This window comes from Taudactylus pleione, unplaced genomic scaffold, assembly GCF_031769625.1.
Source record: "Taudactylus pleione unplaced genomic scaffold, aTauple2 ptg001373l, whole genome shotgun sequence".
In the NCBI taxonomy this organism is placed as follows: domain Eukaryota; kingdom Metazoa; phylum Chordata; class Amphibia; order Anura; family Myobatrachidae; genus Taudactylus; species Taudactylus pleione.
The window spans coordinates 82,967-136,688 of record NW_028285773.1 but is presented as its reverse complement, the minus strand read 5'-3'; the positions used below and the strand labels follow the sequence as shown (position 1 = coordinate 136,688).

At 50.3% G+C, this 53,722-nt stretch overlaps 1 protein-coding gene across 1 annotated transcript; it reads right to left on the bottom strand.

Moving 5' to 3' along the window:
- Positions 1-15,112: 15,112 nt before the first annotated feature.
- LOC148442978 (uncharacterized) lies at positions 15,113-47,047 on the bottom strand. Its single transcript, XM_088463434.1, has 3 exons — positions 46,942-47,047; positions 16,543-16,938; positions 15,113-15,620 (listed from the first exon to the last, which is right to left on the bottom strand). The coding sequence occupies exons 2-3, from the start codon at positions 16,933-16,935 to the stop codon at positions 15,150-15,152; spliced, it is 864 nt and encodes a 287-aa protein (XP_088319560.1). The 5' UTR covers positions 16,936-16,938; positions 46,942-47,047; the 3' UTR covers positions 15,113-15,149.
- Positions 47,048-53,722: the final 6,675 nt, after the last annotated feature.

The window sequence follows — 53,722 nt, the reverse complement described above, 5'->3', positions numbered from 1 at the left end:
AAGTAACACCAGCGGCGATAGAGGCAGATAATTTATGTAATTGCAACTATTATCCAACAACTTGGTTACCTCTCCTACGGTCTCTGCTATGACTATGCTAAATGCTAACAATACAATTATGTCATACAGAAGATTATGGAGATCGTCACAAATATTGGGGGTTGCAAAAAAAAGCTTTGAAGGGCCGCAGCAGACTAAAAGAGCCCTGTATCAGAACATGTCATCCGACAGGTCCTTATACTCCTGGCAAGAGACACATGAAGAACATTGAACCTGGTAAACGTCTCAATTGACATATGTAATACTTTAATATTTACAGATATTTTCAAACTTCGCTGCTAAGCAGATGCATGTAACCACACCCTATAGAGTCCTGCACTACACGATTAAGCTTCCTTGCAATGCAAGATGCTACCTAAATGAAGTTTGTATATTCATCATATTCTAAAAGGTCCTCCCACAAGTCAAAAATATATTGTTGGGTTATTGGGCTTCGCTTCTGACTAATTTTTCCCTATTGTTTATGCGCACTTGTGTGCCTATGGTCGGGGGATTAGATCATAGGCTCCACAAATTGTACTGTACAAATGGTTAGATTGAAAAATACAGAAACTCTACAGGAACAAATCTTTAAAGCCTTGAAACTTAGGGTAAGTTGGTAACTATGCCATGGAAGTCCCAGGGGTGAGGAACCGGTAGGCGTCCAGCTCAGTGGAATAAGACGGGAAGGCGACGTCACCAGGAGGAACAAAATTTACAGAACTGTTCCACAAACTATTAGTCCCATGGTGCATTTACAGTGCATCCGGAAAGTATTCACCACGCTTCACTTTTTCCACATTTTGTTACATTACAGCCTTATTCCAAAATGGAATAAATTCATTTTTGTCCTCAAAATTCTACACACAATACCCCATAATGACAACATGTAAAAAGTTTTTCGAGATTTTTGCAAATTTATTTAAAATAAAAAAAACTAAGAAATCACATGTACATAAGTATTCACAACCATTGCTCAATACTTTGTTGATGCACCTTTGGTAGCAATTACAGCCTCAAGTCTTTTTTGAATATGATGCCGCAAGCTTGGCAACCTAACTTTGGGCAGTTTCGCCCATTCCTCTTTGCAGCACCTCTCAAGCTCCATCAGGTTGGATGGGAAGCGTCAGTGCACAGCCATTTTCAGATCTCTCCAGAGATGTTCAATCGGATTCAAGTCTGGGCTCTGGATGGGCCACTCAAGGACATTCACAGAGTTGTCCTGAAGCCACTCCTTTGATATCTTGGCTGTGTGCTTAGGGTCGTTGTCCTGCTGAAAGATGAATCGTCGTCCCAGTCTGAGGTCAAGAGCGCTCTGAAGCAGGTTTTCATCCAGGATGTCTCTGTACATTGCTGCATTCATCTTTCCCTCTATCCTGACTAGTCTCCGAGTTCCTGCTGCTGAAAAATATCCCCACAGCATGATGCTGCCACCACCATCCTTCACTGTAGTGATGGTATTGGCCTGGAGATGAGCAGTGCCTGGTTTCCTCCAAACATAACGCCTGGCATTCATGCCAAAGAGTACAATCTTTGTGTCTCATGGTCTGAGAGTCCTTCAGGTGCATTTTGGCAAACTCCAGGCGGGCTGCCATGTGCTTTTTACTAAGGAGTGGCTTCCGTCTGGCCACTCTACCATGTAAGCCTGATTGGTGGATTGCTGCAGAGATGGTTGTCCTTCTGGAAGGTTCTCCTCTCTCCATAGAGGAATGCTGTAGCTCTGACAGAGTGACCATCGGGTTCTTGGTCACCTCCCTGACTAGGGAGGTGACCAAGATCCCCCGATCCCCCGATCGCTCAGTTTAGACGACCGGCCAACTATAGGAAGAGTTCTTGTGGCTCCGAACTTCTTCTTTTTATGGATGATGGAGGCCACTGCTCATTGGGACCTTCAAAGCAGCAAATATTTTTCTGTACCCTTCCCCAGATTTTTGCCTCGAGACAATCCTGTCTCGGAGGTCTACAGACAATTCCTTGGACTTCATGCTTGGTTTGTGCTCTGACATGCACTGTCAAGTGTGGGACCTTATATAGACAGGTGTATGCCTTCAAAATCATGTCCAATCAACTGAATTTACCACAGGTGGACTCCAATTAAGCTGTAGGAACATCTCAAGGATGATCAGTGGAAACAGGGTGCACTTGAGCTCAATTTTGAGCTTCATGGCAAAGGCTGTGAATACTTATGTACATGTGATTTCTTATGGAGCATACACATGGTCAGATTTGTCAGATCTGTCAGATGAACGATTGAACGATTTTTGACCGCATTAAAATGAATGGAATCGTCCAAGTCTGACTGCAAACACATCAGATGTCAGATATAGTTATCTGACCATCGGGAACGCGCATCATTCAAATCGTTCATCTGACAGATATGTCAGATTTTCCTTCAGATATGACCGATTGAACGATTTTTTAAATCATTATCGTTCAGATCTGAAGAAAAGTCTGACCGTGTGTATGCTCCATCAGTGTTTTTTTTTTAATGAAATTTGCAAAAAAATCTCAAAAAAACTTATTGCACGTTGTCATTATGGGGTATTGTGTGTAGAATTTTGAGGACAAAAATTAATTTATTCCATTTTGGGATAAGGGTGAACATAACAAAATGTGGAAAAAGTGAAGCGTTGTGAATACTTTCCGGATGAACTGTAGCTGTAAGTTTTGAACATTTCAATTTTGGAATTTACTCTTAAATTCTCCTATTCCCAATCCAACCACATCACCCGGTAGAATGAAATGATCGTGACAGTTCTGCAAACCATACTGCAAATTTACAAATACAGTGCAGAATTGAAAAGGAAAAAGCTGGATAATGGGGCAATTCAATTAGCGGCCTGGCCGTGAAGTGCTGTCCAGGAAAGTTACATCGCGACCAGCAACATCGCTAGTTTCTCCTTGCACCCCATAGAAAACTAGCGATGCTCAGCCTACCCTAATAGGCAAATAGGAGCGCAGCCAAACATTGCGGGATGTGTACAGCGGCACAGCGTCTCCAATTCAATTGGTCGGTAAGACTGTATTGTTTGTATTTGCTATTACACTTACTTCTAGAATTTTATCTCCAGTCTTCAAGGCATTGGTTCTCCCCGCGGGACTGTCTTCCAGGACCTGCTTAATAAAAATCCCTTTCAGCTCCTCCCCATTTTTGAGGCGTTTTATAACGGTTTGCCCACCAACAATGCTGATTCCAAGGGAAACTTCAGGCTCTCTCCAAATTTCTACCCTGAAAGGAGATCAGAAAACAGGAGATGGTTGGACAACAGTAATGCAGTTATTGGAAGTGGTTAAAGACAGGGACGCACACTGACAGCTATGACATACACACGTGGGGCGCTCCAGTGGCTGAATGTTGGGGTCTCCTCTCCTTCCCCTTCTTCCCGTTCAGGTAGTTTCCTATAGATAGAATAAAAGTGACAAATGTAATACAGAGTACAAGACAGCAGTGCATCTTACTGCAAATGCCATTACTGCCATGCAAGTACCATGTACCAGTACATCCATGCCCTGCACCTGGGGCGAAGCTGGGAAGATAGAGAGCACTGGGCATCACAGGAATTTTTTGAAGTGGCCACTAACTGACTTCCATCGTTTTGTGCTGTTCTGCATAGCACGGCTATAGGCTACATGAGCTATCGTATACTACTGGAAAAGAAGGATACAACCGTATATACTCGAGTATAAGCCGACTTTTTCAGCACATTTTTTGTGCTGAAAAAGTACCCCCTCGGCTTATACTCGAGTGAAGTGTAGTGCTGACCGGACGGAGTTCGGTAAGTGCTACACACTGCCAAACACACAGCCGCCGGAGCCGGCAGCTGCGTGTTTGGTGTAATCAGCAGCGGCTGAGAGTCTGTCAGACTCTCAGTGGCTGCTGCTGCTCCCACTGCGGGAGCCATCTTCCGGCTCCCGCAGTGGGTAATGGGAGACACGTCGTCATGACGACGTCTCTACCATGCAAAGCGGCCGGAGGAGTGGATAGCGGCGGGACCAGGAGTGGGAGTTTCAGGTAAGTGATTTTTTTTTTTAATTCTTATCACGTCTCTCTCTATTGGGGGGGGACTACAGGGGGCACTACCAGGGGGCGTTTACTACAGGGGGCACTACCAGGGGGCGATTACTACAGGGGGCACTACAAGGGGGCGATTACTACAGGGGGCACTACCAGGGGGCGATTACTACAGGGGGCACTAAAAGGGGGGATTACCACTGGGGGCACTACAAGGGGGGGATTACTACAGGGGGCACTATAAGGGGTGATTACCACTGGGGGTACTGCCAGGGGGGGATTACTACTGGGGGCACTAAAAGGGGGGGATTACCACTGGAGGCACTGAAAGGGGGGATTACTACTGGGTGCACTACCAGGAGGGATTACTACTGGGGGCACAACCAGGGGGAATTACTATAGGGGGCACTACCAGCTGTTGCCATTTCCCACACTAGGCTTATACTCGAGTCAATAAGTTTTCCCAGTTTTTTGGGGTAAAAGTAGGTACCTCGGCTTATATTCGGGTCGGCTTATACTCGGCGTATATACGGTAATACAACATTAAAGGCACTGTACCATCATTAACGTAATGTCCAGACAAGTTATTATCCTGCTTTAAAGAGACACAGAGGAGAACACATTTGGTGCTTCTTACAAAGTTCGTACAGTGAATATAATGGAGAAAATAACTTCATATTAACTGCTGGCTCGTAAAATAAGTTATTAGACTTCCAATGAAAACCTGGGAAGAGTAACTGTGCAGCCTTTGGCTAATCACTATTGGTACCTGCGATATGGGACCGTTAAAGTGCCCCCCCTTCGTCTACACACAGTGAAGACCGACAATTTTGGGGCAATATTCATCACCGAGGCAATAGGCAAAAAAGTGCCTTGTGCCTCAGTGATGTCACTGATCATTAGGAAATAGCTAAATCAAATATGGGCTCTTCATGCAAAATGTTCCAGGCGCCCTGCAAGTGTGTAAGCGACATTAAAAAATGCACAGTACAGGCAACATTATTAACCATGACAAGGAATTAACGCTGCTACTACAGAAAAAAAAACTTCCAAAATACTAACAGGAAGCAAAATTACAACAAAACTCTACATCTATCTATGTTAAACAAAATTGAATCAAAGACGCAGTCTCACAGCTTTAACATTTAATGCGATCATGCCCAATATATTATTAAGTGTGACACCTACTGTATTTGCCTGAATGTATAACCGTTTATTAGATATCTAGATAGAGCCAGGAGCAATACAGGTTGAGTCTCCCATATCCAAAATGCTTGGGACCAGGGGTATTTTGGATATCGGAACATTCTGTATTTTGGAATAATAGCATGCCATATTAAAATATCTTAGCTATAGGGCCCAAATCTAAACACAGAATGCATTTATGATTTATATACACCTTATACACACAGCCTGAAGGTCATTTTATACCATATTTTCAATAATTTTGTGGCTCAAACAAAGTTTGTGTACATACATGAAATTTATTTATGTGTCATATACACCTTATACACACAGCCTATTGGTCAATTTATACTTTATTTTTAATAATTTTGTGCCTTAAACAAAGTTTGTGTGCATTGAACCATCAAAAATCAAAGTTTTCACTATCTCAGTCATGCTTAAAATATTCCGTATTTCGGAATATTTGGATATGGGATACTCAGCCTGTATCAGAAATGCATTCTAGAGAAGGCAAGGCAGACAGCACCACCTAGAGGAGACTAAAGAGCCAACAAATTACAACTAAGGCCCGTATTCAATTTGAGGCGAAAAGTCAAGACTTTTCGCCTGCTGGACTTTTCGCCTCCTTCACCTGTTTTCCAGGCAGAAAAGTATTGCGCGCGTGCCCACTATTCCCCGTATTCAAAGGACGCGAAAACGAGACCCGGCAAAACTGGGAGCGGCAAAAAAAATGGGAATTTTCGGGAAAACATCCTTGGACCCACCTAAAGATGAAGACATGGGGGTTCACTATGGGTACCCCCGTTTTTGCCTGCTGAAGGGAAGTCAGGTTTTTAAATAGCCGCGGCAGGTGCATAAATGCGGCTTTGAAGAAGGTGATACAGAAGAGGATTTAGCAATTTTTTTGGGGGAAAAAATAACTATGCCCATCAAATTTGGGGTACATGAAAATGGGTGCAAGCATATTTTTAACTCCCTAAAATGATTTTTTAAACATTCTTCAATAATATACCTGCCGCTACCACCCGCAATGCAGAAAACACCTTCCGCATATAAGGGAACCCCTGTGGATTTATTATCGCTATTTTAGAAGTGTGTTCCCTATTTTTTTACAACCAAAATTAAAAGTTCATTTTTTGGGGTGCCTTTTTTTTTTTTTTTACATACATTAATTTGAGGGGCCATTCCCAGTGGTGCAGGCTATTTTTTTTTTAAAGCCTGCACCCCTAAACCCCAATTCTGCACTTTTTTTCACCAGCTAAAGGAAGGAGAAAACTTATCCCTGTTTTTTTACAAAGACTTTTCGCACCTATGAAAAGTCTTTGAAATTGAATACAGGGATAATGCAAACAGGCGAAAATGATAACGGGTTTTCGCCTCAAAATGAATATGGCCCTAAATGTGCAACTTTTTTTAAAAAATGTTTCATTTCAGTAACTCTCCAATAGTCATTTTGCTGCAAATGGAGTACCCTCATTTTAAAGTAGGTGGACAAAGATTGGTACAGTAATTTTAATAAAGGAAATTCTGTTTGAACTAATAATGATGCACAGTGATTCAGTAAAAGTTGATGCAGTAATGTAGGGAGGAAAAATAAAGATTACACTGAAAGGATGAATAGTTAACGTGCCCTATTTATACCAACTGTGCATACTGTACTTAGGGGCAGATTAATACTACATCACGCCATAGACCCAAAGCCAAATATTTATTTTATGCCTGATAACCCCCTACTTTACACCATTTATTCTGTATGACGCACAATAAGCCTCATGCTTCCAGTATTTGCTGCTGCATCTCCCCAAGTTCATTGTAATATTCTGCACACCAAGATCATTTACATTACTCTGGCAGTCTGAATGGGTCCGGACATTGTGTACAGCAAGTTCCACTGACAGGCGTCACTTGGAGACGTGTTGGGGGTGCTGTCCCTCCAGGAAGGCACCTGAGCAGGATATTCATTTGGATACGTGAGTGCCGGGGTTTGCCAAAAAGTCTATTATATATATATATATATATATATATATATATGTATATATATAAAAATTATCGGCACTCACCAGGTAAAGAGGCATAGAAAGGTTTAATTTACCATTAAAACAATAAGGTGCATAAGATCAGTCGACGTTTCGATCCCATTTAAGGATCTTTATCGAGACATAACAGCAGTTCCCAATAGCAAGACAGCCAAGTGCAAAGTCTATATATAATATATTTTTATATATATACATATCTTGGAGCTGTGGCTGTACATTGTTGATATGTCTGATTGTCGCTATCGTTGATATGTGCTATTGGCTTGAAAAAGGTCTGGATATGACCGAAACGTCGCTATGCTATTTCAACTTTTTGATAATATTGGAAAAAATCATCTTTTTGCTACATCTGACTGGTGAGTGCCTCCATTGGGATATAGATATATATATACACACACACATATATACACACACATATACATATATACACACATATACATATATACACACACACACCTGTGAATGTTCAATGCAGCTCTTTATCACAAATATACATTTAAATTCCGGCAGGACCATTGTACGCGGACCCAAAAAGGGATGGGGCTTCAGAGGGTGGGTGTGGCTATTGTGCACTAGGGTGAATAAGAGGCACAGACAGTGTAATGGTTAGCGTTACTGCCTCACAGCACTGAGGTCATGGGTTCGATTCCCACTACAGCCCTAACTGTGTGGAGTTTGTATATTCTCCCTGTGCTTGTCTGGGTTTCCTCCGGGTACTCTGCTTTCCTCCCACATTCCAAAAATATACTGGTAGGTTAATTGGTTCCCAACAAAAAATGAATCCTAGTGTGTATATGTGTGTGTACATGTGATAGGGAAAATAGAGTGTAAGCTCCACTGGGGCTGGAAATAAATAAATGAAATAAATAAATGGTTTCCACAGATTATTTTGTCCTGATTTCTCCTGGATAAATGTTAGGAAGTATGACATAAGGCAAGCTGTACCTTCGGTAGGGATTTCCATTGAATGCAATAGTGAGGGGGTATATTGTGCTTGTGTGGGCGCTTCCAGGGTCAGAGCAAGCCTAAACTATGACTGTGATGAGTATCCCTAGTATAAAACTCACAGGAAGGTCAATACTGGCAATGAAAGGGTGTCATCCCATTGAGTGCTCTGCCATCAATAGCTGAAGGTTTTGAACTATAGTCGGACAACAATTTATGGCTGAAACATCAATAGTTCGCAGCCACGCATGCGCAAGCCTCTGAAACCAATGGTAAAACTAGGGGTGTTAAAATGGTAATTGAAGGCTCCATAGCAAGAGTTTGTAAGGGGCCCTTTGTACCACCCAATGGTGAAAAATATATAACACACTTAACTTTGAGAAGGAAGATGAGCCCCCCTCAGCTCTGGGCCCCACTGCAGCTGCATCCTTTACACCTATGGTAGTTACGCCCATGGGTAAAACCATCTACCTTTGCCAGCTAACCATTGATGGTCAACCCTAATTTTTGCCACCTACATAGGAGACCCATGGGATTTCAGGTACCTTTACCATAAGGGTCTTGTGTTATTATTTATGGTCCAATTCCAGAATTTAAGCAAAGGCTTTGTTCTGTCTCTTTCTGTGTGATCGATCAGGATCTACGAGATCTGCTTCACTTTCCTGCCAGCCCTGATTATCACCTTCACCAGTCCACTATCTGCTCCCAAGGGAGATTACTACAATAGGGGCTAGAACAGGGCAGCCAGTCCGCTAATAAACTGCACTAGAAAAACATTGGCCCTCATTCAGAGGCGGTCGCAAGAAGCGATCGCTCTCTCTGAATGAGGGCGGCCGCTTCCTTTTTTTTTTAGTGTGGCCTCCTGGTCGCTAGCTAAGCTGTGGGTTACCACCCACAGCTTAGCAACCGACCAGGGTGATGGTCGCGATGGTGAACACCATCGCGACCTGCAACGAGACCCTAAGGTTGGGTCTTGGCAAACGCAAGCCCCAGGGAGCTTCCTGCTCTGATTGAGGTCAGTGCGGCCGCCCACAAAACGGCAGGAGTTCCTTAAGGAACGCCTCCATTTGTGAAATAACCCCTCGCCCCCAAAAAACAGGGTGAGCTGTCGATCAACATCGACAGCCGCCCCTTTTGTAGAGAGCTCCGGAGTGAGAGAGATTCTCTCTCGCTCCGGGGCTTGCGCACGCACAGCGCGGCACATGCTGCGCATGCGCAGGGCTAACCATCGACCAGGTTGCGAGCGCATCGGCGCTTGCGACCGGGTCTGAATGAGACCCATTGTTTCTTATTGTCAATAACAACTTTTTTTTTTTTTTCAACAGTTTCCAAAATTGGCCCCTACAGTGTATCACCGGTATAGGGGCATATTCAATTAGATGCAAAAAGTCCCGTACTTTTCGCTGACATCACTGGTTTTCAGTGCGAAGAAGTATCGTGCTCGTCCCCGTTTATCCCCGTAATCAAAAAGAAATCAGCGAAAACGGGACCCGGCGAAACTGTAACATGCGAAAAGTGCTGTCAGATTTGGGGAAATCAGCCTGACACCCCCCAAAAGATGCATCGACATTGGGGATCACTATAGATACCCCCGAATAGCTCTGCTGAAGGTATTTGGGGTTCTTAAATGGTCTCAATAGCTGCTATTTAGTGTCTTTGCATTAGTGGTGAAGAAAATTATTTAGCAGGTTTTTTTGGTGAAAATAAGTAGTCCCAGCAAATTTGGGGTACATGAAAATGGGTGCTAGCATATTTTAAAGTTGCTAAAGTGAACTTTTAATAAACGTAAAAAATCCACCTGCCGCGACCACCTGCAAACTTAAGAACACCTGGGGCATACTTGGGGACCCCCTGGAGTCTATTTTGCTAGTTATTAAGTTTGTAACTCAACTTTGGACTTTTTCGCCCCCAAAATGAAAACACTTTTTTGGGGTGATCTAAAGTATTTTTTAAACTTTTTTTACGCAGTTTACCTTTGGGGGACTGTCCCAAGGGTGCAGGGAGGTTTTCCGAGGTTTGCACCCCAAAACCCCAGTTCTGTACTTTTTTTTGACACCTATTCATAGGCAAAACTTTTCACAGGTTCAAATACATTGGAGTTTCCGCACCGGTGAAAAAGTCTCCAAAATTGAATACGGAGGAAACTTTTCGCATGGCGAAATGTCACTCGCGATGCAGTTTTCTGCGAAAAAGTTTTTCGCACCTAAGTGAATATGGCCTATAGAATGGTCGATGTAACCTCCATAGCTGCATCAGTCATGTACCCAGCATCCCAATGCACCCGATTTAGGGGACTGTCCCGCACATCAGGACTATTGTCCCAATTCCAGGAGAACTGTGCCCCACTAATGGATTCCCCTCAATGCTGTGTGTGTGAGGGACAGGTGGGTGGGCACAGCAAGGGTGTTTGTAGAGCAGTATAGAGAGGACTGGGAGTGATACAGCACTTTGGAAACTCTGGGTATACCCAAGGGGCACATGGCCCTGTTCTATTCTCACACATGGTCCTGAATACTATAATATATAATCTGTGAGGATCTGCCACCTCTTTATCTGGCCTAAGTTGTTTTTTCTGTCATTTATGTACCTTGCAATGCCCAAATAATTCTCCCCCCACCTTCCCCCCAAAAATTATATTACAAAAATCATATAACTAGGCCATTCCTTCAAGCTATTGTATGAAGAGGCGATGATCACAAAGAAGGCAGTACAGCAGCAGGATTTACTGTAAACTGAGCATAGGGAAGAGAAGGCAAACAATGGCACCTCTCCTGAACGAGAGCTCAGCAAGCAGATTATACTAGCACCAACAGAAGTTGTTCAATAGCATGAATAATTATTATTATTATTAATCATTTCAGTTTATATTAGACAAATTATAGGGTTACAGTTCTTTTAAATATTTTTCTTACGGATACAACTTTGGTAAAATAGACGACAGCTCATTAATTCTCAGCTTGGAGGTTTGTCCTACACGCTCATGCTGTAAGCAGATCTACTTGTGTCACTCAGAGTCTTCAGATGCCCTCCTGATTAGGTCATAACAAAATAAAATAAAATTCTACCCAAGGGAGATGAGAGAGCATAAAACTCGATTGGCAAAAAAGACGTTAATGGCACTGCACGATACCCTTCTGAAACCGAATTTATCATTCCATTACCGAGTCAGAAGTAGGGAGCTCATTATATCGTAATAAAATTATACACCTTCTGAAATGTTGTTAACGAAAACACAATAATGTTTTATGTGCCATCCTTACAAAAGCCAAATAGATCAAGCCTCAGAAACCCTTGCCGCTCTGTTGCCTCTTCTAGATCGTCAAATGATTGATCAGACTTCAACAGAATACGCATAAATATACCGGCACCTCCAGATTTTATACCCAGTTTTTAAACTGAGAATATGCCAAGTTTAATTTCAGTCCAAAAAAAGAGTAATAAAAGTACAGAAGCCTTTGGCCCATTTTTATTAATGATGGAGGAGAGACAAAGATACAGTTACAGAAATTGGCTATTAATGGTTGGTGTAAGGTTCTATACCAGGGGTCTTCAACCTTGGCCCTCCAGCTGCTGTGGAACTACACATCCCAGCATGCACTGCCATAGTTTTAGCATGCTGTTATATCAAAAAGGTGGCAGTGCATGCTGGGATGTGTAGTTCCACAGCAGCTGGAGGGCCAAGGTTGAAGACCCCTTTTCTATACTATATTACTGGGTACTTTGCACTGAAATTTGTCTTTTTGTGATCAGTCTACAACAGAGGTTTTCAAACAGTTCCCGATTTCCAGGTCACCCAGCAGGTGCACAGGTGTACTCATTACTCACTGACACACTTTAAACGAGCCACAGTTGGAGCTAATTATTTCACTTGTGATTCTGTCAGGAGACCTGGCAAACATGACCCGTTTGGGGTCCTGAGGACCGAGTTTGAGAACCTGTGCTCTACAAAGATGATGTTCAAACAATTGCTTGAAGAGCCTTCAAAATACTACAAAACTTCTCCTACTAATAAAGTGTGTTTCAATGTTTTTATTTGGATGACACGTCAGGCCTGAGCCAAGTCTGTCCCTTACAGCCAATATAAAAAGGCTTCAGGGAGATAGATGTGTCCTCCTAAATCTATCCTCAATACGCCATGCAGCGCGACATGCCTGACGTGAGGGAGCCGTCAGGTCCTGTGCAGCACTGGTCGCATCGGTAGTCTTTTTGTGCCGAAAATGCAGATCCTACAATGTGACCCCTTCCACCTGGTACAAAAAGCTCTGCTCCTGGATTTCTCTCTTAATTGATGACTGCAGCTACTTGTGGTGAAACACCTGCCTCATCTTTTAGCTAGCTCTACACAGGTGTCTGTAATCATTAATTAAGAGAGAAATCCAGGAGCAGAGCATTTGTACCGGGTGGAAGGGGTCATGTTGGAGGGTAGGAAAATGCATCTAAGGGCCGTATTCAATTAGGCTGCGAAAAACCCGTTATTAGCGATACTTTATCGCCGATGACGTCATTTTCTCAGTTTTCACTTTTCCCCGTATTCAATTTCAAAGACTTTTCACAGGTGCGAAAAGTCTTTGGCAAAATCTAGGGATAAGTTTTCACAATAGAATAGGTGGCGAAAAAAAGTACAGAATCGGGGTTTTGGGGTACAAACTAAAAAAAAGTACCCTGCACCCCTTGCACTGTCCCCCCAAAAGTATTCTGTGTAAAAAAAAAAAAAAGAGTTCCACAGGACAGGACACTCCACAAAATGCAAAATGTATTTATTTTTGGGAGCAAAAAATAAAAATTGGGGTGACAAACCTTTTAAACTAGCAAAATAGACTGTGCGGGGGTCCCTAAGTTTGCCCCAGGTGTTTTTTGATTGCGGTTTGTTGCGGCAGGTGGATTTTTTCACTTTAGGGACTTAAAAATATGCTTGCATCCATTTTCATGTACCCCAAATTTGATGGGACTAGTTATTTTTCCCAAAAAATGTTTGTCAAAGACGCATAAAAGCACCTGTAGAGACCGTTTAAAGACCCCACATACCTTTAGCAGGGCTATTCGGGGGTACTCATAGTGAACCCACATGTCAGAGCATCTTTTGGAAGTTGTCAGGCTGATTTCCCCTAAAATTACAGCACTTATCGCAGATTTCCTTTTCGCCGGGTCCCGTTTTCGCCAAAATGCAACGGAATACGAGGAATCGCGTGGACAAGCGCGATAACTTTTCACTTCCAAAACCTCCTTTGGCTCCGAAAAGACCGGCAACTGACTTTTCGCCTCAAATTGAATATGGCCCTAAGTCGCAATGCAATGTCACTAGGAAGCACCAGGAGACTGTGCTGATTAATATAATATGTGACACTTGTATATCTGTGTCTGCGACTGAGAATGTAAACGGTGCTTGGCGTGGGAAAAATCAGTGGTCGCTGCATTGTCGCACTTTGCGCGCTGATTGAGACAGCCAGTCGCACACAGAAATACAAGTGTCACATATCAGACTAATCAGCACACTGTCTCCTGGTGCACCCTAGTCGCATCGCATTGCGACTTAAGGTGCCCACACACATACCGATGTCCTCACGATACGATTTTATGGCCAATTTCCTCATGAACTTTCACGGAAGCTCCCTTGCCGTCGTGATCACTATTTTGGAAAGAAGACACCCAATCTGTGTTGCGATCTCACGATCTATCGGATCGTACACATCGTGAGATTGGCCATAACAAATCGTGAGTTAAAAAAAAAAAAAAAAAACAGGCTCTTGACTATTAGTGGGAAATTTAAATAGCCATAACAATGGGAGGGGCTATCTAGGGAGTATAAAAAGCAGGCATCCTTTAAACTCTGTGTACATTCTGCTCTGCTACTAGATGAGGCTAGGTGTATTCCTGCTGAATCCTGTACATTGCTACTGTGCTCTTTGTATTTGGCTTGCCTTTTATAAAGGTTATTCTACCTGCAAGTGTGAGGTACCTACCTGCATTCTAACCTGTTCCTGAATTCTGTACTGATGCATCCCTATCGGTATAGAGTGTTGGTCGCTGAAGCTGGCGTCCTGGAGATTAGGAAGAGGGCCCAGCGAAGAAGGACGAGAGCATGCTGGACCAAGGAGTGGCTGCTACAAAGGGATACCCGCTCTCACATGTCCCTGCTGATGGAAATCAAGGAGAATAACCCGGACGACTATCGGAACTACCTGCGCATGGATGACGCCAGCTTCCAAGAATTGCTGCATCTGGTGACCCCCCACATCCAGAGACAGGACACAAGGTGGCGGAGGGCAATCCCTGCTGAAGACAGACTGGTGGCTACCCTAAGGTACCTGGCTACAGGAAGATCACTGGAAGACCTAAGTTTGGGACACTCATCTCACCTCAGTCTTTGGGCGTCATCATTCCGGAGACCTGCAAAGCCATCGTAAAAGTGCTACAGTACCAGTATTGCAAGGTAAGTTAAAAAAAAACACCACACATTGGTTTCTTGTGCAAAGAATAATTTTTATTTTTTACTCAACATAAAGCAAAAAATTGCCTTCTTTTAGTACAATGTGCACTGACCTGCAGGCAACTGAAAGTGTGCACTAAACTGTGTGCAATATACTTTTTTTGTAACAAGTTCACAAAAGAACATTATCACCAAATTTTATGAATCCCAATAGGTAGCCGGCTGTATGTGATAGGGTGGGTCAGACGCCAGTTTGAACAGGCCAATACACATATGGCACAAGTGTACATTGTGGCCCCAGCTTCCAGCAATGTGTACTTGTGCCATGTGCGTAGTGACCTTGTCCAAATAGCGTCATCACCACCCTATCCCATGCAGCAAGCACCTATTAGAATTCATAAAATTTGGTGACATTAAAAGCAAGACAGAAAAAACAACCAAATTACTTATCAAATAAATTTACATCTCTGTATATTGGGGCGACTCATCTGCATCCAGCAGAGCATTATACAAGGTCGTGCTGGTGCTTGGTGGGGGAGTAATATCTAACTGGGCAGGGGGGGGGGCGGACATACCTATTTGGGGCAGGGGAAAATAGCATTGGATCTGCAATGTATGTAGAATTTGTGAGATTTTTGCTCATATAGCGACTCAATAGGTCGTGGGTTAACTTTAGAAAATTTCTTTGGATATCTGTATCCATATTTCTCAATGTGCTGTTCACATGAGCTGTGAAATCATCTATTGCATCTGGGGGTTTCTGCAGAAGCCGTTCTGCGTTTTGTAAAATATTGTCCTCACGTTCAGTAAGATTTTCCTTTCTCCCTTGTTTTTTTTTCTTTTTTTGGGGTTGTTGAGAAGATGAGGGTCCAGGTGGAAGTGGAGTTTTCACTTGTGTGCTATTCTCCGGATCACTGTCACCACCGAGCAGACTGAGGTCCGGTGTGGATGCTAAATCAGGGTGTTGGGTGGGAGACTATATAGGAAAAAAAGATATGAAAAAAAATTATAGTCATGTTTTAACCCCTTTTTTACTATTTTTACAGTTTCCTAACATCGTGGAGGAGTGGACCAGCATCGCGGAAGATTTTGAACAATGTTGGAATTTCCCTAACTGCGGAGGAGCCATCGATGTGAAACACATCCACATCAACCCACCTGCCAACACGGGATCATACTACTACAACTACAAAGGATTCTTCAGCATCGTTCTCATGGCAGTGGTGAATGCCAACTACGAATTTCTGTTTGTGGATGTCGGCAAGAATGGCCATGCTTCAGATGGTGGGTCCTTCAAAAAGACGGCTTTCTACCAGAGACTCGCCAACAAAACCCTCAACTTGCCCTCACTGGACCAGACAAAGCACGGCCTAAATTACGTTTTCGTTGCAGACGAGGCTTTTGCATTACATGAACATGTGATGAAGCCATTTGCACACAGGGGCCTGACCAGAGAGAAAAGGATCTACAACTACCGTCTATCCCGGGCACGACGCATTGTGGAAAATGCGTTTGGAATAATGAGCAACCGCTTCCGCATTTTCCACACCACCATCAATCTACATGTGGAGAAGATAAACTGGGTCGTGATGGCGTGCTGTGTGCTGCACAACTTTCTGCGAAGAAAATCTACTCAACGAGGACCTGTCCCAGCTAGAGCAGAAGATGTAGGACCCCTGGAGGACATTGAACATTTGACATCTGTGTCTGCACCACCAATTACAACAACATCCACCGCACGTGCCAAAGAAGTGAGGGAGGAGTACATGACCTATTTCAATGGACCAGGTGCTGTACCATTGCAGGAGGACTGTCTGTGAACTACTGACTAAATTGGACATTTGGGATTTAACAACAAAAACATTAAGGATTTTGGTTTAAACTGTGTCACTACTTACCAAGACTTCTGCAACCTCCTCTTCTCCCTCACGCTCAGACATCAAGATGATAGATTCCCTTTGAGGCTCTTGTTCACTGATGAATGACATCATATGGTAGTACCACAGTGCAGGAGTATATATTTCATCTGTGCCCGCTCCTGATTTTTTGGAGTCATCCACCTTCTTTTTTTCTTTGATGTACACTGTCCTGAGATTTTGAATCTTTTGCCGTGCAGTTTTCAGGTCTGCATCAGATATGTATTTTTTCGTATACACCAAAAGTTCCTCTAGTGCGGCCAACTTGTGCGACTTATTGTGGTACTTCCGAGAACTGATCTTCCACAGACACTCTTTCGAGTGCAGGATTTCAATGAATCCTGTAACGAATTCACGTTCAGAATCCATGGACATTATCTATGAATAAGAAAAAAAAGGAGATTTAAATATTTGTGTATATAGTTTTGTTAAATGTAATGTTGTTATAGTTCACATTTTTAATGTTTTAATATTATTTTTTTTACAGGTTTTTAAAGGTTTGTTATGGTATTCTAATCATGCTTTCTTTTACAGGAATGTGATGTGTTTATTGTTTTTCTTTGTTTGACAGTATGGGTTTTCCACCTTTGGGCCTGTTGTTGTGGTAGAACTACAGATCCCAGGATGCCCTAAAAACAGTTTCAAAGGTGGGTGGCAGGTCATCCTGGGATCTGTAATTCCACAACAGCTGGAGACCGAAAGGTAGAAGACCCCCAGCTTTAAATAATGTGTTTTTAAATGTAATGTATGGTGATTATTTTGTAAAATACGTGTTTATTTATTTTTTTGTTATATTACACACATTGGTGTGTAGTGGAATCTTAAATGCATGACCCAGCCACCGCCCGCCTCAATACGGCGGGCGGTGGCTGGGTCATGCATTTATTACCTGGGGGCAGACATTGGTGGGCAGTGGGAGCTTAAATGCATGACCCAGCCACTGCCCGCCTCAATACGGTAGGCGGTGGCTGGGTCATGCATTTATTACCTGGTGGCACACATTGGTGGGCAGTGGGGAGCACATATTGGTGGTCAATGTGGTTGTATTTCAACTGTACCAATACTCACCAAAACATGTCCAAAACAAGAATCCAGTGTGCAGGCTCCTCAATGTGCGACTGTCTTGCTCCATACACGATGCTGCACAAGATGGCGATGGGGCGTGTCCAGGCTTCTGTCAGTCAAATTCCGCATTGTGTGATGAATCGTACGATTCATCATGAGGGAAAAAACCCTCACGATCTGCTTCCATCGTGTTCATGGTTGGCTAATCTGCCCTACAGCACGGCAGATCAGAAAATGCGATGTACGACGAGCGGGGACGTGCATCGGCATCGTGCCCGTGAGTATAAACTCACGATTTGTACTTTTTTTACCCGATTCGTCGTCACGATTCGTCGAAATCGGCCAGATCGTGTAAAATGTCGCTATATGTGTGGGCACCTTCAGTGTCTTCCCTCACATGCTGCCTGCAGGAGAGAGAGCCAGTCCAGGCAGAGCAGGAAGGGGCGGGGACTCGGGATAGGGACTGGAAGGGTGCAGGGAGGCGGGGCTTCACACTCAGCTTGCTGGGGAGGACAGGCAAAGCAGGAAGGGGCGGGGACTCAGAGAGGGGGTGGGGAGAGGGGATTTATCTGTCTCATGATCATCCCCTGCAGAGAAGTATGGACAGGTCATGCAGAGACACTATAAAGCTGGGATGATGTCGGCACGACATGTCTCTTACGAAAACAAATCGGAATGAAATATCGGCCGGATCGTACGATCGCGTGTACACCCAATCCATGCCCTCCCGTGGTCGCATGCGATATCGTCTGGTCGGCCATGCTACTCGGTCAACCAGATGATATAGTTTGCGGCGCCATTGCAGGTAATCGGGCGTTTCTAGAGAGGAGGGGGCCCGCGTGCAGTCTCCGACACGGGCCCCCTCCTCTCCGCCCGGCAGCGCACTGAGCTGTGCGCTGCCAGTGCCAGAGTTATAGACTCTGGGTACTAGAGTATGCCCAGAGTCTACAGTGTCTGCACAGATCACCGGGAAAATGGCCACGGTGGCCATTTTTCCTGTACTGCGCATGCACAAATGACGGGAAAATGGCATGCCGCAGCCATTTTCCAGTCGTTTTACAGCGCCGGACCCCCGCGCTGACATGGGACTTCGGAGAGGTAAGATTATGGGTGCAGGGTGTGCAATGCGGGGCCCCCCTGGACCCAGGGGCCTGCATCCATTATAGATACGCCCCTGCAGGTAATGAAGAACGGAGCAAGGGATCATTCTTTTGTTCATTACATCTCTCTAATGTGCACTCGCGGTACTATATCTCGACCTGTTGGGCCAATCTATTGTCCAGGTACACATCGTCCAGGGTGTAACCACCTTAAGTTGTGCAGTCTTGCAGCCTCTGCTTTGCTCTCCTATGAGAAGGGGCACACATCTTCCGCTAGCCAGTAGTCACAGTGACTGACACTGATAGGGGGGCCCACAGCTTACCATTGATCCTAGCTGCAAACTGCTTTGTCCTCACAAGCAGACATGTGTCTGTGACTAATGCTAGGTACACACACTAGACGATATATCGCCCGTTCCCGCAGATCGGAGCCACATATCGGGTACATTGTCTAGTGTGTACCCATGATATGTGCGCTCCCGCAGGTCGTTAGCGACATCGCCCGTCGAGGATGTTGTTAGGTCCCATTGCACTAGGTATACATCGTCTAATTTGTACCCAGCATAACAAGCCGTTCACAGGCTGTATCATCTGCACTCTGCGGGCCCCCCTCTGAGTACGGGCCCAGCACATTAGTACCGGCAGTACCCCCCTGATGCTGGCCCTGGGACTAAATGTAATAATGAGTATAGCTAGGAAAGCCAATCCCGCCTCATTTTTTTAATCCCAGGATTCGGGATTGAAAAAAATCTCAATCCCGGTAATCCCGGGATTGAGTTTATCAATGAAAATAGGCCGCCAGCCCCACAGAAAAAAATAATTATTTCATGGCCTCCAAGCCCCATCATGGCCCCCATATACAGAACAGTCACAGGAAGCCAGCCAGCCCAGCCCTCACACTCAGCCCACACTGAGAAGAAATTGTGAGCGTCTGTGTGTGTGTTACTGTCACACATTGACTCACCCTCCTCAAGAAGAACAATTACAGGCACAGCATAGTCATTTTGCAGAGTACAGGACCAGGCAAGCAGTGTGTCACCGTGGTTCTTTCACAGTCACTGCAGTCCTCAGGCTCAGACAGAGAGAGTCAACCTCCACTTTGAGGCGTACGTCTGCGCAGCATGACCCCTATGACGTCACACACAGTTGCATAGCTGTAGGAGGCCCGGGGGCAGCGTCTGAGCCCTCTGGACTGGTGCTGCCCAGGGTGAAAAAAGCCGCACAGCCTGCACTGGAGCATTCCGCAGTGGCCACTGAGTTAATCCCGAAAATCCCGTGAGTCGAGGCACCAATCCTGGAATTTAAATCCCAGACTTTGTAACGGTAAATCCCAGGGTTCCCGCTGATACCAGGATTGGCTTCCCTAAGTATAACTGATCTCTATGTGGGCTTGAAGGGCATAGACAATGCCGGAGAAAAATGGATGCAATTTTATGGGCCGGATTCAGATATTTATGCGAACCTGATGGTTTGCGCACATCTCCAAAGGCGGGGAAACTGCGCATGTGCAGAATGGTCCCTGTGTCCTTGCACGCAGAGATTGACAGGCTGCAGCCATTTTGGGGGATGTGATCGTCACGATGCTGATCTGATCCTGCAGGTGTCGGATCTGAGATGCCGACAGGAGGCGTCTTTTCCTTCCTCTGCAGACATTAGACTATTTTTGCACAGCAGCTGCGTCCAAAGTCACAGCTACTGTACAAAATCGTCCATCTCTGAATCAGTCCCTATGATCCCTTTTTTAAATATGACCTGTGTGTAAAGCCCACATTTATTAACCTAGGATTTGTTATCTGCCTGCTGCTACCATAACCCAACAAAAGTCAAACCCACCAGTGTTGAGAGGGTTGGCACCAGGGAGTGAAAGTTTGGGTACACACTAGGCGACCCGCCTACACAATGCCTGATCATCCGATGGAACGATATAGCTACACGATCCGGTGAACGACCATCATGCACGAATGATGGAACGACCCCGATGTCGGTGTGTGGGAGCACACCTAGGGCCTGATTCAGCAAGCATCGCACCTGCGATTACGCACGCAATGGGATGATTGTTGCGTACTGCACATGCGTATGCATCACAGTGCACGAACACTCCACTGTGATCGGGACTGCGATTGCAGTTGTCGAAGCCGGATGATTGGCTGAGACAGAGGGCGACCCGCTCGCAAGCGCTATGGGCTCGCGAGCGGGTCGATGTTTGGCCACTGCGCACACCGGAGCCGGCTCCGACGCGCGCATGCGCGAGACCCGGCTAGCGACGGGTGCTCTGTTGCTCCGAGTCTCTCACCAAAGGGGGCGAGCTGTCGATGGTGATTGACAGCTCGCCCCATTTGGGAGGCGGGCATGGGGGGTGGCTGGCCAAAGGGAGGCGTTCCCGAAGGAATGCCTGCCATTTGGGGGCGGCCCCAATGACATCACGAGTGATGTCAGTGGTGAGCTTCCGTCTCTATTTAGAGCCGGAAGCTCACTGGGCCTTGCGGGAATGAGACCCTACCGCAATGGTCTCGTCGCAAGCCAAGATGGTCGCGATGGTCGAGACCATCACCCGGCCACTCGCAATAACTGTGGGTGGTCACCCACAGCTATGCGAGCGGCCAGGAGGCCGCACGAAGAGAAAAAAAACGCCCTGATTCAGAGCGAGCGCTCTTTCAGACAGTCTGGCTCTGAATCAGGCCCAGAATCTGTTAAAATTAAAGTCTGCATGACGCCATTTTGCGAAAAGTCACACAGGGCCATTTTGCGAATCCCACATAGTATCAGTAAATATACAGCACTATGTTATTATTTAGCATTGTGCGTTTCCTACGCAACAGAACACTGTTAAAAGTCCTTACTAAAACAATACACACATTTATTAATACACATATGACCAACCCCGCAAAACACGTACCACGGTGTACTCCACAAACACGTAGATGCACGACGCATACTAGCATCTTTTATCTAATATCCCCACACTTACATATTGCATACTAAAAACACTGAAAGGTTCCCCAGCATTAAGGCCGGGCTTCGGTCAGCGAAGTTGAATAGATGAGGCTTGGGACTTCAGTGAGGTGAATGGGCAGGGGATAAGCTAAGGACAGCCGGGGTTAGTGGGTTGAATGGGCGTGGCTAGGGACTATTGGGGGTGAGTAGGAATTAGACTTTGCAATGCTGCTAAAGCTGATGGGACAGAAAAAAAGTAATAAACTGTCAGCACTGGCATTTTCGTTCATATGGGCCTATTTTCATTTGGGGCCTGGAGCTGTAGCTCCACCCGCCCCATTGTTAATCCGGCCCTGTATATAATAGCTATAGAAAAACTTTCTATAGCTCCACCCCCATTTCCTGAATCTATTTTTCCAGTTAAGCAGCCCTGTTATGTATATATCGATAGATATAGAATATATTGTATCAGCGGTACTCTCCTTCAATATTCTAATGTCATGGTGACGTCCTATAGCTCCTACTGTACATAGTGACAGGACATAATAAAATCCTTAAACAGGTGGCATATTGCAAGTATAAAACAAACATGAGGCAAATTAACCCACTTTACCCTGCCTCATGTTTCTTTTATTTGTACAAGTGCCGTCTGTTTAAGGATTTCCAAATATAACAATTACATTGGGTGCCAGGATGCAGTAGTAAATATATATTTGCAATATGCAGTAATAGACACTCAGAGCCTGAATCAATTAGCACCGAAAACAAACGTTTCTATCGCCATTTGTGAAAACGGGCGTTTCCGCCCAAAAAACGACAACAGGCGAAAAAAAACTGGAGAAAAGTTTTCTCCATCCCAGACCAGGCAAAAAAAATGCAAAATCCCTATTTTTACCTAAAAATGTGGGGATTTCTTTCAGAACCCTGTGGATACCCTCTAATCATAAATTACCGTAAAAAAAATTGTAAGTTGCGCACTTTAGCCAAAAAAGAAGCTCAAATTTTGGGCAAAAATAAATAAATTTGAAAATGGTTTGAACGTATTGGGTCTGATTTTTCGATGGGCGATATGGATGCGTCAAGTGTTTTAAACATCGCACGCAGTCGCAGCAGGCGGTTTTTTAAGTTTTTAAAACTGTGTTTTTACAACATGAAAATATACTTGTACCCATTTTAACGTACCCCCAATTTACATGGAACAGTCATTTCCTGGAAAAAAAATAGCTTTCAATCTTTTTTTTTTTGCCCAAAATGTGCAACTTGAGATTTATTTTTCTGGTAATTTATCATTGGGGGGGGGGGGGTGATAACCTGGCAAAAAAAGAGTCGGTCTGTTTGCATTTTTCTCTGTCTAAATGAATTTACAAATACACAAATGTAGATCTAATCTGTCCTGCGGCTGGAATCATGACCCAATAGCCGTAGTATATAATATAATTGTACTAAAAAGAGGTTCATATGGTTAGGACTTATGAGAGCTGCCCCATACTATTAATGGTAGTGCCCAATGCTCCTTTTACATTATTGTGCAAGTGCTGCAGCAGCTGCAGGAGACCTGAGTGGGCAGGCAGGAGCCGGAACTCTCAGCACACGGGCGGCAGTTGGCAGCTGCATGCGCTGCTGTATAGGGAACCACCATCCTGAGCGTCTCCTTCCAGAGGTCACCCGCAGGAGAAGGCTGTGTCAGAGATGTGAGGGTAGGATTTAAGGTGGAGCCAGTGAGAGTGACAGGCTGTGGGCAGAGATATCTGGCAACTGAGGGGGCGGGGCTGGAAGTTACACTGGGCCCTATCAACGCTGATGAGTGGTCAGACAGAAGAGGACGGCTTCCGGCTGTGAGACGCACCCTGAGGTACAGTGCCCAAACTCAGTTACTTATCCTCATTGTATAAACCATACATTCATTTATTGGTATTGAGGTAAATTGTTGTATCAATCAACTAAAAGATTAGTACATATAGTGCAATGCACATATCAATACAATTACAAAAATCAATGTAAAAAAATTACACTTAAGTTACAAAATACCTTTAGTGCAAAATTAACTGTTGCGTCACGGTGACAACACTTTACAAAAAATAAGTTGCCTAAACCTAGTGACCAGTATGGGAATTTCTTCTTGAAAGGCTGGGGTAATTCGGGAAGGTTACCGCATATATGTGATACGATACACATTTTTTAAACATTTATTTATATATATATATATATATACTATACACACACAGTATATCGCATCGTGCATGCAGCACAGTTCAGAATTCAAACACCAACTGTCACTCCAACTGCTGCCACTCAACACTGGCAGTTGGTGTGGCTCCCCTACGTCAACAGTGAGGGAAGGGATTGCGTTACTACAGAGGTGAGAGAGGAAATGTCAAATGTGTACTACGGGGTGAAGGAAGGGAATGAGTTACAACATGGATGACGGTGGAGAATGTGTTACTAAAGGGGTGAGCAGGGGTAATGTGTTTTACTATAGAGGTGAGGGAGTGGAATGTGTTAGTACATAGGTGAGGGAGGGTAATGTCTTACTATGGCAATGATGCATAACTATTAGAGATGTGCGGGTTCGGATTTACTCGGTTCTTTTTGCCACATTACCGCAAGTTCGGATTAGTTTGGATTTATCTTATTGGCTATCAAAAACACGTCACAGCCGGATAGCCAATATCATGCCGTTTTTAAAATCCGAGTAAAACCGATCCGCACATTTAGGATTAATGTGTTACTGGAGAGGTCTGTTTCCATCTTGGAAATGGAAACAGTAAATAGCTACCTGAGCAAAACTGGGTACATCTGCTAGTGTCTTTCCGCTGAGTCCAGAACGAGGCAAAACATTATCTTCTGTGCCAAGATGTCCGTGAAAGATGACATTTTGCCTCGTTCTGAGATTTGATTTTGGGGGGATGATCCGATCCATAACCGAACCCCTCATCTCTAATATTTATCTTTGATATCCTGAGTATATCTTGTAATCGGACAGAATAAGAATTACAATTGTAATGCAGCTATTACTATGTGTATCATAATTATCCTTCTGTATTTTCATCATTGTAATATGTGACCTCTTACAGGGAAACTAATTGTCTCAAACCCTTATTCGGGTCCAAGAACCAAGAGCTTGCACTCACATTCCTGACTGATTTGCCATTTCAGAGGGCGTTTAATAATATGTGAACTTTTGCATTACAATTTATAGTCTTAAAAAATGACTGTAAGACAGAATTTCTATCTGCTATAAATATTGCAAAATATAGTTAGTATATACGATATATATATATGATGACCAGGGCCCTATCTGTGTGGAGTTTGTATATTCTCCCGGTGTTTATATAAGGGTTTCCTGTGGCTGTTCTGGTTTCTTCCCACATACCAAAAACATACTGCTATTTTATAAATGTACCCCATGGCACTGTTTCCCACCTCCATTCCTCAGTGGCCCGACAGTGCATGTTTTATGGATCTCCTAGATGGTGCACAGGTGTATTAATTACTGGCTCACACAAAAGGTGCAAATTATTTCACTTGTGATACTGAAAATATCTGTAAAACATGCGCTGATGAGGTTCCTGTGTACTGGAGATGGGACTCAAAACCTTAGTGTGTATACATTCTGAGAGAGGGAATGTAGAGTGCAAGCTCCAATTAGGCAGTAAACTGATGACAGTGACAAATAATCTATTTGTACAGTAACACATTACTTTATACACTGTACTTATGAATAAAACAATAATAATCACGCAGAAAAAAAGCAGAGGGGGGACCTGCTGAGAACCCCAAAGAGGCAGCCGAAGCGCCGACACACATTGAAACAGCAGAGGGGGACCTGCTGAGAACCCCAAAGAGGCGGCCGAAGCGCCGACACACATTGAAACAGCAGAGGGGGACCTGCTGAGAACCCCTAAGAGGAGGCCAAAGCGCCGACAAACATTGAAACAGCAGAGGGGGACCTGCTGAGAACCCCTAAGAGGCGGCCAAAGCGCCGACAAACATTGAAACAGCAGAGGGGGACCTGCTGAGAACCCCTAAGAGGCGGCCGTAGCGCCGACAAACACTGAAACAGCAGAGGGGGACCTGCTGAGAACCCCTAAGAGGCGCCCGAAGCGCCGACACACACTGAAACAGCAGAGGGGGACCTGCTGAGAACCCCTAAGAGGCGGCCGAAGCGCCGACACACATTGAAACAGCAGAGGGGGACCTGCTGAGAACCCCTAAGAGGCGGCCGTAGCGCCGACAAACAATGAAACAGCAGAGGGGGACCTGCTGAGAACCCCTAAGAGGCGGCCGAAGAGACAACAAACATTGAAACAGCAGAGGGGGACCTGCTGAGAACCCCTAAGAGGCGGCCGAAGCGCCGACAAACATTGAAACAGCAGAGGGGGACCTGCTGAGAACCCCTAAGAGGCGGCCGAAGCGCCGACAAACATTGAAACAGCAGAGGGGGACCTGCTGAGAACCCCTAAGAGGCGGCCGAAGCGCCGACAAACATTGAAACAGCAGAGGGGGACCTGCTGAGAACCCCTAAGAGGCGGCCGAAGCGCCGACAAACATTGAAACAGCAGAGGGGGACCTGCTGAGAACCCCTAAGAGGCGGCCGAAGCGCCGACAAACATTGAAACAGCAGAGGGGGACCTGCTGAGAACCCCTAAGAGGCGGCCGAAGCGCCGACAAACATTGAAACAGCAGAGGGGGACCTGCTGAGAACCCCTAAGAGGCGGCCGAAGCGCCGACAAACATTGAAACAGCAGAGGGGGACCTGCTGAGAACCCCTAAGAGGCGGCCGAAGCGCCGACAAACATTGAAACAGCAGAGGGGGACCTGCTGAGAACCCCTAAGAGGCGGCCGAAGCGCCGACAAACATTGAAACAGCAGAGGGGGACCTGCTGAGAACCCCTAAGAGGCGGCCGAAGCGCCGACAAACATTGAAACAGCAGAGGGGGACCTGCTGAGAACCCCTAAGAGGCGGCCGAAGCGCCGACAAACATTGAAACAGCAGAGGGGGACCTGCTGAGAACCCCTAAGAGGCGGCCGAAGCGCCGACAAACATTGAAACAGCAGAGGGGGACCTGCTGAGAACCCCTAAGAGGCGTCCGTAGCGCCGACAAACATTGAAACAGCAGAGGGGGACCTGCTGAGAACCCCTAAGAGGCGGCCGAAGCGCCGACAAACATTGAAACAGCAGAGGGGGACCTGCTGAGAACCCCTAAGAGGCGGCCGTAGCGCCGACAAACATTGAAACAGCAGAGGGGGACCTGCTGAGAACCCCGAAGAGGCGGCTGAAGCGCCGACAAACATTGAAACAGCAGAGGGGGACCTGCTGAGAACCCCTAAGAGGCGGCCGTAGCGCCGACAAACAATGAAACAGCAGAGGGGGACCTGCTGAGAACCCCTAAGAGGCGGCCGTAGCGCCGACAAACAATGAAACAGCAGAGGGGGACCTGCTGAGAACCCCTAAGAGGCGGCCGAAGAGCCGACAAACATTGAAACAGCAGAGGGGGACCTGCTGAGAACCCCTAAGAGGCGTCCGTAGCGCCGACAAACATTGAAACAGCAGAGGGGGACCTGCTGAGAACCCCTAAGAGGCGTCCGTAGCGCCGACAAACATTGAAACAGCAGAGGGGGACCTGCTGAGAACCCCTAAGAGGCGGCCGTAGCGCCGACAAACATTGAAACAGCAGAGGGGGACCTGCTGAGAACCCCTAAGAGGCGGCCGAAACGCCGACAAACATTGAAACAGCAGAGGGTGACCTGCTGAGAACCCCTAAGAGGCGGCCGAAGCGCCGACAAACATTGAAACAGCAGAGGGGGACCTGCTGAGAACCCCTAAGAGGCGGCCGAAGCGCCGACAAACATTGAAACAGCAGAGGGGGACCTGCTGAGAACCCCTAAGAGGCGGCCGAAGCGCCGACAAACATTGAAACAGCAGAGGGGGACCTGCTGAGAACCCCTAAGAGGCGGCCGAAGCGCCGACAAACATTGAAACAGCAGAGGGGGACCTGCTGAGAACCCCTAAGAGGCGGCCGTAGCGCCGACAAACATTGAAACAGCAGAGGGGGACCTGCTGAGAACCCCTAAGAGGCGGCCGTAGCGCCGACAAACATTGAAACAGCAGAGGGGGACCTGCTGAGAACCCCTAAGAGGCGGCCGTAGCGCCGACAAACAATGAAACAGCAGAGGGGGACCTGCTGAGAACCCCTAAGAGGCGGCCGAAGCGCCGACAAACATTGAAACAGCAGAGGGGGACCTGCTGAGAACCCCTAAGAGGCGGCCGAAGCGCCGACAAACATTGAAACAGCAGAGGGGGACCTGCTGAGAACCCCTAAGAGGCGGCCGAAGCGCCGACAAACATTGAAACAGCAGAGGGGGACCTGCTGAGAACCCCTAAGAGGCGGCCGAAGCGCCGACAAACATTGAAACAGCAGAGGGGGACCTGCTGAGAACCCCTAAGAGGCGGCCGTAGCGCCGACAAACATTGAAACAGCAGAGGGGGACCTGCTGAGAACCCCTAAGAGGCGGCCGAAGCGCCGACAAACATTGAAACAGCAGAGGGGGACCTGCTGAGAACCCCTAAGAGGCGGCCGAAGCGCCGACAAACATTGAAACAGCAGAGGGGGACCTGCTGAGAACCCCTAAGAGGCGGCCGAAGCGCCGACAAACATTGAAACAGCAGAGGGGGACCTGCTGAGAACCCCTAAGAGGCGGCCGAAGCGCCGACAAACATTGAAACAGCAGAGGGGGACCTGCTGAGAACCCCTAAGAGGCGGCCGAAGCGCCGACAAACATTGAAACAGCAGAGGGGGACCTGCTGAGAACCCGTAAGAGGCGGCCGAAGCGCCGACAAACATTGAAACAGCAGAGGGGGACCTGCTGAGAACCCCTAAGAGGCGTCCGTAGCGCCGACAAACATTGAAACAGCAGAGGGGGACCTGCTGAGAACCCCTAAGAGGCGGCCGAAGCGCCGACAAACATTGAAACAGCAGAGGGGGACCTGCTGAGAACCCCTAAGAGGCGGCCGTAGCGCCGACAAACATTGAAACAGCAGAGGGGGACCTGCTGAGAACCCCTAAGAGGCGGCCGAAGCGCCGACAAACATTGAAACAGCAGAGGGGGACCTGCTGAGAACCCCTAAGAGGCGGCCGTAGCGCCGACAAACAATGAAACAGCAGAGGGGGACCTGCTGAGAACCCCTAAGAGGCGGCCGAAGAGCCGACAAACAATGAAACAGCAGAGGGGGACCTGCTGAGAACCCCTAAGAGGCGTCCGTAGCGCCGACAAACATTGAAACAGCAGAGGGGGACCTGCTGAGAACCCCTAAGAGGCGTCCGTAGCGCCGACAAACATTGAAACAGCAGAGGGGGACCTGCTGAGAACCCCTAAGAGGCGTCCGTAGCGCCGACAAACATTGAAACAGCAGAGGGGGACCTGCTGAGAACCCCTAAGAGGCGGCCGTAGCGCCGACAAACATTGAAACAGCAGAGGGGGACCTGCTGAGAACCCCTAAGAGGCGGCCGAAACGCCGACAAACATTGAAACAGCAGAGGGGGACCTGCTGAGAACCCCTAAGAGGCGGCCGAAGCGCCGACAAACATTGAAACAGCAGAGGGGGACCTGCTGAGAACCCCTAAGAGGCGGCCGAAGCGCCGACAAACATTGAAACAGCAGAGGGGGACCTGCTGAGAACCCCTAAGAGGCGGCCGAAGCGCCGACAAACATTGAAACAGCAGAGGGGGACCTGCTGAGAACCCCTAAGAGGCGGCCGTAGCGCCGACAAACATTGAAACAGCAGAGGGGGACCTGCTGAGAACCCCTAAGAGGCGGCCGAAGCGCCGACAAACATTGAAGCAGCAGAGGGGGACCTGCTGAGAACCCCTAAGAGGCGGCCGAAGCGCCGACAAACATTGAAACAGCAGAGGGGGACCTGCTGAGAACCCCTAAGAGGCGGCCAAAGCGCCGACAAACATTGAAACAGCAGAGGGGGACCTGCTGAGAACCCCTAAGAGGCGGCCGAAGCGCCGACAAACATTGAAACAGCAGAGGGGGACCTGCTGAGAACCCCTAAGAGGCGGCCGAAGCGCCGACAAACATTGAAACAGCAGAGGGGGACCTGCTGAGAACCCCTAAGAGGCGGCCGAAGCGCCGACAAACATTGAAACAGCAGAGGGGGACCTGCTGAGAACCCCTAAGAGGCGGACGAAGCGCCGACAAACATTGAAACAGCAGAGGGGGACCTGCTGAGAACCCCTAAGAGGCGGCCGAAGCGCCGACAAACATTGAAACAGCAGAGGGGGACCTGCTGAGAACCCCTAAGAGGCGGCCGAAGCGCCGACAAACATTGAAACAGCAGAGGGGGACCTGCTGAGAACCCCTAAGAGGCGGCCGAAGCGCCGACAAACATTGAAACAGCAGAGGGGGACCTGCTGAGAACCCCTAAGAGGCGGCCGAAGCGCCGACAAACATTGAAACAGCAGAGGGGGACCTGCTGAGAACCCCTAAGAGGCGGCCGTAGCGCCGACAAACATTGAAACAGCAGAGGGGGACCTGCTGAGAACCCCTAAGAGGCGGCCGTAGCGCCGACAAACATTGAAACAGCAGAGGGGGACCTGCTGAGAACCCCTAAGAGGCGGCCGAAGCGCCGACAAACATTGAAACAACAGAGGGGGACCTGCTGAGAACCCCTAAGAGGCGGCCGAAGCGCCGACAAACATTGAAACAGCAGAGGGGGACCTGCTGAGAACCCCTAAGAGGCGTCCGAAGCGCCGACAAACATTGAAACAGCAGAGGGGGACCTGCTGAGAACCCCTAAGAGGCGTCCGAAGCGCCGACAAACATTGAAACAGCAGAGGGGTACCTGCTGAGAACCCCTAAGAGGCGTCCGAAGCGCCGACAAACATTGAAACAGCAGAAGGGGACCTGCTGAGAACCCCTAAGAGGCGTCCGAAGCGCCGACAAACATTGAAACAGCAGAAGGGGACCTGCTGAGAACCCCTAAGAGGCGTCCGAAGCGCCGACAAACATTGAAACAGCAGAGGGGGACCTGCTGAGAACCCCTAAGAGGCGGCCGTAGCGCCGACAAACATTGAAACAGCAGAGGGGGACCTGCTGAGAACCCCTAAGAGGCGGCCGCAGCACCGACAAACATTGAAACAGCAGAGGGGGACCTGCTGAGAACCCCTAAGAGGCGGCCGCAGCGCCGACAAACATTGAAACAGCAGAGGGGGACCTGCTGAGAACCCCTAAGAGGCGGCCGTAGCGCCGACAAACAATGAAACAGCAGAGGAGGACCTGCTGAGAACCCCTAAGAGGCGGCCGAAGCGCCGACAAACATTGAAACAGCAGAGGGGGACCTGCTGAGAACCCCTAAGAGGCGGCCGAAGCGCCGACAAACATTGAAACAGCAGAGGGGGACCTGCTGAGAACCCCTAAGAGGCGGCCGAAGCGCCGACAAACATTGAAACAGCAGAGGGGGACCTGCTGAGAACCCCTAAGAGGCGGCCGAAGCGCCGACAAACATTGAAACAGCAGAGTGGGACCTGCTGAGAACCCCTAAGAGGCGGCCGTAGCGCCGACAAACATTGAAACAGCAGAGGGGGACCTGCTGAGAACCCCTAAGAGGCGGCCGAAGCGCCGACAAACATTGAAACAGCAGAGGGGGACCTGCTGAGAACCCCTAAGAGGCGGCCGAAGCGCCGACAAACATTGAAACAGCAGAGGGGGACCTGCTGAGAGCCCCTAAGAGGCGGCCGAAGCGCCGACAAACATTGAAACAGCAGAGGGGGACCTGCTGAGAACCCCTAAGAGGCGGCCGAAGCGCCGACAAACATTGAAACAGCAGAGGGGGACCTGCTGAGAACCCCTAAGAGGCGGCCGAAGCGCCGACAAACATTGAAACAGCAGAGGGGGACCTGCTGAGAACCCCGAAGAGGCGGCTGAAGCGCCGACAAACATTGAAACAGCAGAGGGGGACCTGCTGAGAACCTCTAAAAGGCGGCTGAAGCGCCGACAAACATTGAAACAGCAGAGGGGGACCTGCTGAGAACCCCTAAGAGGCGGCCGTAGCGCCGACAAACAATGAAACAGCAGAGGGGGACCTGCTGAGAACCCCTAAGAGGCGGCCGTAGCGCCGACAAACAATGAAACAGCAGAGGGGGACCTGCTGAGAACCCCTAAGAGGCGGCCGAAGAGCCGACAAACATTGAAACAGCAGAGGGGGACCTGCTGAGAACCCCTAAGAGGCGTCCGTAGCGCCGACAAACATTGAAACAGCAGAGGGGGACCTGCTGAGAACCCCTAAGAGGCGTCCGTAATGCCGACAAACATTGAAACAGCAGAGGGGGACCTGCTGAGAACCCCTAAGAGGCGGCCGTAGCGCCGACAAACATTGAAACAGCAGAGGGGGACCTGCTGAGAACCCCTAAGAGGCGGCCGAAACGCCGACAAACATTGAAACAGCAGAGGGTGACCTGCTGAGAACCCCTAAGAGGCGGCCGAAGCGCCGACAAACATTGAAACAGCAGAGGGTGACCTGCTGAGAACCCCTAAGAGGCGGCCGAAGCGCCGACAAACATTGAAACAGCAGAGGGGGACCTGCTGAGAACCCCTAAGAGGCGGCCGAAGCGCCGACAAACATTGAAACAGCAGAGGGGGACCTGCTGAGAACCCCTAAGAGGCGGCCGAAGCGCCGACAAACATTGAAACAGCAGAGGGGGACCTGCTGAGAACCCCTAAGAGGCGGCCGTAGCGCCGACAAACATTGAAACAGCAGAGGGGGACCTGCTGAGAACCCCTAAGAGGCGGCCGTAGCGCCGACAAACATTGAAACAGCAGAGGGGGACCTGCTGAGAACCCCTAAGAGGCGGCCGAAGCGCCAACAAACATTGAAGCAGCAGAGGGGGACCTGCTGAGAACCCCTAAGAGGCGGCCGAAGCGCCGACAAACATTGAAACAGCAGAGGGGGACCTGCTGAGAACCCCTAAGAGGCGGCCAAAGCGCCGACAAACATTGAAACAGCAGAGGGGGACCTGCTGAGAACCCCTAAGAGGCGGCCGAAGCGCCGACAAACATTGAAACAGCAGAGGGGGACCTGCTGAGAACCCCTAAGAGGCGGCCGAAGCGCCGACAAACATTGAAACAGCAGAGGGGGACCTGCTGAGAACCCCTAAGAGGCGGCCGAAGCGCCGACAAACATTGAAACAGCAGAGGGGGACCTGCTGAGAACCCCTAAGAGGCGGCCGAAGCGCCGACAAACATTGAAACAGCAGAGGGGGACCTGCTGAGAACCCCTAAGAGGCGGCCGAAGCGCCGACAAACATTGAAACAGCAGAGGGGGACCTGCTGAGAACCCCTAAGAGGCGGACGAAGCGCCGACAAACATTGAAACAGCAGAGGGGGACCTGCTGAGAACCCCTAAGAGGCGGCCGAAGCGCCGACAAACATTGAAACAGCAGAGGGGGACCTGCTGAGAACCCCTAAGAGGCGGCCGAAGCGCCGACAAACATTGAAACAGCAGAGGGGGACCTGCTGAGAACCCCTAAGAGGCGGCCGAAGCGCCGACAAACATTGAAACAGCAGAGGGGGACCTGCTGAGAACCCCTAAGAGGCGGCCGAAGCGCCGACAAACATTGAAACAGCAGAGGGGGACCTGCTGAGAACCCCTAAGAGGCGGCCGTAGCGCCGACAAACATTGAAACAGCAGAGGGGGACCTGCTGAGAACCCCTAAGAGGCGGCCGTAGCGCCGACAAACATTGAAACAGCAGAGGGGGACCTGCTGAGAACCCCTAAGAGGCGGCCGAAGCGCCGACAAACATTGAAACAACAGAGGGGGACCTGCTGAGAACCCCTAAGAGGCGGCCGAAGCGCCGACAAACATTGAAACAGCAGAGGGGGACCTGCTGAGAACCCCTAAGAGGCGTCCGAAGCGCCGACAAACATTGAAACAGCAGAGGGGGACCTGCTGAGAACCCCTAAGAGGCGTCCGAAGCGCCGACAAACATTGAAACAGCAGAGGGGTACCTGCTGAGAACCCCTAAGAGGCGTCCGAAGCGCCGACAAACATTGAAACAGCAGAAGGGGACCTGCTGAGAACCCCTAAGAGGCGTCCGAAGCGCCGACAAACATTGAAACAGCAGAAGGGGACCTGCTGAGAACCCCTAAGAGGCGTCCGAAGCGCCGACAAACATTGAAACAGCAGAGGGGGACCTGCTGAGAACCCCTAAGAGGCGGCCGTAGCGCCGACAAACATTGAAACAGCAGAGGGGGACCTGCTGAGAACCCCTAAGAGGCGGCCGCAGCGCCGACAAACATTGAAACAGCAGAGGGGGACCTGCTGAGAACCCCTAAGAGGCGGCCGCAGCGCCGACAAACATTGAAACAGCAGAGGGGGACCTGCTGAGAACCCCTAAGAGGCGGCCGTAGCGCCGACAAACAATGAAACAGCAGAGGAGGACCTGCTGAGAACCCCTAAGAGGCGGCCGAAGCGCCGACAAACATTGAAACAGCAGAGGGGGACCTGCTGAGAACCCCTAAGAGGCGGCCGAAGCGCCGACAAACATTGAAACAGCAGAGGGGGACCTGCTGAGAACCCCTAAGAGGCGGCCGAAGCGCCGACAAACATTGAAACAGCAGAGGGGGACCTGCTGAGAACCCCTAAGAGGCGGCCGAAGCGCCGACAAACATTGAAACAGCAGAGGGGGACCTGCTGAGAACCCCGAAGAGGCGGCTGAAGCGCCGACAAACATTGAAACAGCAGAGGGGGACCTGCTGAGAACCTCTAAAAGGCGGCTGAAGCGCCGACAAACATTGAAACAGCAGAGGGGGACCTGCTGAGAACCCCTAAGAGGCGGCCGTAGCGCCGACAAACAATGAAACAGCAGAGGGGGACCTGCTGAGAACCCCTAAGAGGCGGCCGTAGCGCCGACAAACAATGAAACAGCAGAGGGGGACCTGCTGAGAACCCCTAAGAGGCGGCCGAAGAGCCGACAAACATTGAAACAGCAGAGGGGGACCTGCTGAGAACCCCTAAGAGGCGTCCGTAGCGCCGACAAACATTGAAACAGCAGAGGGGGACCTGCTGAGAACCCCTAAGAGGCGTCCGTAGCGCCGACAAACATTGAAACAGCAGAGGGGGACCTGCTGAGAACCCCTAAGACCGTAGCGCCGAAAAACATTGAAACAGCAGAGGGGGACCTGCTGAGAACCCCTAAGAGGCGGCCGAAGAGCCGACAAACATTGAAACAGCAGAGGGGGACCTGCTGAGAACCCCTAAGAGGCGGCCGAAACGCCGACAAACATTGAAACAGCAGAGGGGGACATGCTGAGAACCCCTAAGAGGCGGCCGAAGCGCCGACAAACATTGAAACAGCAGAGGGGGACCTGCTGAGAACCCCTAAGAGGCGGCCGAAGCGCCGACAAACATTGAAACAGCAGAGGGGGACCTGCTGAGAACCCCTAAGAGGCGGCCGTAGCGCCGACAAACATTGAAACAGCAGAGGGGGACCTGCTGAGAACCCCTAAGAGGGAGGCCGAAGCGCCGACAAACATTGAAACAGCAGAGGGGGACCTGCTGAGAACCCCTAAGAGGCGGCCGAAGCGCCGACAAACATTGAAACAGCAGAGGGGGACCTGCTGAGAACCCCTAAGAGGCGGCCGAAGCGCCGACAAACATTGAAACAGCAGAGGGGGACCTGCTGAGAACCCCTAAGAGGGCGGCCGAAGCGCCGACAAACATTGAAACAGCAGAGGGGGACCTGCTGAGAACCCCTAAGAGGCGCCGAAGCGCCGACAAACATTGAAACAGCAGAGGGGGACCTGCTGAGAACCCCTAAGAGGCGGCCGAAGCGCCGACAAACATTGAAACAGCAGAGGGGGACCTGCTGAGAACCCCTAAGAGGCGGCCGTAGCGCCGACAAACATTGAAACAGCAGAGGGGGACCTGCTGAGAACCCCTAAGAGGCGGCCGTAGCGCCGACAAACATTGAAACAGCAGAGGGGGACCTGCTGAGAACCCCTAAGAGGCGGCCGAAGCGCCGACAAACATTGAAACAGCAGAGGGGGACCTGCTGAGAACCCCTAAGAGACGGCCGAAGCGCCGACAAACATTGAAACAGCAGAGGGGGACCTGCTGAGAACCCCTAAGAGGCGGCCGAAGCGCCGACAAACATTGAAACAGCAGAGGGGGACCTGCTGAGAACCCCTAAGAGGCGGCAGAAGCGCCGACAAACATTGAAACAGCAGAGGGGGACCTGCTGAGAACCCCTAAGAGGCGGCCGAAGCGTCGAAAACATTGAAACAGCAGAGGGGACCTGCTGAGCACCCCTAAGAGGCGGCCGTAGCGCCGACAAACATTGAAACAGCAGAGGGGGACCTGCTGAGAACCCCTAAGAGGCGGCCGTAGCGCCGACAAACATTGAAACAGCAGAGGGGGACCTGCTGAGAACCCCTAAGAGGCGGCCGTAGCGCCGACAAACATTGAACAGCAGAGGGGACCTGCTGAGAACCCTAAGGGCGGCCGTAGCGCCGACAAACATTGAAACAGCAGAGGGGGACCTGCTGAGAACCCCTAAGAGGCGGCCGTAGCGCCGACAAACATTGAAACAGCAGAGGGGGACCTGCTGGGAACCCCTAAGAGGCGGCCGAAGCGCCGACAACATTGAACAGCAGAGGGGGACCTGCTGGGAACCCCTAAGAGGCGGCCGAAGCGCCGACCCACATTGAAACAGCAGAGGGGGACCTGCTGGGAACCCCTAAGAGGCATCCATAGCGCCGACAAACATTGAAACAGCAGAGGGGGACTGCTGAGAACCCCTAAGAGGCGGCCGAAGCGCCGACAAACATTGAAACAGCAGAGGGGGACCTGCTGAGAACCCCTAAGAGGCGGCCGAAGCGCCGACAAACATTGAAACAGCAGAGGGGGACCTGCTGAGAACCCCTAAGAGGCGTCCGTAGCGCCGACAAACATTGAAACAGCAGAGGGGGGACCTGCTGAGAACCCCTAAGAGGCGGCCGTAGCGCCGACAAACATTGAAACAGCAGAGGGGGACCTGCTGAGAACCCCTAAGAGGCGGCCGAAACGCCGACAAACATTGAAACAGCAGAGGGGACCTGCTGAGAACCCCTAAGAGGCGGCCGAAGCACCGACAAACATTGAAACAGCAGAGGGGGACCTGCTGAGAAACCCTAAGAGGCGGCCGAAGCGCCGACAAACATTGAAACAGCAGAGGGGGACCTGCTGAGAACCCCTAAGAGGCGGCCGAAGCGCCGACAAACATTGAAACAGCAGAGGGGGACCTGCTGAGAACCCCTAAGAGGCGGCCGTAGCGCCGACAAACATTGAAACAGCAGAGGGGGACCTGCTGAGAACCCCTAAGAGGCGGCCGTAGCGCCGACAAACAATGAAACAGCAGAGGGGGACCTGCTGAGAACCCCTAAGAGGCGGCCGAAGCGCCGACAAACATTGAAACAGCAGAGGGGGACCTGCTGAGAACCCCTAAGAGGCGGCCGAAGCGCCGACAAACATTGAAGCAGCAGAGGGGGACCTGCTGAGAACCCCTAAGAGGCGGCCGAAGCGCCGACAAACATTGAAACAGCAGAGGGGGACCTGCTGAGAACCCCTAAGAGGCGGCCGAAGCGCCGACAAACATTGAAACAGCAGAGGGGGACCTGCTGAGAACCCCTAAGAGGCGGCCGAAGCACCGACAAACATTGAAACAGCAGAGGGGACCTGCTGAGAACCCCTAAGAGGCGGCCGAAGCGCCGACAAACATTGAAACAGCAGAGGGGGACCTGCTGAGAACCCCTAAGAGGCGGCCGAAGCGCCGACAAACATTGAAACAGTAGAGGGGGACCTGCTGAGAACCCCTAAGAGGCGGCCGAAGCGCCGACAAACATTGAAACAGCAGAGGGGGACCTGCTGAGAACCCCTAAGAGGCGGACGAAGCGCCGACAAACATTGAAAACAGCAGAGGGGGACCTGCTGAGAACCCCTAAGAGGCGGCCGAAGCGCCGACAAACATTGAAACAGCAGAGGGGGGACCTGCTGAGAACCCCTAAGAGGCGGCCGAAGCGCCGACAAACATTGAAACAGCAGAGGGGGACCTGCTGAGAACCCCTAGAGGCGGCCGAAGCGCCGACAAACATTGAAACAGCAGAGGGGGACCTGCTGAGAACCCCTAAGAGGCGGCCGTAGCGCCGACAAACATTGAAACAGCAGAGGGGGACCTGCTGAGAACCCCTAAGAGGCGGCCGTAGCGCCGACAAACATTGAAACAGCAGAGGGGGACCTGCTGAGAACCCCTAAGAGGCGGCCGAAGCGCCGACAAACATTGAAACAGCAGAGGGGGACCTGCTGAGAACCCCTAAGAGGCGGCCGAAGCGCCGACAAACATTGAAACAGCAGAGGGGGACCTGCTGAGAACCCCTAAGAGGTGGCCGAAGCGCCGACAAACATTGAAACAGCAGAGGGGGACCTGCTGAGAACCCCTAAGAGGCGGCCGAAGCGCCGACAAACATTGAAACAGCAGAGGGGGACCTGCTGAGAACCCCTAAGAGGCGGCCGAAGCGCCGACAAACATTGAAACAGCAGAGGGGGACCTGCTGAGAACCCCTAAGAGGCGTCCGAAGCGCCGACAAACATTGAAACAGCAGAGGGGTACCTGCTGAGAACCCCTAAGAGGCGTCCGAAGCGCCGCAAACATTGAAACAGCAGAAGGGGACCTGCTGAGAACCCCTAAGAGGCGTCCGAAGCGCCGACAAACATTGAAACAGCAGAAGGGACCTGCTGAGAACCCCTAAGAGGCGTCCGAAGCGCCGACATACATTGAAACAGCAGAGGGGGACCTGCTGAGAACCCCTAAGAGGCGGCCGTAGCGCCGACAAACATTGAAACAGCAGAGGGGGACCTGCTGAGAACCCCTAAGAGGCGGCCGCAGCGCCGACAAACATTGAAACAGCAGAGGGGGACCTGCTGAGAACCCCTAAGAGGCGGCCGTAGCGCCGACAAACATTGAAACAGCAGAGGGGGACCTGCTGAGAACCCCTAAGAGGCGGCCGTAGCGCCGACAAACAATGAAACAGCAGAGGAGGACCTGCTGAGAACCCCTAAGAGGCGGCCGAAGAGCCGACAAACATTGAAACAGCAGAGGGGGACCTGCTGAGAACCCCTAAGAGGCGGCCGAAGCGCCGACAAACATTGAAACAGCAGAGGGGGACCTGCTGAGAACCCCTAAGAGGCGGCCGAAGCGCCGACAAACATTGAAACAGCAGAGGGGGACCTGCTGAGAACCCCTAAGAGGCGGCCGAAGCGCCGACAAACATTGAAACAGCAGAGGGGGACCTGCTGAGAACCCCTAAGAGGCGGCCGAAGCGCCGACAAACATTGAAACAGCAGAGTGGGACCTGCTGAGAACCCCTAAGAGGCGGCCGTAGCGCCGACAAACATTGAAACAGCAGAGGGGGACCTGCTGAGAACCCCTAAGAGGCGGCCGAAGCGCCGACAAACATTGAAACAGCAGAGGGGACCTGCTGAGGAAACCCCTAAGAGGCGTCCGTAGCGCCGACAAACATTGAAACAGCAGAGGGGGACCTGCTGAGAACCCCTAAGAGGCGGCCGAAGCGCCGACAAACATTGAAACAGCAGAGGGGGACCTGCTGAGAACCCCTAAAAGGCGGCCGTAGCGCCGACAAACATTGAAACAGCAGAGGGGGACCTGCTGAGAACCCCTAAGAGGCGGCCGAAGCGCCGACAAACATTGAAACAGCAGAGGGGGACCTGCTGAGAACCCCTAAGAGGCGGCCGTAGCGCCGAAAAACATTGAAACAGCAGAGGGGGACCTGCTGAGAACCCCTAAGAGGCGGCCGAAGAGCCGACAAACATTGAAACAGCAGAGGGGGACCTGCTGATAACCCCTAAGAGGCGGCCGAAACGCCGACAAACATTGAAACAGCAGAGGGGGACATGCTGAGAACCCCTAAGAGGCGCCGAAGCGCCGACAAACATTGAAACAGCAGAGGGGGACCTGCTGAGAACCCCTAAGAGGCGGCCGAAGCGCCGACAAACATTGAAACAGCAGAGGGGGACCTGCTGAGAACCCCTAAGAGGCGGCCGTAGCGCCGACAAACATTGAAACAGCAGAGGGGGACCTGCTGAGAACCCCTAAGAGGAGGCCGAAGCGCCGACAAACATTGAAACAGCAGAGGGGGACCTGCTGAGAACCCCTAAGAGGCGGCCGAAGCGCCGACAAACATTGAACAGCAGAGGGGGACCTGCTGAGAACCCCTAAGAGGCGGCCGAAGCGCCGACAAACATTGAAACAGCAGAGGGGGACCTGCTGAGAACCCCTAAGAGGCGGCCGAAGCGCCGACAAACATTGAAACAGCAGAGGGGGACCTGCTGAGAACCCCTAAGAGGCGGCCGAAGCGCCGACAAACATTGAAACAGCAGAGGGGGACCTGCTGAGAACCCCTAAGAGGCGGCCGAAGCGCCGACAAACATTGAAACAGCAGAGGGGGACCTGCTGAGAACCCCTAAGAGGCGGCCGTAGCGCCGACAAACATTGAAACAGCAGAGGGGGACCTGCTGAGAACCCCTAAGAGGGCGGCCGTAGCGCCGACAAACATTGAAACAGCAGAGGGGGGACCTGCTGAGAACCCCTAAGAGGCGGCCGAAGCGCCGACAAACATTGAAACAGCAGAGGGGGACCTGCTGAGAACCCCTAAGAGACGGCCGAAGCGCCGACAAACATTGAAACAGCAGAGGGGGACCTGCTGAGAACCCCTAAGAGGCGGCCGAAGCGCCGACAAACATTGAAACAGCAGAGGGGGACCTGCTGAGAACCCCTAAGAGGCGGCAGAAGCGCCGACAAACATTGAAACAGCAGAGGGGGACCTGCTGAGAACCCCTAAGAGGCGGCCGAAGCGTCGAAAACATTGAAACAGCAGAGGGGGACCTGCTGAGCACCCCTAAGAGGCGGCCGTAGCGCCGACAAACATTGAAACAGCAGAGGGGGACCTGCTGAGAACCCCTAAGAGGCGGCCGTAGCGCCGACAAACATTGAAACAGCAGAGGGGGACCTGCTGAGAACCCCTAAGAGGCGGCCGTAGCGCCGACAAACATTGAAACAGCAGAGGGGACCTGCTGAGAACCCCTAAGAGGCGGCCGTAGCGCCGACAAACATTGAAACAGCAGAGGGGGACCTGCTGAGAACCCCTAAGAGGCGGCCGTAGCGCCGACAAACATTGAAACAGCAGAGGGGGACCTGCTGGGAACCCCTAAGAGGCGGCCGAAGCGCCGACAAACATTGAAACAGCAGAGGGGGACCTGCTGGGAACCCCTAAGAGGCGGCCGAAGCGCCGACCCACATTGAAACAGCAGAGGGGGACCTGCTGGGAACCCCTAAGAGGCATCCATAGCGCCGACAAACATTGAAACAGCAGAGGGGGACCTGCTGAGAACCCCTAAGAGGCGGCCGAAGCGCCGACAAACATTGAAACAGCAGAGGGGGACCTGCTGAGAACCCCTAAGAGGCGGCCGAAGCGCCGACAAACATTGAAACAGCAGAGGGGGACCTGCTGAGAACCCCTAAGAGGCGGCCGAAGCGCCGACAAACATTGAAACAGCAGAGGGGGACCTGCTGAGAACCCCTAAGAGGCGGCCGAAGCGCAGACAAACATTGAAACAGCAGAGGGGGACCTGCTGAGAAACCCTAAGAGGCGGCCGAAGCGCCGACAAACATTGAAACAGCAGAGGGGGACCTGCTGAGAACCCCTAAGAGGCGGCCGAAGCGCCGACAAACATTGAAACAGCAGAGGGGGACCTGCTGAGAACCCCTAAGAGGCGGCCGAAGCGCCGACAAACATTGAAACAGCAGAGTGGGACCTGCTGAGAACCCCTAAGAGGCGGCCGTAGCGCCGACAAACATTGAAACAGCAGAGGGGGACCTGCTGAGAACCCCTAAGAGGCGGCCGAAGCGCCGACAAACATTGAAACAGCAGAGGGGGACCTGCTGAGAACCCCTAAGAGGCGGCCGAAGCGCCGACAAACATTGAAACAGCAGAGGGGGACCTGCTGAGAACCCCTAAGAGGCGGCCGAAGCGCCGACAAACATTGAAACAGCAGAGGGGGACCTGCTGAGAACCCCTAAGAGGCGGCCGAAGCGCCGACAAACATTGAAACAGCAGAGGGGGACCTGCTGAGAACCCCTAAGAGGCGGCCGAAGCGCCGACAAACATTGAAACAGCAGAGGGGGACCTGCTGAGAACCCCTAAGAGGCGGCCGAAGCGCCGACAAACATTGAAACAGCAGAGGGGGACCTGCTGAGAACCCCTAAGAGGCGGCCGAAGCGCCGACAAACATTGAAACAGCAGAGGGGGACCTGCTGAGAACCCCTAAGAGGCGGCCGAAGCGCCGACAAACATTGAAACAGCAGAGGGGGACCTGCTGAGAACCCCTAAGAGGCGGCCGAAGCGCCGACAAACATTGAAACAGCAGAGGGGGACCTGCTGAGAACCCCTAAGAGGCGGCCGAAGCGCCGACAAACATTGAAACAGCAGAGGGGGACCTGCTGAGAACCCCTAAGAGGCGGCCGAAGCGCCGACAAACATTGAAACAGCAGAGGGGGACCTGCTGAGAACCCCTAAGAGGCGGCCGAAGCGCCGACAAACATTGAAACAGCAGAGGGGGACCTGCTGAGAACCCCTAAGAGGCGGCCGAAGCGCCGACAAACATTGAAACAGCAGAGGGGGACCTGCTGAGAACCCCTAAGAGGCGGCCGAAGCGCCGACAAACATTGAAACAGCAGAGGGGGACCTGCTGAGAACCTCTAAGAGGCGGCCGTAGCGCCGACAAACATTGAAACAGCAGAGGGGGACCTGCTGAGAACACCTAAGAGGCGGCCGTAGCGCCGACAAACATTGAAACAGCAGAGGGGGACCTGCTGAGAACCCCTAAGAGGCGGCCGAAGCGCCGACAAACATTGAAACAGCAGAGGGGGACCTGCTGAGAACCCCTAAGAGGCGGCCGAAGCGCCGACAAACATTGAAACAGCAGAGGGGGACCTGCTGAGAACCCCTAAGAGGCGGCCGAAGCGCCGACAAACATTGAAACAGCAGAGGGGGACCTGTTGAGAACCCCTAAGAGGCGGCCGAAGCGTCGACAAACATTGAAACAGCAGAGGGGGACCTGCTGAGAACCCCTAAGAGGCGGCCGTAGCGCCGACAAACATTGAAACAGCAGAGGGGGACCTGCTGAGAACCCCTAAGAGGCGGCCGTAGCGCAGACAAACATTGAAACAGCAGAGGGGGACCTGCTGAGAACCCCTAAGAGGCGGCCGTAGCGCCGACAAACATTGAAACAGCAGAGGGGGACCTGCTGAGAACCCCTAAGAGGAGGCCGTAGCGCCGACAAACATTGAAACAGCAGAGGGGGACCTGCTGAGAACCCCTAAGAGGCGGCCGTAGCGCCGACAAACATTGAAACAGCAGAGGGGGACCTGCTGAGAACCCCTAAGAGGCGGCCGAAGCGCCGACAAACATTGAAACAGCAGAGGGGGACCTGCTGGGAACCCCTAAGAGGCGGCCGAAGCGCCGACCCACATTGAAACAGCAGAGGGGGACCTGCTGGGAACCCCTAAGAGGCGGCCGAAGCGCCGACCCACATTGAATCAGCAGAGGGGGACCTGCTGGGAACCCCTAAGAGGCGGCCGAAGCGCCGACCCACATTGAATCAGCAGAGGGGGACCTGCTGGGAACCCCTAAGAGGCGGCCGAAGCGCCGACCCACATTGAATCAGCAGAGGGGGACCTGCTGGTAACCCCTAAGAGGCGGCCGAAGCGCCGACCCACATTGAATCAGCAGAGGGGGACCTGCTGGGAACCCCTAAGAGGCGGCCGAAGCGCCGACCCACATTGAAACAGCAGAGGGGGACCTGCTGGGAACCCCTAAGAGGCGGCCGAAGCGCCGACCCACATTGAAACAGCAGAGGGGGACCTGCTGGGAATCCCTAAGAGGCGGCCGAAGCGCCGACACACATTGAAACAGCAGAGGGGGACCTGCTGGGAACCCCTAAGAGGCGGCCGAAGCGCCGACACACATTGAAACAGCAGACCTGCTGAGAATAGAGGCCAAAATATGATAATTCTGTCAATGTCCCAATATTTATGCACCTGACTGTATATTACAAAATTCTCCGGTGTACATCCCTTTGTCCCAATTTAAGATGATTACCAGCTGTATAACTTCATTTATTTGGGGAAATAATGCTCAACGTATAGCTTATAAGACACTGTCGACCTCGAGGGGAAGGTGGACTAGCGTTGCCTGATTTATATCTTTACTACCTAGCAGCTCAGATGTCCCAGATGAGGGAGTGAGTTACTCCGGTGGATCGGGGAGATCTTCCCTTGGCTCTCCTTGCAAAAGCGGGCCTGAAGCTTTCCCCCTTACAATTTTTGTTGGCTTGTACACCTCTCTCACGGTGTCCACCATTGCTGCAACAGGCTCGTAGAGTGTGGCTGGCCGGGAGAAGCTATTGGGTGAGACTCCAATTGATCTATGTTCCCCACTTTGGGATAATCTCTCTATTTCTGAGGTCAGGGGATTACAGGGTAGAGAGGCTTCGAGGTCATATGAAGTGGTAGCTATTGGGCAGCTGTACCAAGATGGGGTTCTTTATTCATTTACGTATTTGTCCTCCAAATATGGTCTCCCAGCTCACTTCTTTTATAGATACCTCCAGATTCAACATGCTCTCTGTGCAGTGGAGGGATGCAGTTCCTAACTTTAGTGAAGCCCCAAAGCGCCTATTGGTGCGTACTCTGCCCTCTAGTAGAACAGTTTCGGTAGGCTATTCCTTACTTTTGTCTTCTGGGGGAGGAGGGAGTTTGGCTGGCCTTAGAGCCCGTTGGGACAATGATCTGGGTACTGTCTGATGATGACTGGAAGATTGTTATCGGGTCTCCTCAGGTGGCTACGGCATATACAATATTTCAGCAGATACAATTGTATATTCTGCAAAGGGTTCATTGGACCCCACTTACACTTTTTGAGTTTGGAGGTTCTGCCGTGGACTCCTGTCCCAAGCGCCTTGCTCCGTCTGCTGATTTCTGGCATCTCCTCTGGTCATGCCCCTGTATTGCTTTGTTTTGGACTAGTGTGGTTACTGGTGTGCGAGATACGGGTATTCATGTACCTCTATTAACTCCACGTATCTGTTTATTTGGCCTGGACTTGGAGGATTCACTCTCTGGTTCCCATAAATTATATGTCAATAACCTTTTAATTGTGGCAAGGGTTTGTATTCCCCTCATGTGGATGGCCCCTGATCCGCCCACCTTTGCATCCTGGGTCGCCTTGGTTAATTTTACAACATCCCATGAACGCTATTTGTATCAGAAACGTGGCTGTCCGAGTAAATTTAATAAAGTCTGGTCTTTGTGGCAGAGATCCCGTCACGCCCTCTCTAATTAATAGTGATTATGATTTATTAGTTTTTGTGTTTGGAGTGCCTCGTCAGCCGTTTATTTATAAGTGCTTTTCACACAGTATTTTTGTAAGTCATACATGCAAGAGTGATAATGTAAAAATTGAGTGATTGTAATTGTTCACCCTCTGCTTTAAAGTATGTACTATAGAAATATTATTTAGATGTTTGCCGGAATGTCAGATACTCTGCTACTGTACTGATTTGTATGTAATGCTGTACAATACTGATCGTTTATTTCTTTATTATATGTACTTTGTTTTTCTTTTCTATTGATAAAAGAAAATTTATTAAAAATATTTGTTTAAAAAAAAAAAAAAAAAAGCACATTGAGGCAAGAAAATCCCTCAAGTATTTCCCAGAAGGTACAAAAACTTGTACCTTCTCACTGAACCATCCCTGCAACTGTGTTTATTTTATTAAAGACAGATGCATGCATCATGGATCTCCCCGTGCGTGCATCAGTCTATTTTTTTTTTAACAAATGACGCAGCTCGAACGCATGATGCACCGCATACTGAAAAGCACAGCACGATCAGCATACGACGGATAATATGGGCTGCACATCTGATCATACGATACATTTTAAGAGTAGCGGGAGCGCGCATCGCATCGTATCCTACCTTAAAAACTACACGATTTCCACACGATTCATCGTACGACGTGTCGCATATCGGGCAATCGGCTTGAAATCGCACTAGAGTATGGCCAGCTTTACATTAAGGATGACCTATGAGTAATCTCCTGTACACACAGTACGATAACATGTCAGATTTCAATGATAACGATCCTATCGTTATTGTTAAAATCTGACAGTTTCTGGGCCCTGCTAACGACCATACGATGGACGATGCGCGTCCACATATGTTAGTTGACGACGAACTACCGTCGTCTGTGCAAGCAGGCAGACCTGGCCGATATCGACCAGGTAAGCCTGTTTACTATAGGGACCAGTGATTGTTGATCGGGGGTCATTATAGTAGTGGAGGGTCTGCTGCATGTGCTGGATGCCCGACCCAGCACATGCAGAACATTCAGACGATCGTCTGATCGTTATCTGATCGTTGCTGTCGTACCGTGTGTACGCAGCATAGCAATTAGAATGTAACACAATGTAACATTGTATATCCTCAAAATCTAAACATATAGGCCCTCATTCAGAGGCGGTCGGAGGATGCAAGCGGTCGTTCAGAAACTGGGTGGCCACTTGCATCCTGACCGGCCGCCTGTTTCGGTCGTTAGGCTGTGGGTTTACACCCACAGCTCTAATGACCGCTAGGGTAATGACTATCGGGGCTTACGACGAGACCCTAGGGTAGGGTCTCACTTGTCATAAGCCCCGGAGAGCTTCTGGCTCTGTCAGAGCCGGAAGCTCTCCACTGACATCACTAGTAGACCGTACGGCCGCCTCTGAATGAAGCCCATAATCTCTGCCAGTATATAAAATATTCAGTTTAAAGGCATTTGGTGTATTCTTTCATCAGGACAATATATGCCCACGAACTGTGTTATGCACTACATAAGGAAAAGAAAAACAATTATTATAGTTCATGCTACCAGACTCTTACAAGCTGAATAGGCTACCTATTACAATAGGTTTATTCCTATTAGTGTGTACTAAGTGCAGGGGCGGATTGGAAAACTTAAGTGACCCTGGAAAATTTTCATAAAGTGGCACACGTTGGCTAACAGTGATAGCAACCAGCACTATTCACTACTTGCATGGACGGGCCTACACCAAGTAGAGCCAGGGGGTGAAATGTCTGAAGGAAAAAAAATTAACTATTTTTTGTGTGTACTAAATAAAAATACACCTTAATTGTATTGTGGTTTCTCTGCAACGGGGGAACCTCTGAAGAATAGATCCTTCTTGGACTGGCAGTGTCGGTATTCACTATCCATGCAGGTGTTCAAATGGTGCGGAAGCCGCCCGATTGCCTAGGAATAAAGCCAACATCATCATCATGCAATAGCGATTCAACCAGATAATCCCACAATAACAGAAGTTTTGGGGCAGGGCAAAATGTGAGTTTCTCTGATCTAACAATTTTATATTAATAAAATATATTTGCTAATTTGGTGCCATTTGTATATATGGTTTTAAGAATTGATGTTTTAATGAAGATTATTGACCCGCCGGCCTTTTTTTCTAATCCTACCAGCGGTCCGGGATGCGGTCATAATACCGACTGTGGGTATTCCGCTGGTCAGAATGCCGGCGCCGGAATCCCAACACCTGACAGAATCTCGGCGCTGGAATCCCAAAGGTAAGTAGTGGCATTGGGGGAGGGTTAGGGGTTGGTTTAGGCGCTAGGGGGAGGGTTAGGTTTAGGGTGCGGGGGTGGGAGGGGGAGGTATAGGGGTAGGGAAAGGGGGGGTTAGGATACAGACCAACCGATGTCGGTATCCTAACCCTGTCGGGATGCCGGCGTTGGGATTTTGTCCGCCGGGATCCGTGCCCAACCAAGTGGTCCTAATGATCGGGTGGGGGCGGAGAGAGAGAGTGATATATGGGAGGGACACTGGGCTAGAAGAAGGGACAGTGAGATGGGGGTGCACCTGTCTAGACGGGAATGAAGGGCAGTGAGATTGGGGGTGGGAAGGGGGAACACTGGACTCAATGGGGTGGGCACTGTTACTGGGCTGGCTGGGTTTTTTTAAGAGGTGGAGCAGTGATTGGGGAGATGGTTGTGGAGGGAAAGGGGAGACAATGGGATTGGGGACGGTGAAGGGGTCAGTGAGATGGTGGGGGTTTGAGAGACACTTGGCTGAAGGGGGGTGGAGACACAGGGAAGGGAGTACTTACCTGGGTTGTTGAGCATGCCTGGTCCCCGCAAACTCACTGGAGCAGCATCCGTAGCCACAGCAGCCTCCAGAGCACCTCAGCTGGGATTTGGGAGGCAGGAGCTGAGGTCCAGGAGCAGAGTTGAGAGTGGAGTGGCATGGCATGGTGTGGCGGTCAGGAGAGCCGCACCGGGCCATGGGGAAGGGGTGTGGCCTAACTGCGGGAGGCATGGCCACACCCCCTTAGAGAAAAAAACAACACAGTTTTGCAGCGCCACGGAGGTGGGCTTTGTGAGACCCGGCACATAGCCAGTGGAGGGGGGTGCAATCAGTATGATTGCTCTCCCCACAGGCACTGGAGACTGCTGTGGCTGCTGCTTTAATGTAAGAGGGAGGGGGAGGCAGCACCGGGCCCCTCCATCAAGGCAGGGGTCGGGTAATTAGTACCCGCTCCCCCCCCTCTCGGGAGCACTGGTGGCATTGTGGCCCGGTGGGGTGGGACTGCCGAGCCGTCAGTCTAAGGCAGCTGTCTGAACAGAGGCTGCTGAATTCATTGGAGGCAGGCCTCTCTCCAGCTAAGGAACATGATATGAGGGCGGGCCTCCTCCCGATCAGTGCTGACCGAAACACTGGACCTCAATCAGAGCCGCTCGCAAAATGCGAGCGTTCGCTCTGAATGAGGGAGGCCGCTACTTTTTTATGAGCCGGCCTCCTGGCCGCTCGCTGGGCTGTGGGTGACCACCACAGCTCTAGCGAGCAACCAGGTTGATGGTCGCGATGATCAAGACCCTACCTTGTATACAGCCTGGCTACACCCCTTCATCATACCCTCCCAGCCTAGAGTCACCTTGTATACAGCCTGGCTACACCCCTTCATCCTACCCTCCCAGCATAGAGTCACCTTGTATACAGCCTGGCTACACACCTTCACCATACCCTCCCAGCATAGTCACCTTGTATACAGCCTGGCTACACCCGCTTGAGAGATATGGTAAGAACTTACCCTTGTTATCTCTCTTTCTTCGAAGTCCACAGGGTTGACCTTTAGGTATAGCTGGATCTGGATCCACGGGCACCACACAGTTAAAAGTTTTAGCTCTCAGGATGCACTTGGTCCATCCTCCTTTTTACCCCGCCCCCGAGCCACAGGCACCTCAGTTGATAAGTAGCCAAGGCCGGCGGAGGAACAACAGAAAGAAGGAAGACTGGAACACACAAGAACCATACTCACAGAAAGTGAGATGGAAAACCAGTGACCAGTAACACAGCCCATATGAAGCCAGGTGCGTCAAGGCGGGTGCCCTGTGGACCCTATGGACTTCGAAGAAAGAGAGATAACAAGGGTAAGTGCTTACCATACCCCCCATTTTCTTTTTCAGGGTCCATAGGGGGTCCACAGGGTTGACCTTGGGGATGTCCCAAAGCAGTCCAATTAAGGATGGAGACGCTCCTGCGCTGAGAGTAGAATCCAGTGCCCAAAGGAAGCATCCTGAGAGGCGAAGGTGTCAAAAGCATAGAACCTCAGGAAGGTCTGGATGGAAGACCACATAGCCGCCTTACACAGCTGACAGCCGAGGCACCACGGCGAGCTGCCCACGAGGAGCCCACAGACCGAGTAGAATGAGCCTTAACAGAAACTGGAACAGGCAGGCCCGTCTGTGTATAAGCCTCAGAGATAGCCAAACGAAGCCATCTAGCCAAAGTGTGTTTGTTTTCTGGCCATTCCCTCTTGTGAAATCCAAAGAGTACGAATAAGGAATCAGATTTCCGAAGGGAACCGGTCCGGTCCCATAAATTTTGAGAGCACGGACCACATCCAAGGAGGCCTCACCAGCTGTGAGGTCTGGTGACTGAAAGGCCGGTACAACAATTTCCTGATTAATATGGAAATTAGAAACAACTTTAGGTAGAAAACCAAGATGAGTGTGAAGCACCGCCCTGTCCTGGTGAAATATCAGAAAGGGAGGACGACAGGAAAGCGCCCCCAATTCTTATACCCTCCTGGCCAAAGCAATTGCTAGGAGAAAGAGTCTTAGTCGTCAACCACTTGAATTCCACCGACTCTAGTGGTTCAAATGGAGGGCCCAAAGAACTACTGCAAAATCCCAAGGAGCCACTGGGGGGACAAAGGGAGGTTGAATCCATAAGACACCTTGGAGGAAGGTGTGGATATCCGTTAGCGGAGCAAGTCTACGTTGGAACCATACTGACAGAGCAGAGACAAGCACTTTCAATGAGACCAGGGTCCAATCCAGCTTGAAGGAAGGCCAGGACTCTGGAAATCCAAAACACCTGGAGGTCGTAACCTCTGGGACGAAACCATTGGAAATACCTATGCCACACTCTGTGATAGATCTTAGCAGAAGCTGGCTTACGTGCTCTAAGCATCGTGTTGATGACAGAGCTAGAGAATCCTTTGGACCTTAGGAGGGATGTCCCAAGAGCCATGCTGTCAAAGACAGACGACCCAGGTCCGGGTAAAGGCAAGGACCTTGAGACAGCAGGTCCGGTCGTTGAGGCAGCAGGAACTGTGTTGATGGAGAGACTCCAAAGATATGAGTACCAATGACGCCTGGGTCAAGCTGGAGCCACTAGCCGGACAGTGCCTCCGTCTTGTCTGAAATTGCGAAGAACTTGAGGAAGAAGAGAGACTGGAGGGAATAGGTACGCAAACTGGAAGGTCCACTTCACTGATAATGCGTCTACAAAGGTTGCCTCGGCATCTCTTGTTCTGGACCCGTACACTGGCAGTTTGTGACTGTGCCGGGAGGCTATGAGGTCCACCTTTGGGAGGCCCCATCTGTTCACTAGGAATTGAAATGCCACTTGGTGAAGATACCATTCCCCGGAATACACGTCGTGACGGCTGAGGAAGTCTGCTTTCCAATTGAGAACTCCCGGAAGAAACCCAGCAGAGATGGCTGGAAGGTGACCCTCAGCCCACGTTTGAATGTGTGACACTCCTGTCATTGCTGCCCGACTTTGAGTGCCTCCTTGTGAGTGATGTAAGCCACTGTTGTGGCATTGTCGGACTGAACCTGTACAGGTTTTCCGTGAAGTATGTGCTGGGCTAGTTTGAGGGCCCTGTAGACACCTCGAAGTTCCAATATGTTGATTGGCAGGGTTGATTGGACTGATGTCCAACGGCCCTGAAAGGAATGCGGACTGGTCACTGCGCCCCAGCCCCGGAGACTAGAGTCCGTTGTTAGGATTACCCAGTCCGGGATCCAAAAGGGGCGAACCCTTGATTAGAATAGATGTCTGTAGTCACCAAGATAGAGACAGAAGCACCTCCGGAGAGAGCACCATCGTTTGAGCTTTGATCCGATGTCTTAACCTGTTCCATCTGGAGAGAACTAGCCTCTGCAAAGGCCTGTAATGGAACTGAGCATATTCCACCATGTCGAAGGTGGACAACATGGATCACAGAACTTGCATTGCTGAGTAGATCGACACTCGGTGACTGTGAAGACATCTGTGCACTCGTACTCGAAGTGTGGAGATCTTGTCTGATTTCAGAAAGATTCTCTGATCCTGAGAATCCAGCAGGGCCTCCAGATGAATCATTCTATGTGAGGGATTCAGGGAGGCCCTTATTTCCAGATGATTAACCAACTGTGCTTGTGAAGGAAAGCAATGATTAGCTATAGATGGCTTTTTAAGCCCCTCTGGGGATTCTGCTAATAGCAGGAAGTCGCCCAGATATGGTAGCAGTCGGACACCCTGACCATGCAGGTGGGCTGCTATGACAGCCATAATTTTTGGAAACACCTATGGAGCTGTGGACAGTTCAAAGGGCAGAAAACTGGAGATATCGGTAATGAGAGGGCGCTATAGGTACATGTATGTACTCGTCCTGAATATCCAGCGATACCATAAAGTCTCCCAGCTCCATAGCTAGGATGATGGAGCATATGGTTTCCACCCTGAACCTTAGCACCCTTAGGGATTTGTTCAGGGATTTGAGGATAAGCCGATGAGACCTATTCGGCTTCTGAACCAAAAAGAGTAGAATTATATTCAGTCCCTCGCTGAGATAGCAGGACTGGCACAATTACCCCTGCTTGCAGCAAGTACTGTATGGCCTTCTGGATTTGTATAAAAACTGGTGGGGAGGCAGTCTGAGAAAGTAGAGGGCATACCCATGAGAGACCACTTCTCTCATGGTCTCCAAGCATCCGTGGTGGTTTGACACCAATACTGGGCGAACTGAAGAAGTCGGCCTCCTTCTCTGGGAACCCCTAGAGGGAGGCCCGTCCCACCAGGCTAAGGGGTTTATCCTCGGGTTTTGAAGCAGGGCGTCTGCTTGGTTCTGGTTTTGGGGAGCCCTCGTGGAAGCCAAATGCCTAGAAAAGGATTTCCTTTAGGCTTTCCTTGAGGAGGAAAGGACTTAAAAAGATTTAGAGCCTGATTCAGACCCGCTCGCGAGCGCATAGCACTCACAAGCGGGTCGATGTTTGGCCCCTGCGCATGACGGGTGCTCCGTCGCTACGGGTCTGGTACCAATACAGGTCGGCTGTTGATTATAATTGACAGCTCGCCCTGTTTTGGAGGTGGGCAGGGGGGGTTGGCTTGACAAACGGAGGCGTTCCAAAGGGAACACCTGACGTTTGTAGGCAGCCCTACTGACATCACCAGTGATGTCAGTAGGTGGACTTCCTGCTCTATTAGAGCAGGAAGTCCACTGGGACTTGCGATGGACGAGACCCTACCTCAAGGGTCTCGTCACAAGCCCGATGGTCGCGACCATCACCTGGCCGCTCGCAAACTGTGGGTGGTCACCCACAGCTATGCGAGCGGCCAGGAGGCCAACACACACAAATAAAAGAAAAAGGCCCTGATTCAGAGCGAGCACTCTGAAAGAGCGTCCGGCTCTGAATCAGGGCCATAGTCCGAGGCCTTGTAGTAGAGGTAGCTGAAGGCAGAAATGCCGCTTTTGATACTACCAACGTGGTTACGATATTTGTCAATGGGTCAAACAAGATCTCCCCATTATAGGGTAATCCTTCAAGGCCTTTCCTGGAATCCACATCTGCCTTCCATGATCACAGCCACAGGGTACGGCAGGCAGACAAAGAGGCGGCCGAAACTGTGGAGGTTAGGAGACTGGCATCTAAGGTTGCTTCACCAATATAGGAAGCTGCATCTCGAATGTGAGCAACAAAAGACATCTGATTCCTAGAAGCTTCTGAGGGAAAAGTGTTTTCAAGTGCGTCAGCCCAGCTCTCTATAGGTTTAGCTACCCATGTGATAGCCATGGGTGGGCGGGCGACAGTCCCTTAAAGAGAGCATATCGATTTCAGGCAATCTTCCACCTTCCTATGTAGTTCAAGGAAGTAATTGTAGGAATAGGCAACGTATTTTAATTAAACACGTAACATGGGAATCCACAGGGGGTGTTTCTGACTTTGCACAATGAGCCACAGAAAAAGGGTAACATGAAGTTAGCTATTTTTGTGGTTGAAACCTCTTACCAGACCGATTGCCAGGCTGCAGCCATGTGTTCAGCTAGCTGATCCGATATAGGGAAATCTGCTGAAGTCCCTTTCTGCCATTTAAACAGCGGGTGCTTGGATTTAGGGGCTGGCTCGTCATCTTCTATTAATAAGATGGATCTGACAGCTCGCACCAAAGCAGGAATATTATTTTTGACCGACTCTCATTCTCCTCCAGAAGGGAGTCAGGTTTAAAGAGATCAGCATCTTTTACCTCATCGGATGATACCTCAGAATCTGAAAGTTGCGTGGACTGTGACGATACCACAGGACACTTAAAGGGGTTACTGGGAAGGGGCTTCTTACCCTGCAACAT

What these genes read in the sequence shown, in the direction of transcription:
- LOC148442978 (XM_088463434.1), bottom strand. Translation starts at nt 16,935, where the DNA reads ATGTCCATGGATTCTGAACGTGAATTCGTTACAGGATTCATTGAAATC. An exon ending in AGGAGGTTGCAGAAGTCTTG is followed by an intron (nt 15,621 to 16,542) that starts GTAAGTAGTGAC and finishes TTTCCTATATAG; the next exon opens with TCTCCCACCCAACACCCTGA.